The sequence below is a fragment of the Rattus rattus genome, chromosome 16 (genome assembly GCF_011064425.1).
Source record: "Rattus rattus isolate New Zealand chromosome 16, Rrattus_CSIRO_v1, whole genome shotgun sequence".
In the NCBI taxonomy this organism is placed as follows: Eukaryota; Metazoa; Chordata; class Mammalia; order Rodentia; family Muridae; genus Rattus; species Rattus rattus.
In genome coordinates, this window is record NC_046169.1 from 14825274 (window position 1) to 14883210 (window position 57937).

Sequence of the window (57937 nt, forward strand, 5' to 3'; positions counted from 1 at the left end):
TTCCGGGCCAACATCCCCCTAGCCCCTCGCCCTCCCCTTCTATATGGGTGTTCTCCTCCCCATTGTCCCCCCTCATTACCACCCTCCCCCCAACAATCACGTCACTGGGGGTTCAGTCTTGGCAGGACCAAGGGCTTCTCCTTCCACTGGTGCTCTTACTAGGCTATTAATTGCTACCTATGCAGTTGGAGCCAAGGGTCAGTCCATGGGTAGTCTTTGGGTAGTGGCTTAGTCCCTGGAAGCTCTGGTTGGTTGACATTGTTGTTCATATGGGGTCTCGAGCCCCTTCAAGCTCTTTCAGTCCTTTCTCTGAATCCTTCAACAGGGGTCCCGTTCTCAGTTCAGTGCTTTGCTGCTGGCATTTGTCTATGTATTTTCCATATTCTGGCTGTCTATCAGGAGAGATCTACATCCAGTTCCTGTCAGCCTGCACTTCTTTGCTTCATCCATCTTATCTAGTTTGGTGGCTGTATATGTATGGGCCACAGGTGGGGCAGGCTCTGAAGGGGCGTTCCTTCAGCCTCTGTTCTAAACTTTGCCTCCCAATTCCCTCCCAAGGGTATTCTTGTTCCCCTTTTAAAGAAGGAATGAAGCATTCGCATTTTGGTCATCCTTCTTGAGTTTCATGTGTTCTGTGCATTTAGGGTATTTGGAGCATTTCAGCTAATATCCACTTATCAATGAGTGCATACCATGTGTGTTTTTCTGTGATTGGGTTACCTCACTCAGGATGACATTTTCCAGTTCCATCCATTTGCCTATGAATTTCATAAAGTCATTGTTTTTGATAGCTGAGTAGTATTCCATTGTGTAGATGTACCACATTTTCTGTATCCACTCCTCTGTTGAAGGGCATCTGGATTCTTTCCAGCTTCTGGCTATTATAAATAAGGCTGCTATGAACATAGTGGAGCACGTGTCTTTGTTCTATGTTGGGGCATCTATGCCCAAGAGAGGTATAGCTGGGTCCTCAGGTAATTCAATGTCCAATTTTCTGAGGAACCTCCACACTGATTTCCAAAATGGCTGTACCAGTCTGCAATCCCACCAACAATGGAGGAGTGTTCCTCTTTCTCCGAATCCTCGCCAGCATCTGCTGTCACCTGAGTTTTTGATCTTAGCCCTTCTGACTGGTGTGAGGGGGAATGTCAGGGTTGTTTTGATTTGCATTTCCCTTATGACTAAAGATGTTGAACATTTCTTTAGGTGCTTCTCAGCCATTCAGCATTCCTCAGCTGTGAATTCTTTGTTTAGCTCTGAACCCCATTTTTAATAGGGTTATTTGTCTCCCTGTAGCGTAACTTCATGAGTTCTTTTTAGATTTTGGATATAAGCCCTCTTTCAGTTGTAGGATTGGTAAAGATCTTTTCCCAATCTGTTGTTTGCTGTTTTGTCCTAACAACAGTGTCCTTTGCCTTACAGAAGCTTTGCAGTTTTATGAGATTCCATTTGTCGATTCTTAATCTTAGAGCATAAGCCATTGGTGTTTTGTTCAGGAAATTTTCTCCAGTGCCCATGTGTTTGAGATTCCTCCCCACTTTTTCTTCTATTAGTTTGAGTGTATCTGGTTTGATGTGGAGGTCCTTGATACACTTGGACTTAAGTTTTGTACAGGGTGATAAGCATGGATCGATCTGCATTCTTCTACATGCTGACCTCCAGTTGAACCAGCACAATTTGCTGAAAATGCTATCTTTTTTCCATTGGATGGTTTTGGCTCCTTTGTCAAAGATCAAGTGACCATAGGTGTGTGGGTTCATTTCTGGGTCTTCAATTCTATTCCACTGGTCTATCTGTCATACAGTTTTTATCACTATTGCTCTGTAATACTGCTTGAGTTCAGGGATAGTGATTCCCCCAGAAGTGCTTTTATTGTTGAGGATAGTTTTAGCTATCCTGGGTTTTTTGTTATTCAGATGAATTTCCAAATTGTTCTGTCTAACTCTATGAAGAATTGGGTTGGAATTTTAATGGAGATTGCATTGAATCTCTAGACTGCTTTTGGTAAAATGGCCATTTTCACTATATTAATCCTGCCAATCCATGAGCATGGGACAGCTTTCCATCTTCTGAGATCTTCTTCAATTTCTTTCTGCAGAGGCTTGAAGTTCTTATCATACAGATCTGTCACTTGCTTGGTAAAAGTCACACCGAGGTATTTTATATTATTTGGGACTATTATGAAGGGTGTCCTTTCCCTAATTTCTTTCTTGGCTTGTTTCTCTTTTGTGTAGAGGAAGGCTTCTGATTTATTGGAGTTAATTTTCTACCCAGCCACTTTGTTGAAGGTGTTTATCAAGTTTAGTAGTTCTTTGGTGGAACTTTTGGGATCACTTAAATATACAATCATATCATCTGCAAATAGTGATATTTTGACTTCTTCCTTTCCAATCTATATCCCTTTGATCTCCTTTTGTTGTCTGATTGCTCTGGCTAGGACTTTGAGAACTATATTGAATAAGTAGGGAGAGAATGGGCAGCCTTTCTAGTCCCTGACTTTAGTGGGATTGCTTCAAGTTTCTCTCCATTTAGTTTAATATTAGCTACTGGTTTGCTGTATATGGCTTTTACTATGTTTAGGTATGGGCCTTGAATTCCTGTTCTTTCCAGGACTTTTATCATGAAGGGGTGTTGAATTTTGTCAAATGCTTTCTCAGCATCTAATGAAATGATCATGTGGTTTTGTTCTTTGAGTTTGTTTATATAATGGATCACGTTGATGGTTTTCCGTATATTGAACCATCCCTGCATGCCTGGGATGAAGCCTACTTGATCATGGTGGATGATTGTTTTGATGTGCTCTTGGATTCGGTTTGCCAGAATTTTATTGAGTATTTTTGCATCGATATTCATAAGGGAAATTGGTCTGAAGTTCTCTTTCTTTGTTGTGTCTTTGTGTGGTTTAGGTATAAGAGTAATTGTGGCTTCATAGAAGGAATTCAGTAGTGCTCCATTTGTTTCAATTTTGTGGAACAGTTTGGATAGTATTGGTATGAGGTCTTCTATGAAGGTCACTGGGAGGCGAGCTTTGGTCCTGTCAAGGCTAGATGACCCAGGGCAGGGGAATGCTAGGGTGCTGAGGCAGGAGTTGGGGAGCAGGTGTGGAAGCAACCTCATAGAGGTAGGAAGGAGGAGGGAGGGGAGGGGATAGGAAGCTTGTGGAGGGGAAACTGGGAAGGGGATAACATTTGAAATGTAAATAAATAAAATAACCAATAAAAATTTTTTAGAAAGTGTGGGCTGTTTCCTTCTTGCTACATTGCCTTTCTGTTTTCCTATATTACACAAGCCCTGGCACTAGTTTCTTGATTTAAGGGCTCCTCATTGCCCATTCTCCTGGGAATGCACTCTTTCCTTCATTACTCTGACCCTTCCCATTCATTTATAGCATGGAAATACTAAGTTACTGTCTCAGCCAGGGTTCTCTAGAGTCACAGAACTTATGGGCAGTCTCTACATAGTATGAGAACTGGCCTTACAGTCTGTAGTCCAACTCCCCAACAATGATCAGCAGCAGCTGTGAATGGAAGTTCAAGGATCTAGCAGTGGATCTAGTTCAGTCCCGCAAAGCAGGGAGGCAAGGAAAAGACAAGAGTCTTCCTTTTTCCAATGTCCTTATGTAAGTCTCTAGCAGGTCCGTCCCAGATTAAAGGCGCGTCCCCCCCACGCCTGGATCTGGGATTTGCTTTGTCCCAGGTGACCTAGAACTCAGAGATCTCCCGGCCTTAAGCTCCTGGGATTCATAGCCACTTTGCCTCAAGATCTCCATACCAAGTTCCAGGTCAGACATTGGAACTTAAGCAGGTCAGGAAGCAGGAGCTGATGCACAGGCCACGGAGGGATGTTACTTACTGGCTTACTTGAGTTCCAGTCCTGACTTCCATTGGTGATGAACATGGAAGTGTAAGCTGAATAAACCCTTTCCTCCCCAGTTTGCTTCTTGGTCAGGATGTTCATGCAAGAATAGAAACCCTGACTAAGACAAATTGGTACCAGCATAGTGGGGTATTCCTGTGGCAAGCTGACCATGTTTTGGGGAGGACTGTGGAAGGACTTTGGAACTTTGAGCTAGAAGAACTATTGGGATGTTAAGAGTTTTTATAGGAGCTTGGAAGAAAATGTTGAGAACAGTGCAGAAGATGGAGGCCTGGCTTGAGAAATTTCAGAGGGAAGATTAAAGACTCTTATAAGACCATGTTGTTTTGATTGTGAAGATTCTGTGGTTTTGGTTAGCTGGGGCTGAAGAATCAGCTGTGATTAACAAGATACCAGAACTACTAAGGTGAACCTTTGAGTTACTGGGACAATTGATGCTGGTCAGCTGGAGCTAAGAAATTAGCAGTGATTAAGCAGCTTCATTGAGGTGGTATCTTCTGGGAGGTGTTTTTTGAAAGCTGTGTTCCAGAGATGCAAGCCTCATGCCGTGGCTGGACTTGGTAGTGTGTAAGAAACACCTAGGAGGTACTGGTTTTGAAGGCAGCCGAGGCTGGGCACTCTGAGAAGCCATTGGTGAAGGTGCAGCCTCAGTTGCAATTGATGGACCAGGACTGAAATGGGTCACGCAAAGGAGTTGAGGTCTGGCACCATGAAGAGAGCCTGTGAGAGGCTACTGGTGAAGTCTAGTTACAGGAGAAGACAACAGTGTTTTGGGGATGCCAGTACCATGGGATGACCACCAAGAGCAGCAGCAGCAGTGGAGAACAGACATCTGGAGCCTAGAAGACAAGGTGTGCGCTACAAAGGGCAGAGCTGGAGAAGTGAACCAAGCCCTTGGAGGAGCCCAGAAGATCGTGAGTGGATCCCAAACATTGGACAACCGTTTGATTTCACTTTCGATTGTGACTGTGCCCTGATATTTTTCGCTCTTGAAGGAAGAAAGTATTTCATTGGAGCCCACAGGTAAGAGACTTTGAATTGTAAAAAGACTTTGAATTTTAAAATGAGATTGGATATTTTAAAGGATTCAAATTTTAACATGTAAGAATTTGTAAAGACTGTGGAACTCTTAAAGTTATTTAGATCTTGGGGATGAAGAAGAAAGGAAGGATTGAGGCTTAATAGCAATATGTTTGTGTATCAAGATGACAAGGGGCCAATTGTACTGGCTAGTTTTGTGCATCGACTTGACACAAGCTGGAGTTATCGCAGAGGAAGGAAACTCAGTGGAGAAAATGTCTCCATGAGACCCAGCTGTAAGGCATTTTCTCAACTAGTGTTCAAGGTGGGAGGTGCCACCCCTGGACTGGTGGTCTTGGGTCTATAAGAAAGCAAGCTGAGCAAGCCAGTGGAAGCAAGCCAGTAACATCCCTCCATGGCCTCTGCTTCCTGACCTGCTTGAGTTCCAAATCTGACTTCTTTGGTGATGAACAGCAATGTGAAAATGTAAGCTGAATAAACCCTTTCCTCCCCAACTTGCTTCTTGGTCATATTTGTGCAGGAATAGAAACCCTAACTAAGACATCTGGTAACTTCAACTATACTCCAGTGGAAGCCCACACATCAAAGAATCCATAGAAAGTACAAAATAGATTTTTTTGTTGTTGAAAAATGTCAGACATAAAAGTGAGTGGGCAAGGCATGGGTAGTAGATCTGCAGGGATTTGGGGAAGGGATTAAAGTTTCAAAACACATTGCATAACATTTCCAAAGAACCAAAGAACTAAAATAATTAATTCCATATCCTGGCAAGTTTAAAATTGTAGCCAAGTCATGCTATAGCTTCTGAAACTGTTAGGTTAACCATTAAACCAAAACAACCAGGGGTCCCCTGAGAGTACCAGTAAGAACAATCTGAAAACACAAGTTTCTTTGAAATGTATCTGACCTGAGAATGCTAACCAAATGCTTCCTTGTAGAGAAAGGTCAACTAAATAAATATTCCCTTGGATCATCATGCAGAGGCCACTGTGTCTAGGGCACCGGGGGTCAGGTCACACTTTCAAACCAATACTGGTTTGCAAGTAGGAGTAAGAGATACATGAAGGGGTTATGGAAGCTCTTACTGATGATTCAGAATGCTACAGAGGACAAGCAGTGCCTTGGAGCTCCAATTCACTGTAAGGAAATCCTGAGGACACTGCATGTATGAGACTCAGCTTAGGAGACCCAGCTAAGGAGAGCTATATGCATGATGTGAAGCTGAACAAAGGTAGAGGTAACATGCATTATAGGAAGCAGATCTGAAGGGTGGAGATGTCATAGTGGGGACCAGATGATCTCAATACAACTCTTAGCTGCTAGTTATGAAACTGAAGTTTTGGGTGTTTCTTATGATAGCTGTTGTTCTTGCTTTAGTTCAATCTTCCATTGGGCTCCCAACTTACAGTGATGAGTTTGAGTCTGTGGAAGTTTATCATTACTCAAAGACTTTTGAAGTTCATACCTACTAATGGATCTGGCCTTCAGTCTCCGCTTCCCTGCCCTCTATCATGTGAGAAATGGACACCCTCAGCTCTCACTACCTAGTGCTTAGCTAATCCTGTTAATACACCTTTCTGTTATGATGGATTGATAACTCTTGAAAACCAGGAAGCAAAATAAGCATTCTTCTTTTATATTTTCTTGCCACAGGTCATTTTTTTCCCCAGGGAAGAGCAAATTAATAAAAATCAAGAGCAATTGCTTCCTTGAAGAACATAAATATATCATATATTTATATAAATTGTGTGTGTGTATGTGTGATGCTAAACTCTTTTAGAATAATGGAGTACTTTAACTGGTAATTATGTATAAGAACTATAGTTAATAAATTTGGAGTCTAGGAGCTTAAATTGTTGTTAAGAGATAGTGGTCCTCTAACCAGTGCTAAGGATGAAAAGAGGAAGGGAAGAAGGAGGAGGGATAAAAATCTGTCTGATGGGAAGGACCAGTAGAGACTTCATACTTAATTTAGCACCTCAACACTGTCACATATATAAACAGGCTTCAGACACAGAGAACATCTGTAAGAGAACATCTCGAAACTGTAATAACCAAGTTATTGCATGTACTGTTCCTGATTTGCAGTTCTTATGGGTAGTAGAACCATCTAGATATTCACAGCTGCATCTAGAGCCCCTCTAATAATCACATTTTTAAGACTGAATGCAGTTGGATGTGGTTGAACAAGGCATACAATCCCAGCATTTGAGAGGCAGAAGATTCTAGCATGGCTAAGGGAAGTCTGTTTCACAGAGTGAATTCTAGGAAAGCCAAGGCCTCAGAAGACTAAATCCTAAGTGTTGTCAGGTGCACAGCTGTACTGGGTGTTAGCCCCTCTGGGTGACATATCTTTCTGCTGTTCTGAGTATCTAAGAATTTTATTACCATGATACTAGATCAGCATTAAAACTTAATAACTTGATAAAGAAATTGATCTTCACGTGTATGACTTCCTTTCAAATTTGCCTAAAGCCATGACTTTAGAAAATATTTAAAATGCAATGACTTTTTAAAAAAGACTATTCATCAGACTATATAGTTTAAGGGTAAGAAGAAATAATACACTAGGAGAAGCCACACCATGTTATATAGATCGACTACTTTGTTTTGTTTATTCTCTACATAGCCCTGGCTGTTCTGGAACTCACTAAGTAGACCAGGCTGAACTTGAATTCACAGAAATCCATCTGCCTCTCTCTCCTAACTGACAGGATTAAAACTTGGGCCACCTTCAAATACTTTAAAAATAAAAGGAAAAACTAGACAGCTCAGAACATAAAAATAGGCAAGAAAATTGAACGGCTACATTGCATATAAGTGTTTAATATCATAATTACCCTCAATATGTTTAGAAATTAGAGAAATCAATGTAAATGCAAACTAAAACACTAGTGGCATGGGCTGAAACGATGGTACTTGCTGTTTCTGCAGAAGACCTAGGCTCAGTTCTCAGTATCCATATTACCCACAACCATCTATTAACTCTAGTTCCACGGAATCCAACATTTTCTTCTGGAATCTGCAGGTAGCAAGCATGTACGTGGTGTATTAACATAATGGAAAGTAAAACACTCATACACATATAATTTTTAAAATCTCTCTTTAAAGGATAGCATCAACAGACATTCTAACATGGGGCAGGCAGTAATTTCACAAGGTCCTAACTCTACACAAAGGACTACAGATAACTAAGGAATGCTGAGGAGAAATAATCTTCCCAAGGGAAGAACACACCAATAGGTTAGCCAACACCCTAAAATCACACACACACAAATAACATTATGCAGACTTAAGCGACTGTGTGTGTGTGTGTGTGTGATGCATATCTGTAACAAAAATTGAAGAGACCATGAATTTGAGAGTACAAGGAGTACATGAGAAAGATTGGACGGAGGAAAGGGAAGAATATATCTTAACTTGAAAAAAAAAATTTTTAAAACCCCGACCTGTGAAGTTAGAATAAGTGAATACTCATTAATAAAAATTTAAATATAAATTATTATTCATTTAGCAAAATTAGCTGGTAAATATATTTGATATTCTACCAATGATACAATACAGAAAAACGTATTCATGTGCATGATTATAACACAGGAAAATATATCAATATTGGTTCAAAGGGAGTGCAGGGAAATATAGTCACAAAGTGATTAAAGTGTGGAATGAAGATAGGTTCATATTGATGATCCCAATTATACACTGGCACAGTGTTTGTTAGAGCATTTTCATTTACAAATTACTCAATTAGATTGTAGGAATCAGTCCCACTTATCTATAATGTATTCCTTTCCAAGAGTACTTTGATAATTGCAAACTTGTATACCTGTGATTAACAACGTATTTGGCAACTGGAGTAGTTTGTGCAGTCCGATAGCTGGAGAACAGTCAGAAGCCTGCTTGTTACTTAACTCCGCACCTTCCATGACTTCTTCAATCAGTATGCCACACATACATGCGCACTTACTATAGTCTACCCACTGTGATTCTCCCAACATCCTGATAGACATTTAAAATCTGAAATACAGTAATATCTCCACATATAGTAGGGTGGATATTTGTTTAAAGATTCAGCTCTTAGTTACAACAATAACTATCAAGGTTTTGGTTCTCTGAGTAAGATAGGTGAATGCCTAACTTTAAAAGAACTTCTAAACATTTTGCACATTAACTATTGTATCCTTGAGTCTTACTAACTAATTCTATGGAATTCAGATACCAACTAGCTTTTATCAGCCAACTATAAAATTATTTCCATTGCTATTTTATATTGTGCTACCATTATGAACCATGATGTAAATATCTCTACCTGCCAATGGTCTTAGTAACTTCTTACCCCTGTGAAAGGATTGTTCTATTTCCCTAAATATAGCTTGAAAATTTCTCTTTTCTGGTTCCATGTTTGCTTACCCATGGGATTATATACTTTCTTGCTTGATGAGAATGTTATAAGGTGATGGCAAGTAGATGATGTCCTCTCAGACTTCTTGCTAGAGCCTTCTTTAATATAGGCAAGGATATAAACCATTGTTTACTCTTGAGTTTACAAAGCATGTGTGCACACAAGAACACACACACACACACACACACACACACACACACCACTAGTTGTCCATGCTTCTAGTCCCATCCACAAACCCTCTTTTGATCCTGATGTGTAATTTTTGTATCTTTGAAAACCTAATAAGCGAATAGGGTGAGCTGGAGGATGACTACCACACTCCCATTCCTACCCTGAACTATGTAAGACAGCTAGCTGCTCACCATCTGTATATTTTCAAAACTGTATAATATTGCCCTGGTGGGCAAGCAGCCAGAGTCTATCAAAATCCCCCTTTCATCATCGCTGCCATACCCTCTACCACTTGCACGATTTCCAGAACCTTGTACAGTCAGATGTGTGTGGAAAAGGCTGGTCATTATATGCCAGGCTTTTTCTTCTAGAAGGAAAACAGGAACTGGTCATAATTCTAAATCTCTGAACACAGGCTGGGAACATGTGGATTCACACAGTAACTGAGTACTAGCCACTAGTTTTTTCCAGATTTAGGAAGAACACAGGCTACTTTTTACCAACCCACACAAGAAACTAAGTATAAGTCAGCGAAAACCTGACACATGTGTATACTCAAGACATAGTAAAGGTTGTGGTTTGTATCTTGTCAAGATTATGTGACTCTGAAAAGCCTAGATCATAATCTCAGATTTGAGACTCTTCTGGAAGGACATTTTCTATGTACTAAGATTCTGAGACTTCTTCCTAAGTTGTCTCAAAACTCTTGACTCCAGGATTATACACATCTGCCGCGCCCAACCTCGACCAGCAAGGAAGACAAGACCAGCGAAGATCTTCTCTAAGCAGTTTTACTCAGGAACCTTGATACAATCTTCTGACCCCGGGGAGCCCCCGCACCACACTTAAATAGCTAGCGCTGGCCAAACCTAGCAAGCCACGTGGGTCATGTAGATAGGCTGTCACTATGCGGAAGCTAGCGGGCCAGGCAGGCATAGCCAAATAAGGACTTGTTTACTGCAAGGAGCGCTCACCGTTGGGAGGGTGGAAGGCGGAAACCAGCGCCATCTTTGAGGTGCGGCACGTCGCAGATCCCTACACACATCCACATAACCTTCACGAAGATCCAGAAGCACCAGGTCAGTGAGAAAGGTGGCAAGTAAAGGAATGGCACTGTGCCAACCCAGTAGTAGAAATGATAATAAATGCCCATACCTCAGTACCCACTCATGGCCCAGAAGGTCACTCAACTAAAAACTCATTAACTTGTTTCCAGAAGTCACCCTCTCATTTTCTCACTACACTGAGTCAGGGAAGATTACTGAGATTCTTGGAAGATATTGAAGTAAATAGTAATATTTTAATATATCTTGTGTAAACTTCTTCTAATCAGTACCTCTTCAATTCGACCTAAGCGTAGAATTTCTGAGCATAAAATTTTCTTGCATTATCTACTCTTTCTAATGGAGTATCGATAACTAACATGGGAAATGGAAAGAAAGGCTGGATTTGGATAATAAGTAAAGAAGATCACCCTGACTTCCTAGAGATCCAACCTACCATAGGAATACTCACTCACTACTACTGCCTCATCTTGAGTGAAGGTTCATCCTAATGGGGAGTCCGTGTTGCTATAAATTCCTTTGCAGGGGGAGGTGTAAAGAAATCTCTACCTCTTCCCCTAAGGTACTAATGACAAAGAGAGCCAGGATTCCACCAAAGTTCATAAATAAACCAAAGACTTTATTTGGCTTCCTTACAGAGCATTGGTAAGGATACTTACAAGGGTATCGGTATACTGCCCCTAGTGGACCACAACTAGAAAGCCTTACTCAGCAAGAATGGGATTTTTTTTTCCCCCCCAAAACAGCATAGATGGAGGATGTGACCCCTTCCCTAGTCTTCCCTGGCACTCACTTTAAATCTTCCTCTAGGCAGTCTGCAGAACTGCCAGTTGGTAGGGAGCAGTTGGATGCTGGGAGGAGAAGAGAGTAGAAACCATCAATAAGCCCAGTTGGGATGAGCTTTTGCAAGGGGACTCAGCTGAATTCCCTGAGATGGCTATTGCTTGGCTTAAAACACAGTCCCTCATGACAATATTATTTAGATTCTCTTCTGCCAGAGTTGGAAAATGATAATGAAGACTCTCCTCCCTTCATCTACCAACAGCAAGCTGTATAAACTGGTCAAGTAAAATGGTGCAGGGTTGATGCAAGCAACACTGAGCTGAGATAGGATATTTGGTCCTGGCTCTGACACTCACTTGGTTTGTTATCTTAGGCACTGGTCTGGATTCCCTTCTGTATCTGCAAAGTGTGGCATAAAACCCCAAGTACCTTGAACTCTCCTGTGCTACTAATTTGATATAAATGTTACCATTCTCAATCGTCACTTCTCTGAGATCAGGAAATAACCACTGTTAATTTCTGGACCTCCTATGCCATTGACTGTCAGATTAAAATGACTTTATCAGAAGGTTTACCACATTTTCTCTTGCAAATGAGAATGAGAAAACACAGATTACCAGTGACTTTAGCAGTCCTACAAAATAAGCCAGTACCTCCTACCAGATACAGAATCAGTCATTTCCAAGATACCTTAACACCACTTCAAAACATCACATTTCTATACATGCCCTTAAACACTCTAGGCCCACCCAGAATTGGAGAGGATATGATGTCCCTAATCTTGAATATCTATGTCTCAATGAAATGGAATGAAAAATTGATTTGTACATAGTCTCTCACCTGTATGACTTTTTTGATGTAGAATGTGATCTGACTTATCAAAGTTTTTCTATGTTCTTTAAAAGGGTCTTTTAAATGTTTGTTTTTCAAAGTTAGTACATAGATACTAGTCTACACTGGAAAATGTTTTTGATTGTTATAGATTCTCGGGGTTCATCATTGCATAAATTCAAACTTTTGGCTTTTAATTCATAAGCTTCTTTCCATGTTTGAGTTGCTTGCATTGAGACAACTGTGGTAGAGCTTTCCTGTGTTCTTTCCAGACAAAATGTTCTTCTGATGTTGAGAGGTCTCCCTTGTGGCAGTTCTTTGCTGTAATCCTTCTACAGGCATTCTCTGATGTCAAGTGATCCTGGTTGACTGCACTTTCCAGCCTTCTCTGTGTGTCTCACCTAAGTTCATTCATATTGAATGAGGTATGAGTTAAGAAGGCAAGTTTCCCTGCATTATGTACATCTATAGGACTTCTCAACTCTAAGAAGTCCATCATATGGACTGAGGACTGATTTATAGTAGAGTGTTTTTCTTCATTCTTTATAGCCACAGGGTTTCGAACTTGTGTATCATTTCTGATATTCACTGAGCTCTGAGTTGCAGGAAAATGCTTTTCTCTATTCTTTGTATTAGTACCATGTGTATGAGTACCCAGATGTCGGGCAAGTCCTGACTTGCAGAAAAAAGCTTTTCTGCAATCTTTACATTCATAGGGCTTCTCACCTGTATGGATTCTATGGTGAAGAGTTAAGTGTGACTTGCGACAGAAACATTTGCCACATTCTTCACATTCATAGGGCTTCTCACCGGTATGAGTTCTATGATGAGCAGTGAGCTCTGACTTGGAGGAGAACGCTTTCCTGCACTCTTCACATTCATAAGGCTTCTCACCTGTATGAATCCGATGATGGCGCGTTAACTGTGACTTGTAGAAGAAAGCTTTGCCACAGTCTTTACATTCGTAGGGCTTCTCGCCTGTATGAGTTCTCTGATGTTCAGTAAGAGTTGACTTATAATAGAAAGATTTCTGACATTCCTTACACTCATAGGGCTTTTCGCCTGTATGTATTTTTTGGTGTACACGGAGGGTTGACTTGCAGTAAAAAGCTTTACCACACTCTTCACACTGATAGGGCTTCTCACCGGTATGAGTTCTATGATGTGAAGTGAGCTCTGACTTGGAGGAAAAACCTTTCCTGCACTCTTCACATTCATAAGGCTTCTCACCTGTGTGAGTTCTATGATGGCGAGTTAAGTTTGACTTGTAGAAGAAAGCTTTGCCACAGTCTTTACACACATAAGGCTTCTCGCCGGTATGAATTCGCTGATGTTCAGTGAGGGTTGACTTATAATAGAAAGCTTTGCAACACTCCTTACATTCATAAGGTTTCTCACCTCTATGAGTCTTCTGATGTACGGTAAGGGTTGACTTACGATAGAAAGCTTTACCACATTCGTCACACTCATGGGGCTTCTCACCGGTATGAATTCTATGATGCACAGTGAGTTCTGACTTAGAGGGGAAAGCTTTCCTGCATTCTGTACACTGATAGATCTTCAATCTTGTACGAGGTCTCTGGTGTTGAGTTAGCGCTGACTTGTAACAGAAGGCTTTCTGACACTCCTTCCATTCGTAGGGTTTCACACGTGCATAGTAGGCATGCTGCTCGTTGCGCTGCAATGGCAGGCTAACCATTTTCATACACGGTTTACATTCATAGGGTTTTGTACCTCGGTAAAGTTCCAGTTGAACCTTCATTTCTGCCTTAAGACAAAAGAAGCTGTCAGGGTTTTGTATTAATCGGCCTTTTTTCTAGCATGTACTTACCGATAATGTTCTGTGAGGATAATAACATCTTAAAAGTTTTACACAAAGTACACTCACAATTTTCCCTGGTCACTTAAAATAAGGTTAATTTCTTTCTACCATTTTAAATTAGGCATACATGTAGGGGTATGTGCGTTCAGGTGCAGGTGTCCACAGAGGCCAGAGGTGTCTTATTATCCTGGAGTTGGAGTTACCAGCTGGTTAAGAGCCACACAACGTGTGCTGTGAACCTAACAGCTATCTCTTAGCCCCATACTTTGCCATGTTCTGTTCTGAGTCTGGCTATATGAAACATTTTCCTTACATGACATATGTTTTGCATAGTTAACTTTACACAAACAGAAAAAGATTTCCAATCCATGAAACTAGAGGTTTCTTAAATATAAAACTTTTTAGATATCAGTAACACTGTCTTTGTGTAGCTGTATATCCCCAGTCAAATATTATGAATATCATAATGTGAACTTTCAACCATGTTGGGGAGAAAAAGATGCTCAGGGTGCCAGAGGGGTTTATCAGTTGTACTATCAGGTTTGTCACTAGTTGGCATCACATTAGGCTCACTACAGACACATTCTGCCACAGGGTAGCGTCCTTAAAAAATATTTATTAGCAATTCTCCTTATGTCCATAATCAAATTGTGAAGGCTATGTTTACGGTCACATTTTACCTACTTCAATCATCTCTTTATTTGAAAGATTTCTGCTGATGCTTCCCACTGGCCACATATGACTCTCTGGATTTTCCGGGCAACTCTCATCTGGAGTATACACTTCAAGAACACCTGAAACGATATTAAAAACCCATTACTATCCATAAATCCAATATAGTATTTATTCAGTTCAAATACAATTGTGAAGTTTCTTCATGATTCTTCAACTTACTGAGGGAAATTTTACACAAACAGGCAAAGCAGTCCTAAGTCATGTTCCTTCACTGCTTTTATTCTTGAGAAATAAATGGAAAGAAGTTACTGACCTACTTTCAGCCACTGTTTCTGGCACACTTGTTTGTACTCTGTTGTTAACCTGAACTCTGGTCCTCTATTACCTTAATTGTACACACTGCATCTGACATCACACCTCTCCCATGTGAGGTGGGGAGATTTTCTTTCACTAGCTACCCACACGACACAGGCTTCATATTCTGTTTTATGAGCAAGAATGTAGGTTCATTAAAGGATTATTATACATTTATTATAAATTTGATTCCTTTGCCCTGAAAAGCCACAGCAGGGTCTGTCTGTCTTCCATTGGTCATTGCATACCCTTACCTCACACTAGAGGACAGTGTGATCAGAAGCTCCCTGTAATCCATCTTTTGTTCAATATATCTCTTTGCTTCTTGGACAAAGATACATTTTGAAAATAAACCATTTTATTAAAAATAAATGCTAAGAAACGATCATGTTGCAATTCTGGATTGGTATGTGCCTGTACATAAAAAAATGTCAAGTACACTTTTTAAGGTGTCTTTAAGTACATACTAATTGTACAAAATTTTGGACATAATTTATTCAAACTCTGAGAAGTCAGAGTCCTTAAGGAAGAACCTACTTTGTCTTTTGAATGTTCATACTATCAAGCTGTCTTCTAAACAGCTATGTTTCTATCTACAGTTTACACTGCTCTCAAACTTGATCTAAAAAGCTTCTAATTGCAGTCAGTAATGATTAACATGCACATGCATTACTGTTCAAAGCTAGGAAACTGAAATGAGCATAGATGTCCATTATCTAATAAATAAATAAATAAGTAAAATATGATATATATATTTATTTATACATAAAATTTTTATATTATAAATAAAAGTTAAATTATGAACTTTACAGGTACATAAATAAGCTAGAAATAGATTATTCAATGAAAGATAATCGGGATCCTGAAAAATGACCTAAGTTCTCTCTCATATGTGGATCCTAGCTTTGAGTCTTTAGATGTGTGTGCTTAAATAGGAGGACCTATAGAAGTCAGGGGGAAAAAAAGAGGGGAGAGATAAAGAATGGGGGATATAACACAAATGTTATAAAGGAGTAAAGGGGAATAATGGTGCAGGTAGGGTTCAGAGAGGTGGGGTGAGGGCAGAGGAGGAGGTACACAGGATGGGATAACTAACACTAAAAAGCCTTTCTTTAACATGAAACCTACTTTGGAAGGTTCTAAGAGAAAGGTAAGAAAGAAAGAAAGAAAGAAAGAAAGAAAGAAAGAAAGAAAGAAAGAAAGAAAGAAAGAAAGAAAGAAGGAAGGAAGGAAGGAAGGAAAGAAAGAAAGGAAGAAAGAAAGAAAGAAAGGAAGGAAGGAAGGAAGGGGAGGGAGGAAGGAAGGAAGGAAGGAAGGAAGGAAGGAAGGAAAAGAAAGATGATCGATAGACAGACAGACAGATATAGAGATAGATAGAATGGAGACACATTATAGGGGGAGAAATACAATGCCCCAGATGCCATAGACTATTGAACAAAATGTTCAGTGCTTTGGGGTAATCTATTTTCAAGGTATTGACAGTGTAATCCCCAAGACCACCGCTGCACCAACATTAAACAATATTGCTATTGTTCTTAGTTACCCTCCAGAACTTGATGGTAAGACCCCATTTCTTAAGAAACCTTAAACTGCAGTTATAGAAAGAACATGGAAAATCAACCTGACACTGATCTGGAAGCTTCATGCCTACTGGCTAGCTCTTGTAGTGCTGGGAAGCGCGATCACAATACTAAAAGAAGAAAGTTATCAACATTCTTCGCCAGCTGTGAACCCTGAAAGCTACAATAATAACTGGCCCAACAAGATATACCTAGTTTCACAATAGTGGCATGAAATAAATAGGAATAACCAACCACTCTCCTCGGAGTTAAGGCTCACTCCATGAGATAGAACTCTTGCTTTGTAACTGGGTCGAGAACCTGTGGGTGGATACGTCACACTGTCAGGCACAAGCTACCTCAAGCTTTTTTCTACATAGCTATAGTATTAAATTAGCCCCCTAAGTGCTTATCTTTATACACACCTGCAGCTTTCCCTCTTCATTTGTCAAAGTGCCCAATCCTAAATGAGATATCTTTGGCACACTTTCCTCCCAAAGGTCAGGGATCATCAAAAGACTGCAGGGACAGAAGTGGTAGATGATTTTCTTCAACAGCATTTTCAGGTCAAGACAACGCCACTATGCACATGAATTCACAATAGCTAGGACGATATGTGTAAAGCCTTTGCAGGATAAAGCTAACCAAAATCCCAACATACATGAAGAAGGGACTGATAAAGTCCCATTAATAACTAAGAAGCAACTGGTAACTGACAGCTACTAGGTGATGGAGAGTTGAGGTTTCTACAGGGATGTGGCCCCCAAGAGGGTACCCAAGCTCCATGAACAGCCCTATGCCCTCACACACACTGGTAGCTCAAAGTGGATTCAGTGGGTTAAGAAGTAGAGCGCATGAATGTGGGAGGGAGATGTGATAGTAGGATACGAAAGGGGTTGGATGGAAGGAAAGGAAAGGAAGCTCACATCGTTTGTGCAAATATGAAATTCTCAAAACAATGCAAACGAGAGGGAAAGGAGACTACGATTTGTGTTGTTATTTAGATGAAATGTTTTCTCCTTTTCTACATTCAGCATACAGTTGCCTAGACTGTGATATTATGCTGGCATCTTCCTTTTGTTGGCCACTTGAAGAAGTTTTAACTTTGAAGAGATGCCAAATTCTATCAGATAGTCAAATGAAATGAGCGTGTATGTTCCAAACTCTAATTATGTGCACGCCACATATAATGTTTCCCATAAATTAAACTACCTGGCATCTCTGGAATTGTTTTAAAGAATTCTGATATTTTACTGAAGTTTTTTACATGTATATTTTGTTCTCATATCCCTGCCTTCTTCTGCTATCTTTCTACTACTGGTTATATAGCAAGTTTTGAAAACTCCCATATTCCTTTTCCATTTTATGAATGAGTCTGATGAGCAGAGACACTTTTATACCTGACTGGTAGATGAACTAGTCAAAGAGATTTTACAAGGGGCTTTGATTAGTTGTGGCGCCCTATTGTTGCCTCAATGGCAGCGCTTCTTATTGATTAATGTAGTATAGGCATTTTGTAGAATTTTGATAGGTCATACATATACACAAATAAATATCTATTCAATTTTTCTATTCTCTAACCCCAAAATACACACTCTAAAAATATTCCCAACAAGTCTTTTTTAATCTCAAAAAATGTCTGTTGAAATAGTCCATTTCATCAATCTTATTAATTTGGATAGATTCTCTTTTATTAGTGGTCATCATAATGCACTAGTCCAATATTTCATGTGTAAGAAACTTCTGGTTTACTCTGGCATACACTATGGTTTGACTAATGTAAGTATGGCTACTGTTGAGTTCATACTCTGTTTGCTCCAAAGCATTTTTCCTTTTTCCGAGTCCGTCTTCACCAGTATTATAAGCTCACATTTTAGCAGGAGCTGGAAGTGTTTTTCTTTAAATCTAGGCTGTCAGTGTTCAGCTATGAGTTGGAAAACTCAGTTACAATTAGTCTTATTAAAGAACAATTATTAAACTTTTATTTCTCCATCTTAGAGGTCTGCTAGTTTACTGAGTTAATAATGTCTAGCACTTTCCTTCATTCCGATGTTTTTATTAGTGAAGTATAATTCTTTCCAAGGCTCTTGGCTGCACCCATTGTTTTGATTTTTTTCTGAGATTTGATTTACTTTTATTTTATGTGTTTGGGTGCTGTCCTAGTTAGGGTTTCACTGCTGTCTGTGAACAGATACCATGACCAAGGCAACTCTAATAAGGACAACATTTAATTGGGGCTGGCTTACAGGTTCAGAGTTTCAGTCCATTATCATCAAGATGGGACCATGGCAGCATCCAGGCAGGCATGGTGCAGGAGGAGCTGGGAGTTCTACATTTTCATCTGAAGGATGCTAGCAGAATATTGACTTCCAGGCAACTAGAAGGTATTAAAGCTCATGCCCACGATGACACACTTCCTCCAACAAGGCCACACCTCCTGATGTGCCACTCCCCTTGGCCAAGTATATACAAACCATCACAGGTGCTTTGTCTATGTACCATAGGCATGCAGTATCTGCAGAGGCTAGAAGAACGCATCAATTGCTAGGAATTGAACCCGGGCCCTCTGAAAGAGCAGTCAGTGCACTTAACCCTTGAGCCATCACTCAAACTATGATTACATTCGCCTTTTTGGTTCCTGTGCAACGTTTCTTGAAGTATTCATGGTATTCCCGTTAATATTCAGTGCGACGTGTTTTATATTCATGAAGAAAGATCTGTAGTTCTTCACTTATCTTACAGTTTACAGGGTAACACTGCTGGAAAAAGGTAACTTAGTTGGCAATTAATTTGTTTCAGAGCTTAAAAATTTAGGAGTCCATGCTTTCTGGTATCAGGGACTCGGTTAAAAGCTCACAAGACTAAAGGGACTTGCTATCCTAGTACCTGAGTCCTTGCCTCTTATGCTGTAAGCTGTCTTTCTCTATTCTGTACTCTGCATGTTAACTACAACCGTGACCAGCTTCTGAACGGCTGAGTCCCTCGGTGTATGTTTTCTGGTTTTGCTTTTTTGTTCTTTCCATGGGTTTATGCTATTTTAAGCTGCAGTCCATGGAGTATACTTTCTGTGTCTTTAGTCTACTTTGTATTTCCTCTTTACCATGGCCCTGGGGATTAAGTGTTGCAGTCATGATTCTTCTTCACTTTCCTATCTGGTTCTCTCACTAAAATAATTGCTCAACCTTATCTTCATTCTCATATTTTTTCCTACAGTCTACTCCAGGGAACGCTGCTCTCTAATGAACGCTGTACTTACTGAGCTTCTTGGTCCTGTTCTTTTAGTTTGTATTTTCTATAATTATCCCTGTTTGCCGAACCTGTTTATTCGACTACTATTTTATTGTAAGGATCATTACTAAAACCACGCTTTTGCATTTTATGCCTAATACTTCACTATTTCTAAAATCCTAAGAATTGAGATTATTGAAGATGTCCTAGATTTTCCAATATGTAGCACTATTTGCCTGATTGCTGCCATATATATTAGGATTTTTTTTTTTTGTCCTCAATTGTCACTTTGTAAGAATGGGGATGGAAATCACCCCTCATCTTACAAAAAAGGGTGCTCTCAGCCGCGCTCACCTGTGGCTTCAACTCCTGACACCGCACAGAGAGAAATCAAAATGCTCAAAGAGCAACAACAGAACAAACCAGATATAGCAATAATATTTTAAAAATTTTAAACTGATGTAAAACTATCAGTATGCAGACCATTTATGACAGTAAAACTTAGGCTTATGAGGGTGTCAGCCAGTATGGTAATACTATTCCTTCAGAAACTTCAGTATTTCTGCACTCACTGATCAAAACAAAAAGACATGGGTGTCTTTAGAGTGTTAGACTAGGGCAGAAAGAAGGTTAAGGAGACTCTGGGCTTCTCAGGTCCTTTGGAACCCAATGGGCACATTCTAGTTGGAAGACAGCTGTGAAAGCCTAGAGAATTCTTGTCCCTAGGCTCAAATCCTTTAGTCCTAAGGTACAGTAAACTGAGATGGAAAATAGTATAGAAACCAAGCAACTGGCTGACACTGGGCCCACTCTTCTTACACTCTGACAATGTTTATGAGGAACGGGCATATCCTCACCAGAAACGTGAGACTCCATACTTAATACTCCATGCTCCTTTCTCAGGGAGCCTGCATCTCACCATGTAAGCTTCCATGGCCACTCCCTGTACTCACAATGAAACTGCCAGTATGTTCCCAGTTTCCTGAGTTTCTGACTGATCTTAACTATACACGTCCCCAGCGTGGATAGCCTCTGGATAATGCGGATAAATGTGGATAAATGCAATTAGTTTATTTTTCAATCTATTAAGCCAGAATATACAAGACACTGTCACAGAAGTTACTGCTCTCTATTAACACTTGCCAGTGTCACAGGTTTCTTCCACGACAAAGAATGCCACTTGACCAGAGCAGAGCACTTTGTACATTATGTCATTACCTAGTCGTAGCATTCAGCTCATTACTACTTGGGATTTGTGGATAGATGTTGTGACACGTGTATACTTTCCTCAATAGCTTTTCTGTTCTAGGGCATACTGCCCTGTCACCTCTTGATCCCAAATGTTCTTTCTCTCTTGCTCTCCTTGGAAAACATTCTCTCATTTGTGACAATGACATTGGGCATTCATGTACTAGCATAGAAAAAAACTTATCTGCAATCCCATCCTTAAACTTCCAGTACTTTCTTTTCTAATTAAAAAAAAAATTCAGTTGATAGTTTTTAGGCTACCAATTCCCCATTCTAACTTCCCCTCCCTCCTTTCCCCTCCCACTCCCCCCCTTCCACCTCTCTGTCTTTCTTTCAACACAGGGTTTCTCTGTGTAGCCCTGGCTATCCTAGAACTCACTCTGTAGACCAGGCTGTCCTCAAACTCAAGAGAGACCTGCCTGCTTCTGCCTCCTGAGTGCTGGGATCAAAGGTTTGTGCTACCACCACCACCACCACCACACAGCTAGTTCAAAGTTTTTAAAAAGAATAATCACAACACTAAAATAAAATAAATGAGTATTTCCTCAACAGTGTCTTTATGCCTTTCTTAAAATAAAACCCCATCTGCTCTTTTGCCTTTCTCTGGGTTAATACTCTTGGTGTCCTTCACCTCTCTGTGGTACGTTATATGACTGTGTCGCTCTCCCCTCGCTGACTGTAAGCCCCTTCAAGAGGAGATGCATCTGAGTGTTAATTATTGCTATTAAACTTCCAGATCAAGACCACGCCCTAAACTAAGGAATCTTCAATATTACAATTAAGAATTCAGATAAAACATTTGGGCAAAGTATCTAACTAACAAATCTACAGACAAGGCCAAGTATGACGACACATCCTGATAGTGGGAGGTGGAGGAAAACGCAGAGTTTGAGCTCCGTCTTGCCTATGTAGCAAGCTGCAGGGCAGTCTAGGTTATATTAGACCCCATCTCAAAGCAATGACAAAAAATCTAAGAGAACAAAGATGATTTTTTTTTTAAAGTAAATTTAGGAAAACTGACTTCAACAACAACAAAGGACACAAACTGACACAAAGATCCTCGTTTGGAAACTGTATAAAATAAATGGTGAGGACAGTTCAAGTCCAAGATGACCAATGTCCTATGAGCAGTCGTCCACGTTGACTTCCCTTCCCCAGTTCAGTCACTGACCTGGGAGACTCCAGACAGAAGTGTCTCCTCCGATGCTCCATGGCCGGAATCCATGCTCCAACCTCAAGATCAACTCCGGTTTGGTTACACAGTGCCCTGTAAATGGAAAATGATATATAAACTGTTCCCAAGAAGTCCGTTTCGCTGATGGAACACGACTGCTCCATTTGAGCTGTGCTATGAAGGGTAAAGAGAGCTACATAGAGAAAAGCTTAAAGGGAAAAAAAAAAAGAACACAAAAAAACAAAGAGTCAAAAAAACTAACAGAATATATGTAATCAAGGAAAAATGCTGAGAAGTTTCAATTTTACATTCCCATTCAGAAGAGCTACCTAAATATTTTTCTCTTTTTTGTATTTTTAGATGCCTGCTTGTTTTCTAATGAGGGAGCAAGAAAAAGTGTGGATTTGGGTGGGGAGGTCAGGAGGATCTGAGAGGAGTGAGTTGGGAGAGGGGTAATAATAATCAGAATATAGTATATGAAAAGTCTATTTTGAATAAATTAAAAACCTTAAAAAATTAAAGGAATCTTAAAACATTCAATGATTTTATCATTTACTTATTGTTTATTTAATTTTGTGATACTAGGGGTTAAATTGACGGACTTGAATATGCTTGGCAGATCAATTATCACCGAGCTATGTCCCCAGTTCTATTGTATAACTTATTAACCAAGGAGTCTGAAATTCCCAAACACTGAGAAGTTAAAAGAGGTCACACCCTCCCCTGTACCAGATGGAAAGATCCCAGGATGCAATATGCTGAGACAGCAGGACTGTTATAGGTTTGAAAATATTTTACACTATACAGCAAGGTCAAGGGATACATAGTAAAACTGTGGCTCAGAAAACCAAGAAAAAAAAATGCCCACATTCCAAGAATTAACCCACCACATCCCATGTTCATGCAAAGAATCAAACTCAGCGGAGAGAAGAGAGAGAAGGTAGAGACTGTAAAGAAGAGTGTGCTCAGTACAAGGATAACAGACTGTAAAACTGAAAATACATCGCATATGTGCACGAAATCATCAGAGCGGCTGACTAGAACAGATGCAGATACTCACAGCCAAACACTGGACAGAGGTCAAGGAATCTTATGGAAGAACTGGGGGAAGGACTGAAGGCCCTGAAGGGGATCTGAACTCCACTGAAAAACCAACAGAGCAAACTAACCTGGACCCTTGGGAGCTCTCAGAGACTGAACCACCAACCAAAAGGCATAGATGGGCTGGACCAAGAACCTGGCACATATGTAGCAGATGTACAGCTCAGTCTCTATGAGGGTCCCCCAACACCTGGAGCAGGACCATCCCTGAAGCTGTTGCCTATCTGTGAAATCTGTTCCCCAACAGGGCTGCTTTGTCTGGCCCCAGAGGGAGATATTCCGAACCCTGAAGAGGACTTGATGCACAGGGTGGGTGGATACCCAGGGTAAGACACGAAATATAGGTCACTATGTTACAGGTTAACAAATTGGAAGAAATAATGAAGGAAACAATCCCCACACTTTTAAAGTGGTTTGCAGACTCAATAATGTCCTCGTGGTAAACTCTACGCACTTCTCCACATAAACAGAAAATTGCTGTACCAAACCATGTCTTAAATAGAGTGTGAAAGCACCAAAGACCTGAAGGGAGCAAAGCATCCTGGTCAGAAAGCACAGACGTGAGGCTCTCGGTATCTACCTTCAAACCCCACTCTAGAGAGACACGGGAACTGCCACAAGGAGACACAGACGCACTGGAAGGGAATGGACGGCCCCAAACAAAACCATACTTATTCAGGGTTATACTGGGGACTTGAAATGGATTTGGAGGACTGGATGCTGAAGTCACGGTTACCAGTCTGATAGCATTAGCAGGAACAATCTAGAAGAAGGAAATGAGGTCATGGGGAGATGCCCCAAAAAGGGATGCTGGCCCATCAGACCCCCTTTCCTTGCTTTCTGGGAGCTGGGAAGTAAGCAGCATATTGTAGGGAAGACGTTCTCATCTTGCAGAGAAACATGGACTATTCGACTGATAAAAGGCACCAGATTTCTCTCTCAAAACCTTATACAGGGGCTGGAGAGATGGCTCAGAGGTTAAGAGCACTGACTGCTCTTCCAGAGGGCCTGAGTTCAAATCCCAGCAACCACATGGTGGCTCACAACCATCTGTAATGGGATCTGATGCCCTCTTCTGGTGTGTCTGAAGACAGCGACAGTGTACTTACATATAATAAATAAATAAATTTTTGGGGTTGGGGATTTAGCTCAGTGGTAGAGCACTTGCCTAGCAAGCGCAAGGCCCTGGGTTGGTCCTCAGCTCCGGAAAAAAAAAAAAAAAAAAAAAAAAAAAAAACCTTATACAGAAATCAAATAACAGATCAAGTTCTGAATGTGCTAGCATGCACCTGAACACCCAGCACTTAGGAGATGGAGCAAGAGTATTAGAAGGACAAGAATCTTGGCTACAAAAATTCAAAGTCAGCCTGAGAAACGACACTGCAAATGCATAACGAGGAAAAAGAAACCCCCAAAAGTAAATCAAAGTAAGACCTGACATAATGATGCCCCTAGAACATACGATAAACTACTGTATAGTCTACCCTTTGTGGGTAGACGGACCCTTCATAGGAGTTGGCCATCAGACATCCTGCATATCAAATATTTAAATTATAAGTCACAACAGTAGCAAGGTTACAGTTAGGAAGTAGCAACACTAATTTTATGATTGGGAACCACCACAATATAAGGAACCGAATTAACACGGCATTAGGAAGGTTGAGGAGTGTGGTAAACACTTCAGGACAGTGAGGTAAACAGAGTATTTTGGTGTCTGCCAAATGTGCATCAAAGCAAAATCGGCAAATGGGATCACACCAGATCCAAAATCATCTGCACAGAAAATGCATCAGTGCCTGAGCTCTGTTCCTCACCCCACTACAGACAGAGCAAAAGGAGGAGGTACTGACATCCTCACATCCTTTCCTGGGCTTCGCCACACAAACCGAAACATCTGTCCCAGAACACAGCTGGAGAGCACACCATGAGGCTGTTTGCCATTATTTCTGAGCCTGCAACGACCACCACTATCTTAAAGCTGAGTAACTGGTAACCCACAAGAGAGCTTGGTACCCAAATAGAGCAACAAAATAAAAAGATACAGCAAAGCCATGGTCATGGCACCTCTAACACTCCCTCAGAACACTGACGAAGCCCTCAAGACAGGTTCTAATCCAGACTCCTTCTGCCCAAGTACATGTGTTGTAGAGGGCAAAACTGAGTAAGATGTGGTATTTTTAGGGTTACCGTCTGAGAGTCACTTTAGCTGTCTACAACAAATACACTCTCTGATTCACCAGACTGGAAGAGATGGATACTGTCTTAGGTGGGATAAATCGATGATCTCTTACAGATGATGTCTACATTAAGACAGACACAAAATAAATGAACTACGTCTGTCACGAAAAACAAAATCCCACATGCCCTCATGATATTTGCAAGTTTAAGGTGACCTCGAAGAAATAGAGAAAATGGCAGTTACGAGAGTAGAACATAGATAGAGACTGGGGAGACAGCAGGTATTTGCTCCAAGGACACGGGTAGGGGACACCGAATTTATGTTCTATAGGATGATAATAAATATATTTGACAACAATTAATTAAAGCTTTCAAAGTAGCTATCAGGGAGAATTTAAATGTTCCTACCATAAACAGGTTGTGTCTAAGCTGGCAGACTTAGCAGCCGTCCTCATCAGATGAGCATACATTATCTAAGTGTAACCCCAAGGCACACAGATCTTTATATATGCACGGCATGAACACAGGCCAGCTAAAATGTGAACAACTTAGTATTACATTAAAAGTCTGCATTAATTCCTGCAGTTCTCGACCAAGAGGAAACTGCCGAGGGCTGCCAGGCAATGAGACTCACCCAAGGACACCAGGCTGCTGTAGTTCTCCAGCATCACGTCCCTGTAGAGGGTCCTCTGGGCAGCATCCAGCTCCTGCCATTCCTGCCAAGTGAAGTCCACGGCTACGTCCTCAAAGGACACCAATCCCTGCAACGGCACACTGCTCGTCAGCCCCAGGCCTCAGTACCGGAAACAGAGTCCACTTCCCTGGGGGTTTGTGTCTTGCCAGTGTCACACGGAAATGAAAGATGTTAAATGATTTCTCAACTTTATCCTTTGTTCCCTAAGTATGGAAACAGCATACACTCGACTAGTGTGTTACAGGAACGAGCGCATGGATTTCATCTGTATGCAAAGTTCATCTTATCTTTTGCAGTTAGTAAAATTATAAGAAAATATTTTAAAATGTGTATAAGATTATTATAACACAAATGTTTGATTTGTACTCCTATTTTATGAGTTTAGAGCTCACACAGTTTCTCAGGCAAAAAAAAGAGATCACTAAGTAGAAAGCATTTCTTTTTTTTTTTTCGGAGTTGGGGACCGAACCCAGGGCCTTGCGCTTCCTAGGCAAGCGCTCTACCACTGAGCTAAATCCCCAACCCCTAGAAAGCATTTCTATGTATCATTTCGGTCTTAAAAGCATAAATGACCTGCCTGCCCTCTCTACACTGGCCAACTGAGGAAACAATCACACCGAGAGCTCAGAAATGCTTACACATGCGCAACAACTCAACTTGGACCGTGTGCCTTACCAGAGGAAATGATTCTCTGCTCCGGAGGTCATCCAGAGGGTGGGAAAATAGTGAATACATGGACCCGCACACCCCTCTAGGAAGCTGAGAAAAATCATGGTTTCACATGCTAATACAAGTATTTCCTCTGGCCTCAGCACCTCGGATCAGGAAAGAAAAGAGGTTAAAATTCTAAGACCAAGCTTCTCCCTGTAGGGAATCTCCGACAAGTCTATTGCTATTACTGGTAGCTGAGGTTTTACTTTGTCTCTCAAGAATAACAAAGGGGGTGAGGGGGTGGTGCTATAGTATCCTCTGGTAGCCTCGATGGGAGTTAGAGCCCCTCCACTGCTCACCATACGACACCTCCAAGACTACTAGCTGTTCACGGAAGGAGTCTGCTGTTGAGATTTGATCTACGGCTATTATAAGGCTAAAAAGTCTTATACCAGAAGGTCTAAGCCTACAAGCGACTTCTCCAGTTTAAAAGCTTTTGTTGTACAAACTTTATTCCCTGATTTAAAACGATTAGTTAAATAAAACTGGATACAGCCAATTACTGGAGGGATGGGAGGTAGGTGGGTTTAGAGTGACCTGGTTAGAGGAGGAGAGACCAAGGGAAGGAGGAGAGGTGGAGAGAAGCTGCCATTAGGGGAGACGGACTATGAGTACATGGACAGAAGACCGTGAGGAGGAAGAGCAGCCATCATGGGTTGAGTTTATAAAAAGGTGACCCTGAGGGCTGGCCAATTGGAGTTAAGAGCAGCCCAGATAATTCATAGTAAGTAATTTGGGTTTATCAATTGGAAAACAGATTCTAATAGCAAAAAGGATAAATATCAGCCCAGCTTGTATGATGTTTAAGGCTTATTGTGAGTAATAAAAAGTTGTGGGTCTTTTATCAGGAAACTGAATGATCAAGGCAGGATAGAAACTCCAGATTGGGATTAATAATTTTATACAAGTGTCTGCACTCACTCAATACCTCAGCTTTAGATTGGATGTACTTGTGGGAATATATGCTAAATTCCCAAGATCTATGAACAGAGCAATCTGGCACACGCAAATCTCCATAGATCTAGAAAAACAACCGGCTAAAATCCAGCAATAATACAGAAAAGGATGACAAGACAAACTGCTGTCTAGTCCCAGAAGTTATCAGTTCTTTTAGAAGCTTTTGTACAGCCTAAATTGTAACAAATTTGCTCCAGGGGATAGATGTAGCACAGAGCACACTTCCTGCAGCGTCAGTAAAGCCAACAGAGTGATCATGTCAAAGCAATGACAGATTTCAAAGGTCAGATCACAACGGGACATGGCAAAAAAGGAAACTCGAGTGTTCTTGCATTGATGTGTAAAGTTGGTACAGTCATTTTTCAAAGTAGTATTTAAGCACTGTAAAAAATGTAAACACAGATCTTCCATATGACCCAACACCACGACGGCTAGAATGCATGCAAGAGAAATCTAAAGGTGAAGAAATGGTTTCACAGCCACATACACTGCCAAGAATGCTAATAGTGAAGTGTCCCTTAGATGAGGGGATGGCAGGACATTCCTTCTACGTACAGAGCATACATATGAGATTGCCTGGTAGAAGAGAACCCAAGGGCTGGTATTCACTAGACAATTCCAAATGATCAAGACACAGCTTCCATGGGCACTTGATACCAGGAAGTACAAATACTGGGCTGGGGGTACATCACACTACAGTTTGTTTCTTAGTGATAAGCTCAACACAATGTCACCAGATGAGGTTTCTGTCTATAGGGTAGACAGGAGAGAAACACATGTAAGTCTCCTCAGCTCTCCTCTCATGTGTCATGTTCATGAACAGAATTAAAATCTTCAACTAGCCACAGATACTAGGACTCAGGGAGAAAAAAATAAAGACACGTCTGTTTCAATAAATTATATATTACATGAAACAAATAGCTCTAATATTATGGAAAAGAGATGATAGGGCTGGAAATGTGGTTCAGTAGTTAAGGAGCATTTACTGTTCTTGCAGAGGACTGCAGCTTAGTTACCAGCATTACACAGTAGCCAGCTGTCTGCAACTCCAGTTCCTATGAGTCTGAGGCCCTCTTCCGGCTTCTTCAGACTACTGCACGCGTGTGGTGCCTATAAATTCATTCACACAAGCAAAAGGAAAAGGACATTTTAGGAATTTGTTAGCAGAAACACAGAGGGTGTTGGAGGTACTAGGCAGGATTCTGGGTTTTCAAGCTTGCTTCCCACACAACCGAAAGGCTCATCAGGGAAAACAGTTTACCCATAGGGAAGAGGGGAGGCAAAAGAGGTGGTCATCCATATACCACATCCTTGATTCCTGAGACTACCGTTAGGCCGTTGTGGAGGCTGGAAATTTCATGAACAGGAGAACACTCAAGAAAAAGACAGACGCAGAACAGGCTCAACCCTCGCTTCCTTCCATTGCATCATGCCAGGTCACAGAAGTGTGTCTTCAACGGGTGTTCCTACTGTCAGCAGCATCTGGGACATGGGCAGTCCCACACGGCTGTATGTGGGAGTGAGAATTCCCTCCACCACCTCCTCCCACAAGGTCCTCCTCTCTCAGAACCATTCGTATCGCGTGCATCCGCAGCAACCAGAGCGCATCAGCACCGTCTCTCCCAGCCATCTGACGCTGACTGGACCAGCTTTCCACTCATTATGGTGGGAACAGCTTCACATCGCACCCTTCTTCTGGTCTCAGGGTCTCAGAGAGAAAGGTCTGCATGCACTAAAGCATTCATCGTTCTTTTCGCTGCTCTTTTTATGGCCGCACAAGAGATAGGGGGTGACATCAGTCCAGAAGACAGAATCTAAAGATGGGTACTGGCTTCTCTGAAGTCCCACAGATGGTCGGGAATGGAACCCACCACACACGTCACACATACAGATCACTGAACTTTGTATCTTTGTATCTTTGTCTGTAAGGTTAGGTTTCACAAAATTGCCCAAGCCCACCATGAACTAACTCACGTTACAGTCCTCAAACTTGCAATCTATATATGCTGGCCTATACCACCAGGCTGCCTGGCTTCGAGGTGAGATTTGAACCTAGAGATAGGTCTCCCTCTCCTGTCTCACCTTATGAGAACATGGATTGAGACATCTAGAGAAGAAAAAGAGGAAGAGGTGAAGCTTCTACGCATGGCTCTTTCTGGACTCCCACATTAAATCCTTCTGAGTGGGCTCAAAGTCAGCCAAACTACCTTCCAGAGCAGGGCTCTTTCAGAAGCTGAGGCAGAGCAAAGACACAGAGACAGAGAGAGGAGGCTGTACAAGGCAAGGAGATGGACCTGATTGATCGTGTGGGAAAATCCCCAAGGATCTCAAGGCTGTGGCAGGAGGGTCATCACATGCTTGAGACCAGACTATGCTACAGTGTAAGATCCTATATGAAAGATCAGATACGAAGAACAAACGGATCCCACAAACAAGGCACAGAAGGAAGCAAAGGATGCAGGGACAGATTTGCAGACACAGAGAGGACTGAGACTGAGAAGTGCAGTGCTCGGGTTTAGGGTGCACTCCCCCATTTCCTGCACCCTGAGTCTCCCAACACTCCTCCTCCATCACCCAGGAACCACACCAGTATCCAAGGGAAACCTGGAAAGCCTAGTGCTGTATTCCAAAAAGGGAGTACATGAGGCCACTAATGTTCCTAAGCACCTGGCTAGTTCCCTCCCTTTAATGCCTGCAGGTCTTGCTGTACGCTGTCTCTCATGTCTACTCTGACTCTAGTCCTCTTTTGCTACCTGCACCTTAATTCCCCCAGCACCACACTGCACTACGTGAGTTATACCTGTGTGACAGAAGCGTTCAGGATGTCCCCCAATCCCCAAATGCGCAGGTGGGGGCAGAGGTGAAGGAAGGAGGACAGCTGGTACCTGGGCTCCTGTCAAATAGTACAGAAGGCTGGCCTGTGTTCCCAGCTCAGGGAGGAGAGCAGTTAAGCTCAAAGCCAACCTGTGCTACAGTTAAAATTATGCATGCATGCATAAATAAATAAATAAATATTGGAAAAAATAGGAAGCGGCTCACAAACCCTGATTTAAATAAATAAATAAAAATAAGTAAATAAAATGAAGTTGTAAAAAATGGGAAGAAGCTCACAAGGCCCCGTTTCTCCTTGAGGATGTATAGGCAGTTAATGGTTGTCTTGGGAGAGGCTGAGGATAGCCTCTTCATTCAGTAGTATAGTAGGACTGACAATGGTAAGGCCCATGCTCCTGTAGCTAACCCTCTTCCTATGCATCTGTAAAAGTCGGGGTTCATAAAAAAAAGGCATCTAAGAATAAGGGGAAGCATTGGAAAAAGAGTAAGGGAATCTGTGGGAGTAGGAAAAAGACTGGGAGGGTCATAGGGGTTAGGGTGAAGAAAATACATTACACGCAGGTATAAAGTGTAATGAAAGTAACTACGATGCACTGTTAATATATAATACTAAAAGCGTGAAAGGAAAACAAGGCTTGGGGCAGAGCACTACCTTCCAGGAATGAATTCCTAGATTCCGTCCCTAGAAATACTGAGAGACAGAGGCAGAAGACAGAGGGAGCGTGAAAGAAACAGCTGAGAGGAGGGGGAAGTACCTACTCCAGGTCACGCAGAGACTGAAGGACAGGTCTCGTGGGAAAAAAAGTGTTGAGAGATGCTCGTAAGAGCAGAGGAAGGGGGTGGGGAAGGTTCTGCTCACAGACTCCCATAGAGGTTGGTTCAGAGAGAGCTACATCACAAGATTGCGACATGGGCAGCCAGGGACAAACGTGGAGATGCAAGAGGCAGGGTGGCAGCTGCAGAAAAAACTGTGGGGAGGCCAATGGCCTTGAGAGCCCAGAGACCAAGTCTGCAGCATCCCCTCATGCTGGCCAAAGTCCTACCAGATCTGGAGGCAGCAGACAAGCTCCGGGCCACGCTCGGGCAGTCACAGGTCCCGCGGCCCCGGCCAGCCTACCTGGGAGGCATCCGTAGCCGCCCTGGTCACGGGCGTCACTGCGGGTACCCCGTGAGCAGACGCGACAAGACCCCCGAGCTGCAGCAGGGGGCCCAGCCTGGCCACAGTGCAGGAGGCAGGGGCGCAAGCGACCCTGACGCGGGGCTCGGAGCTGGGGACGCTGCCGTGGGTAAACGCACCATTTCGGGACTCCAGTGAGCGCCCGCCTCGTGCTGGGCGTCCAGACAGTAACGAGTCACGCGGCGACAGATACCGGGTGCAATCCAGAACTTAGAGCTGGGAGAAGAAAGCGGCCACAGAGGGTAAGATGGCGGGGTTAGCAACAACCTCTGCAGGGCTGAAAGCCCGCCTCCTCCTCTCCGACCCTGTGTCTGATTGGGTAGCCTTCAGCTTAGTACCTCTGATAGGGTAGCGCTTCAGGTCCCACCCTGAGTGACAGTTCGTGTTCCAACCTAGGGTAGATGGAGCCAGAATGAAGAGGCCTTTCTTTCACGAGTAAATTAAGACAGGGGTTCCTATGACTGATCCTCCTTCCTATTTGTCTGCATTTAACCTTGTAGATGAAGTATATAAAAATTTATAAATTGTATATAAGTCTATATACATTGTTCGTGTCCAAAGTATTCAAGAACAATTTTAAGTATTCACTAAAAAAAAATCAAAACAAACATTTGAATTTGATTGTAAAAACTACCATTTAGAAAAACACTGCCTTGCTTTTCATTGCTTATCTTAGGAAATATTTGAAAACATGTATAATGCATCCCACATACATGCAAAATATTTCCGTTCCTTGGCCTTTAATCCCAGCACAAACAGAGGCCTACTTGTCTCTGTGAGTTCATGGCCAGCCTGGTCTTCCAAAATAGCCAGGGCTACACAAAGAAACCCTATCTCAAAACCAAAACAAAACAAGAGGAGGGGGGAGAGAGGAGGAGGAGGGGGGGGAGGAGGAGGGGGAAGAGAGAGAAGAAAAGGAGGAGGAGGAGGAAGAGGAAGAGGAAGAGGAAGAGGAGAAGGAGGGGAAGAAGAAGAAGAAGAAGAAGGGAGAGGAGGAGGAGGAGAAGAGAAGGAGAAGGAGAAGGAGAAGAAGAAGAAGAAGAAGAAGAAGAAGAAGAAGAAGAAGAAGAAGAAGAAGAAGAAGAAGAAGAAGAAGAAGAAGAAGAAGAAGAAGAAGAAGAAGAAGGGACCAAAAAAAAAAAGGGGGTTGGGGATTTAGCTTAAGGGTTAAGGCGTTTGCCAAGGAAGCGCAGGGCCCTGGGTTGGGACCCAAAGCTCCGAAAAAAAAAAACAAAAACAAAAAAAAAAAAAAAAAAAAAAAAAGAAGAAGAAGAAGAAGCAGCAGCAGCAGCAGCACTCCTTTTGGGGTTTGCAGGACTTTTTTTTTTTTATTATTTCCAACATAAGCAGCAACTAAATCTCTGTTATTAAGTCATCATCCCAAGAAAGCAAGGGGCATTCATACAGATGTGTAAGCAAAGAATACATTTTCTCTTGTAACAATGTAGCCGAACAAGGGAGTGTGTCTTGAATTTGTTCTTTGATCTTAGCTAGGCAAAGCTGTTTGACAATGCCTCACAGCATACGTGGATATCAGGCATAGTTCAGGCATCACAAACCACAGAACTTGTGGTTGTAACTTCTGACATTGTAGCAAAGGTTTACAGTGAAATAAGGAGCCAGTGAAGTCAGAATTCAGAATCTAAAACCCAGGCATTAATATTGTTAAAATGCTCCCCAGAGCATTCGGTTGGACTCCAATCCCCAAAACAATAGCTTTTAAGGATTACTTCCTAGTGGTTTCTTAAATTCCTTATGAATTCTTTTTGAACAAACTTCTATTCTCCCTCAGATTGAACAAAAACAACAGACCAAAAACTCAGATCTACTCAAGCGTAGTTTGGTATATTATGATAAGCCATCTTGCCAGCCTCCCAAGAGTTTAACTACAGTGTGTGTAAGGGCATGCATTAGGGATGTGGGTAGCACCACCACTCGATAACCCGAGAAAGTAGGGTACTGGGGACAACACATTTCCGGATTCTAGCAGGGCAGAGGACAGTTCTATCTGGTGCCAGGACCCTGGAACTTTACCAGACCGGGCTACATAAACACTCTGCTCTGTCAGGGAACTGTGTCATCCATCACAGTGTAATCCTCTCCGCCATTGTGAGAGGACCCAAAGCAGGGAAATCGTGGGAATAAAAAAGTGCAGAGACATTAAAGGCCATGTGGTTTGTTTTCTCTCCCAAATATAAAACACTTATACAACACGAAGGGAACTAAAGGTTCATGACGTATAATGCCCAAGAAAAGAAAGAGCAGATTAATTGGGTGGGGATACCCTCAGGCTGTGACAGATGCCATCATTGGAAACATCAGGACCTTCCTACCCTCAACTGACTCAGCCACAGCAGATATTCTGTTCACTTTTAGCAGCTGCATCATCAGTTCTTTACTGAAAGGAAAACGGAGCGGCTCAGTGTGTCAGCCGCTCCTGTGCCTTGTATTAACGATTAGTCGATTTAACATGATGTCTTCGCATGTTGAGAGATTATTTTGTTTAGTTTTACGGAAGTGTTTGTGTTTGTTCTTTGGAGTGGGTGTTTGTTTATTTTTTTATTTATTTTTTGGTTTGTAGTATTTGGGATCTAAGAGATGGTCATATATATGGTAGGTGAGTGCTCTATGCCTAAAAACTGTCCAGTATCCTTTGTTTTGTTTTTAAACAGGGTCTCTCTATGTAGCTCAGGATAACTTTGGAATCCTATTCTTCCTGCATCTGCCTCCCAAGTGCTAGGATTGCAGTGGTGCAGCACTGGCTACAGTGATTGAGAATTTGCACTCTTCCAAATCTGTGCTGACAGTGGCTAACACATTTCACCCTCCCAGCCATTCCGTGAGGCATACATTTTAAGGTGAAGGGATTGCCACTTATAGGGAAAATTGCTTGCCCAGGATTACTGAGCTATTAATTGGGAGAACTGGGTTTCAAATGCAAACAAGTGGAAACTGAATCAAGCCCTTCTGCATGCTATGATCATATCACACCACTGACCTTTAGTCCCCGAACACAATCCAAAACTGAGAAACGTTTTTCATTAATCAATTCTCTCAATGTATTATACGTATAAACCACCTACCACTGGGCCTATGGTACTGTATTCAATAACTGTATTATTACTTTCTGTTGTCATGATAAAACAGCATGACCCAAAGCAACTTACGGAAGGAAGAATTTATTTCGGCTCGCAGTTCCAGAGGAAGAGTCTGTAATGGTGGAGGAGGCATAGGAGCAGGTGGCCAGAGCACAAAGCTTAGAGATCGCACCGTCAGTCAAAGCATGGCCAGCTCGTAAAGCGGGAAAACTGGAAATAAGGAGGAAATATAAATTGTCACAGTTGGCCCCCAGGGGCTTACTTCCTCTAGCAAGGCTCAGTGTCCCAAATGGTCCACCACCTCCCCAAGCAGTGCATTCAAACTACCACAGTAAGTTTTGATTGTTCCTGAGGGTGATGGCTCATAGCTATAATCCCAGTACTGTGGAGGGTGAGGAGTTAGGAGAACTCCAAGTTCTGGTTCATCCTGGGCTTCACAATGAGAACAGGACAGGAAAGAAAGGATGAAGGAGGAAAGAAGTTAGGGCAAAAGGAAACTGGTTCCACACCTTTAAAAGAAAAATAAAGATTTTTTTTAACTCAGCATAATGCAATATTTATTTGGGGTAGGGGCGTCAAAGAGAAAGCCTTTCCCAGCACGTGCATGAGCCTCGTGCCTGAGTTTGAAACCAGGTCTAGTAGCTCTCTTCTAGCTGCCTATAGATCATGTAGAACTCCCAAATACTTCTCTGTCTGCATACGTGTCTGTCTGCATACTCAGCGGTTAAGAGTACTGACTGCTCTTCCAGAGGTCCTTCCCATCTACCATAGCAATAGGTGTGTCTGAAAGACAGCAACAGTGTAAACATCATGGAATAAATAAAATAAATCTAAAAAAAAAAAACAATAACGAGGTAAACGTCTGAAACTGTAAGCCAGCCCCAACTAAATGCTTTCTTGTTTAATAGTTGCTGAGTCCATGGTAACTCTTTACAGCAATCGAACGCTGACTAAGACATCCACTAGCTGTGGAATCTGCTAACAGGTGCTTTACTTACCAGATAGGGGTTCTTGTCTAAAGGAGCTCTTGGTTCTCGCCTTCCTAATTGGTGTTCTTAGCCAGCAAAGGGCTTCATTCAGCTGAAAAACCTCCTTGCTTTCACAGAAGCCTCTGCCAAAGTCAATGAGCCTTTTGAGGTTATCATTAGGTAGTATATTTACTCACTACAGAAACCTCAATTTTCTTACACGGAGGGAAGAATAAAAGAACAGGAGTGTCCCTTGAAGTGTCAGACCACATGAGTAAAAAAGGGAATTGGGATTCTTGCTCGAGTTCCTCAGAGCTTTCAGAGTGCCATGACCAGTAAATTGATTATGGTGAGGAGAAGGCTGTAAAAAGCCAATGATTTGTTGACTCAGAATTCTCAGTGTCATGGTGCAGAACACACAGCCTTGGCAAAAGTTGTTCGGAGGCTAAGCGTTGGTTCTGAGCTCCGAACTCCTGTTCTCTGTGAAAATCTGTAAGAACTAGGACTCATTCATCATCGCAGAGAATGAGACAACTAATCTTCCATCATGGGAAATGGATGAAGTGTGAGTATGTATTGTTGATATGAGCACAGCCATGTTAAGGACATCAGTGCCTCAGACCCATGGGAACAAGAAGGGATCAGGCTGAGGGGAATAGTAAAGCCTTCTCCTCTGAGAATGAATGCTGACAGAAAGTAAAGAAAGTGTCATTTATAGCTTCCAGATGAATGTAGCCTGAGACTGCTCCCCTGTAGAAAGCCACTACCAAGATCATCTCACTGTCAAAGATCTGGAGGCAGTGGGACCTGGGAGAATGGGCCGAAAAGCGAGGTGAACAAAAGTCCTGTGCAATAAATAAATTTATTTAGAGCATCAGGCAATATTCTAAGGGTTAAGCAAGATCATATGAGCAAAGTTCACATGAGTTTAAGCTGTGTATGATTATAAGGACACGTGTGTAGAAATATTATCTGAATCACAATGATAAGCAGCAAGGAGTAATCTGAAACAAGCTTCACTCCATTTTTTTTTTTTTTTTTGCTACCCCTGGGAGGAGCACAAAAGCATATTCTAAGAATAAGCCTATGTTTTGAAGGAACTAGGGTCACAGGAATCTTGTTTTCTTGTGAGTTTTCTCACAAACACTCAGAACTCCTCTCATACAGCTTCATTCTTGAACTGCGTTCCGACAACTGGCCTGCCTTCTCACTCAGCTAGAGATAATAATGTTCCGAGTTTCTTGCAGCTGGTGCATCTCCGTCAAAGCCCAGGGTCCACCCAGTCCCAGCTCTCTCATATGCATCGCTATCATTTTCCATGTCCCGAGCAGGTCATGCTACCCCATTCCTAAATCGTATCTCCCCTCCTTAACTTTCTTACAGAATCTCCATCTAATCACGCTTGTTTCAATAGCTGCCTCTTGTGGACACCAGCTACAAAAAAAAAGCTGTGTTTGCATCCCTATCTCCCTATTTCATTTTGACCGAGCCTTGAAACCTATATTTAATATGGCCTCTGGTTATAGCACTCCATAATTGTGATGAAAAGAAACCTATCTTTCTGTCTAGTCTGCCATGAAGAAAAAGACTCAGTTAGAGAAAAGTCACTCCCCTAGATTAACGCTTGTCCCTATCACAGGTTCCTCTGGTGACAAAGAATGACACTCTTTCTGCAGCAAGGCACTTTGCACATTATGATTATTACCTGGTTATGGTATTCAGCTCATTACCACCTGGGATTTGAGATTGGAAGCATGGCTTTTTTTCTATTTTGGCTCTATTGCATTTCAGTTTTTCTACTTTATACCTTAAAACTTTGAAAAAAACAAGAACAAAACAAATATCAGATGAGAGGAGAGAAGAAATAATCAAAATCGTCAGGAATTAATGAAATAGAAATAAATCTACACACACATACACACTTAAAATTCTTAAAGCTGATAAATATATTCAGGAAAATAGCATAATACAAACTTAACACACAGCACTCAGTAGCCTTCCTATATACTAACAACAAAAAGATTGAAAAAGAAATCAGAGAAATCACACAATAACCACAAAAAATAATGTAATAAAAAACAAATCTAAGAAAAAAAACCTAACCAAGGAAACAAAAGATTTCTGCAGTGTCTAAAGTGACGTTTTTAAAGACACCAAAGAATGAAGTTGAGGAAGAGACCAGAAGATAGGAACAGCATCCTTTTGAAAGACCTAATCTTGCAAAAGTGACCATCCTGCTGAAGTTATTTTATAGATTCAGTGCATTTCCAATCAAAAATCCAATGCTATTCTTTAAAACCATAGTGGGGAAAATACGAAATTTTATATGGAGGTAAAAAGACATAGGATATTCAAAGCAAAATTAAACAAAAATGATACTGCAGATGGAGCACACCCAACTTCAAATTATAGAAACCAAATAAATAACCATGGTACTAGCATAAAAACAGACACATGGATAACGTTAAATCTAGGAGTTCTCATCCTATAAAACAGACTAACAAAGTTGGATACCCACAGGCTGAGGAAAGGTAATAGACCCTTCTCTCTAATTATGCACATAAATCATTGATTCTGAAGCAGCATTGCTGCCAAAGAATCGATGTGTTTCTGGACTGTGAGCATGGTTTCAGATATTTGTTAAAAAAAATTGTCGGGTTGGGGATTTAGCCAGGAAGAGAACATTGTCAATCCAGGAAGAGAACTACTGTACAGTGTTAGGGAAGTAAGTAGTCAGCCCTGCCATCCCAGCACCAGGACCGATAGCTATTCCCACAGCGACCATGAGCGGCACAACCTAAACTGTCCTCTTGTCACGTTGGGCAGGTATCATGTCTACAACCAGGATTGCTAGAGGTTCTTTTCCATGGGTTACTCCTAGTTCAGTGAAAAGGAACACCAACGTGCAAACTCCTAACCAGCAGGCAGGTAGGTGATGATATACTTGAGTGCCACAAAGGGTTGACGTGTTTTGGAGTGCAGAACACTGTGGCATAGATGAGGTCTCAAGGGTCATGGTTCTATTGCAGTCTAGGGAGCTGGGCGTTCCTACAGAACATTTCCTGGATGTCTTAAAACAGTTTGCCATGCCAAAAAGGGGGATAAAGAAAAGGTATGAGGTCATGGCAACATCGGAGTCAGGGCAGCTTATAAAAGGTAAGATGAGATTACTTAGTAGTATCACTGGAGAGATCGTAAGTGGCAACTGGGAGTTAGTTCCAGGGGGTACACATAGCCAGCAATCTCTAAGTGACCAGGTCACGTGGCATTAAGGAGTTGGTATGCAAGATCATGGTCTGCAGCAAAAGGCAAAATTACAAGTTAGTGCCATTTATGAGGGGGGATATCAAGAAGGTAAGGATGTTGGAGGAGTGTTTGATTATTTTTCCGACTTTTATGCTATCTAGACGTTGGGCAATTGAGCCATATGTTCTGTAGATGTGAATAGTACTCACTAGGGACCCAGTTTGGTTTTTACGGAAGAGCTTACCAATAACTCCTGTTTGCCGCCTGGGATTCCATGGGTCTTGTATATAGAAGAAGAGGGTCTTACACTGTTGATAGAAGAAGCGATTGATCCATGATCCTAACATATGTATCTGGCAAGACCAATATGGGCAGCCCCCATATTCGTCTGGCTATATTTTACAATCACCTTTCATCTGGTCAAAGAAGAAACAAACAACAAGGTAATAATATTTAGATGGAATGACAGATATAGGGATGACAGCAATTTGTATCAGCTTTTGGCATCTAGCTATGGAACAGTTTCCCGACCTTATTTGGAAAGACTTTTTGTTATCAGTGTGGGTTTTGAACCTTGAATCTCCAGATGTAAGGGTTATCCTGCATGGAAATGAACAGCAGGGAGAGGATGAGAAGCCCATGTCTAATCCACTGGGATCAAGCACAGTTGCTGGAGTGGACTCTCATTTTTCTGGGATTGGGGACAACGTGAGTGGTCCTGACATCTTCTGGAGCTTAAGAGAGCAGGGTCCTATTGGGGTCAATGTGTAGTAAAAAGAGTCATTTCGAGGTGGAGGAGTGAAAGGTTTAAGGTGAGACAGTCCTCACCTCAATGAGAGAGTCCCTCGAGTTTAGCAGCTGTAGGAGTCACAAGAATTACTTTGAAATGGCCCTGCCATTTAGGAGAGAGAGGTGAGGGCCAATGATCTGGAGAGTATAGAAGAACTTGGTCTCCAATGTTGACAGGCAGTGAACAGGGGATAGTTTGTGGCCTTGCTAGACAATGGTCAGCAAAGTTCCATAGGAGAGAGCAGAGGGGCAAAATCATGGGGTAAGTAGGTGATCAGCGAGGAGAAAGCTTTTAAGTGAAAGACCAAGAGTTAGGACCAGATGTCCATACATGAGTTCAAAAGTTGAGATGAAGAGACATCACTTGGGGAGACCCCGTAGCCTAAAAAGAGCCAGAGGTAGGAGTTTTACCCAATAGAGCTGATGTTCCTGTGACAGTTTGACAAGAGTGGTTTTTAAAGAGCAGTTAGTTCTTTCCACCTTACCTGAGAACTGGGGGTAATAGGGATTATGAAAATGCCAGGGGATGTCTAGAGTTTTAGCTAGAGTTTGAAAACTTTGGGAAATGGATTCAGGACCATTGTCTGACTGAAGGGGGACTAGAACACCGAATCATGGGATGAAGCCTTTTGTTAGTTGTGGGAAATGCCTCTACTCACTGCAAGAAAATTTCCAAGACCAGGAGGTACTTGACATGTTTGACACTGGGCATGTGGGTAAAGTCAAGTTTCCAGTGAGTTGCAGAAATGGAACCTCTACCCTGCCGGGTAGGAAAAGAGGTGCTACAATATCCGGAGTTGGAGTCTGATGTAGGGCGCCCTCCTGTGGTGAACAACGGTACTGTGCATGCTCAGGTTTTGCACTGGCATCAGTTGGCCAGTAATATGCTAATGAGGGAGCAGTACCATGCTAATGAGGTGTTTCATGCTCCACCAATCCCTGAAGGACAATTAGCATAGCCTCAGCCTGCTGTCTATATAAGGCGAGCGCTTTTGCTGCTTGAATTCCCCATATCAGCAAATGAGGTGGTCCTGCAATAAAAGGCTGTTAAGAAGAATCTGACGGTGTTGCATCTTCCTTGCTGGACGAGGTGGGCACGATAGTCTGACATCTGACAGATTTTGCAAGAGGCAGTGATAGATTTTAAGAAACATAAGTCCTCAGGAGTAGCAAAATAAGACAATGCTTGGCTATCAGGGTGAAAGAGTTGGTGAGGATAGGACAGAGTTTGACAAGTGTCAGGTAGTGAGCGTGCGGATGTGGGTTGTGGTGTAAGAATGCCCTGAGGAGGGTGAAATGAGTCTAGGCCCCTAAGGCCACCACAGCTCTAGCTATCTCGTCGGCTCTGTTGTTTCCCTTGGAGACAACAGAGCCATTTGTCTGGTGGGATGTACAGTGGACAATCCCAATCGCTGTGGGAAGGTGGGGAGGTCTTTAGCATGGCCATAATTTGGTTTGCATTAGTTACTGATCTTCCTTTCATCATAAGTAACCTGCACTCACTACAGATAGCCGTGTGGGGCAGGAGGATAGGGAAAGCATATTTGGAGTCTGTGTAGATGTGGAGGAATTGTCCCTGTGCCAGTTGCAAGGCATGAGTAAGGGCTATCAATTCAGCCTATGAGCAGGGAGGGCCTGTGCCTCAACCACCTCTGTGTCTGACACTATAGCATAGTCAGTTCTTCTGGCCCTGTCATGTAGAAAGGAGCTGCCATCTATATACCAGGTATAGATGGTCTAAGGTAATGTGTTCTCCTGTGTGTGTGGAGAATAAGGTAATATACTTTCTCTAAAGTTTCAGAGCGGAAATGAGATAGGGAATGGTTAATATTTGAAGAAGAAGATTGGAAATATTAAGAGGCAGGCATGATTGGGAGGTGAGTATAAAATCTTCTATTAGTGCTACCTAAAGAAAAAGAACCCTAGAAGGAGGCAGAGTTTGTAAGCTTTGGTAACTTAGATGTTGTCACAGGTTATGAGAAAAGAAGACAGTTATAGGCAACCCAAAGATTAGTGTTTTAGATTCTTGAATAAGAAGTTCAGCGGTTGCTAAGGTATGAATACAAGGTGCCCATACCTGGACTGTTAGATCTAGGTTTTTTGACATGTATGCTACAGGTGCAAAAGAGGGCCCCAGTTGGTGGCCTAAGACTTCAAGGGCAAATCCCTCATTTTCAGTTACACAGAGGGAAAAAATGATGAGTCAACCCAGGGAGGTGTAAGTCCAGACCCTTATGGAGAGCCTATTGGAGCCTTTGAAAAGGATTGAGAAGAGGTTCATGGGTGGAGCTTAACTCTGCTTCATATAAAGGGCAAGAAAGGAGGGGAAAGGAAGGAACCCAGGAATGTAAAAGAAAAACTGGCTATTCCTTTGTAGAAGGAACAGTTAGAAACTGAATTAGGTTCCTAACTAAATTAATAGCTTTGTGGGTTGGGGTAATAGTTAGTCCCAAATAGGTAATGTGAGGAGTGGTCAGTTGGACTTTAGAAGGTGAGACTCCGTAGCCTCAACTGAACAGGAAATTTAGAAGAGCAGATGTGTCAGCTTAGCTAATTTCTAGAAAGGGGCTACAAAGAAGAATGTCCTCTATGTAATAGACAATCTTAGATTTAGGGAGAGACAGAGAAAGCAAGTCAGAAGCCAGAGCCTGGCTAAATAGGTGTGGGCTGTCCCAGAATCCCTGAGGTAGAACAGTCCAGTTGTCAGGATCAATCCAGGTATGTTCTGTGACTGGGCATCTAGAAGGATAGAGAAAACACATCCTTAAGATCAAGAACTGATAAATGTGAAGTCCCCAAGGGGATAGTGGAAAGAAGTGTGTTAGGATTAGCCACAGCAGGATGGAGAGGAACCACTGCAGAATTAATGAACCTGAGATGTTGAACCAGGTGATAGGTCCCATTAGGTTTCTTAACTGCTAGTGTAGGGTGTTAAAAAAGGAAGAGGTAGGATGGAGGAGTTTTTTTCTTAAGAGGTCAGAGATGATAGGTTTAAATCCCCTAAGGCTCTGGAGAGAGAGAGGGTACTGAACTTGGGTGATGTGCCTGATAGAGTCCAGTAATTGGATGACAACAGGAGAATGATGTTTAGCAACAGAGGGTTTCTGGAGACATCCCAGGCTTGAGGATATACCTAAGAAGCTGGCAAAAGAAGCAACACGTTAGAGTTAGTAGGTTGACTGGCTAGAAGGAGGAGCAGAGGGACGGCTGGCAAACTTGTGTTTACACTAATAGGGAGAGCAAAGGAAATAGAGGCTCCCAGCTTAGCTAGAAGATCCCTTCCCAATAAGGGGACAAGACATGTTGGCACTGCCAAAAAGAAATAGGTGAGAAGAACACCCCTAAAAATGCAACTAAGTGGTGGGATCGGGTGAGGAAGGTACAGTTGTCCTCCTACCCTGACAACAGGGGAACAAGAAGAAGAGGTGGATTTCCCAAACTTCGTCAGGACTGGGTAAGTAGCCCCAGTGTTCAAGAGGAAGATTGGCCACACACATACCCATTATGACTACCCAGGGCATCCTGCTGGTGATGGAAGTGGTCCTTCAAGGGAGCTCATGTCTCTTCAGTTGTCCATAGCCAAGTCTAAGAAATCAGCTGGAGGGTTACCTGGGAGTGATGTCCCTCTGTCCTGAGTGGCATAAGGGCAATCAATAGCCCAGTGTCCCTCCTGATTGTACCTAAGGCGTGGCTCTTTTGGCTTGCAGGGATTAGGGCAAGCCCTCACCCAATGACCTTGTTGACCACACTTGTAACAGGAGCCTGGTTGTCTCTAAGCCTTAGAGGACCAGGAGTCCGGGGCAGTGGCTGGGGCTGGTTGGACAGCCTTTGCCAGCATATGGTATTTTTGTCTGCAGGCCTTTTTCATCTCTCTGATGGTAAACTTTGAAGTCCAGCACCAAGACTTCTGCCTGTGGAGTTAGGGGTCCCTTCTCCAAACATCTAAGTTTGGCTTTAATGTCAGGGTAGCTCTGGGAAATGAAGTCAGTCATCCAGAGTTGCTTACCTTCTGGGTTTTCAGGGTCTAAATTAGTTTATTGTAATATGGTCTTTGTAAGGTACTCTAAAAATTGTGACAGGTTTTCTTGTTTATCTTTGATGACCTCTTGGAGCTTCGCAAAATTTACTGGTTTTAATGCTGCCCTATGGACACCAGCCAGAAGGCAGGTTATGAATCTATCTCTGACTAAAATACCACCTGGGGAATTAGAATTCCATCAGGGAACCTGGTCAAGTATTGCCTTAGATCCAATTGGATATGTCGAATCTGTTCAATGAGTCTTGTCTGCATGGATTCTTGGGTGTTCCCAAACTCACTTCATTTGTCAGTAAGCAAATTATTAGTGAGAATCATATGTACATCATGGAAAGTCAAGCTATAAGGCTGAGCAACATAGTGAACTTCTTTAATAAAGGCAGGGGAGTTAAAGAGAGAGGATCCCAGTCTGTTTTCTATTTGAGAAAGTTCACTTAATAAGAAAGGAATATGTATACTGATTAGACCATATACCCAAGCAACTTTCCTTAAAAGAAGGACCAATGCTGGGTTCAGTGTCCTTGGGGGAGAAGAACTTATAGGGGGTTTAGCTGTGGACTTAGAGCAAGTGATGGGAGGGCTGAAAGTAGGTGAGAGGGTAGGAGGATTGGAGCAGCCTGCAGCTGGCACAGGAGGAGGGGGCGTCTGGAGAGGTCGAGCAAGGAGGTTCTGATGAAGTCTGCTAAGAAGAAGCTAAGATGGTTGGGGTTTTGAAAGGCATATAGAGTCAAGTCTGCAATGGCAAGGGGCTGGTTTGTTAGCTGGATTGAGGGTTGTGGTGTCATCTGGTAGAGGTTTCATAGCTAAGAGTTGAGTTGGGGGACAAGAACAGAGAGGGTTTGGAGTGAAGATAGGTAAAAGCTTAGACATAGGGGAACTCTTTCTATTTTCTTTCATACAGACTAAAATGATTGAATCTAATGTGCCATTAAGTGGCCACCTAGAGCCGTTGTCTAATGGGTACTAAATCCGGACCTTATTGCAGACGTATACAAGCTTTGATGCCCTCCCTCAAATTGGGCATTAGCTTTAGGGATTTGAGATTTTCCAGGATACATGCCAGATGGGAACCTGGAGGCATGATCGAAGATGACAAGATATCCACTGGATGACGAGGATATGTTATTGAACTATTCATACCAGCATCCCAAGAAAAACTCAACAACTAATACAAATGTGAAGCCAGTCTAGATTTATTGGGTCATCACGCAGATGCTAGGGGCTGGTTGAGTCTTGGACTCACAGCAAAAAGTGGCCCACCTAAGCTTAGGAGTTTTTTCCCCCCCCATGGCTACTAGAACCCAAGAGGAAGGGGTCATGAAAACCATTTTCCAGAGGGAAATCATCCATGGTCAAAGTCTTATTTTGTGCATCAGTGGTCATAGGGATCATGTAAAGCCCACCCCTAAGCCCATAGAGGGTGGCTAGACCTCTCTGAAAGAAGCCCCCCTCCCCACTGACCAGAATGAAAACCAGAATGAGCATTAACAATCTGCTAATGCTCATGTGAAGGTTTGATGGTCCAGTGGCAGAAAAAGTGGGATCGTACAACTGGTGTACCTGTTGCAGGCGGTGGTGACCCCAGCGGTGTCTGTGGCTGCTGCGGTGCTGGAGGCTGGGCCTTGGCCCACCTGGGCTAGTCACTAATGAATCCCAGTTTCCACATCACATGTTAGTTGGAAGGCAGCTGTTTCTAAACAGATCACACTGGGCCAGCACAATTCCCAGGAAATAGGGTTTTTAATGAAAGGGATGATGTCATTACTGGATTTGGAGACTAACTATAAACCACTTCCCATAACTAAGATAGACCACCAAGTAAGCTTGAAGACCTGATTTAAAGCACATTAGGGGAATTTTGGGGTAGATGATCTCTATCTTAATCTGTTGGGTCCAGATCTACAGACATTCTAGAGTCATTACCAGGGGTGGAAACTGTTTCTTGGGAAGTCTGGAAATTGTCCTTGCTTCAGGCGAGGTGTCGGGGCAGCTTTGGATGGCATGGCAGTTTCTGACTAGCTGCCTGAAGCCTGGTTTTTTTTTCTAGTGACTGACTTGCCTGAGCTTGCCTGGACTTGCCTCATTCTTAGGCCTAGTCTTACTGGCTTGCTTCCCCTGGCCTGCTCAGCTTGCTCTTTTATAGAACCCAAGACCCTCAGCCCAGGGATGGCATCAGCCTAGGGATGGCACCACCCACAATGGGCTGGGTCCTCCCCGCTTGATCACCAGTTGAGCAAATGCCTTACAGCTGGGTCTCGTGGAGGCATTTCCTCCACTGAAACTCCTTTCTCTGTGATAACTCCAGCTTGTGTCAAGTTGACACATAAAACCAGCCAGTACAATAAGTAAATAATTTTTCTTCTCCATTTCCTTGCTCCAACCCCGCTCATGTCCTTTATCACTCCCTCACTCCCTTTCAAATTCATACCCCTTTTTCTTTATTAGTATATGTGTATGCATAACGTTATATAGTACATAAATATGCAAATGCAACCTGATGATTCCCTTCATTGTTGCTTATATGTTTTTAGGATTGGCCTCTTGGTACTGCATAACTAATTGAGGGTAGGGGATTCATCCCTGAGAAAGATTAATTCTACCTTTCTAAGCAATCATTAATTGACTAGATCTTCATCTCTGGATGGGGCCCATGACATTTCCCCCTTATACATTAACATGTCTACTGATATCATATTGTTCGGATCTTGTTTGGGCAGACACAGTAGTGAGGTTTCAGGGATGCAGCTTCCCTGTCTGCCTCAGGGCAGTCAGCAGAGGTTGAGGACCACCTAGGAGAGAATGGAGGACAAGAGACTCGAAGAAGGATGCCAAGACAAGAGTCTGATCAAGGCGACAAATTTTATTTTTTCCCAAGGTTGAATGTATACCATAGCAGGGGTAACAGAGGGAGGGGGGATGGGAAACATTTATGCAGGCCAAGGACACTGGCCCTTGTTGTCAGCTGATGTCGAAGGATGTTGGTTTTGTCGTAAGACCCCGTAGTGGCCTTACCTCAGGAGTGCAACCCACAGATCACAAATTGACAAAGGAAATGATGTAATAAAGAGGATTGATAATCCACGTACGTGGGGTTGATCATCCACACAGGGAGAGGCAACCCCAAGCTCAAAAAGCACACAACTTTTATTCTCTACAGAGGGCGGACTTCAGCAACAGGGTTAAGTGGCCTATTCTCATTGGTGGAACACAGGACAAAGGATCTGGTCAGGTATTGGCTGGCCTGCTCAAGGGGCTGTTCTTGGCTCAATTAGTTACTTTCCTCATGCAGCCCTACACCTGGCCTTGGAAAATTACTGGGAAAGGGATAAGTTGGAAAATTCCTCAGAGGAGGCGGGGGAGGAACTGGATGGTCAGGCAAGGTCAGGATGACATCTTGTGGTTGTTCTTGGGATTTACCACAGGGAGGGGTGGGGGGGGTTTTCTAAGAACAGTTCTTTGTTTTGTCCTAACTTAACTCGGTCAGAATAGTCTGGTCATTCTTGACTCAACATCTTGATCACCAAAACTTTGTCATAGGGCTGGAGAGATGGCTCAGAGGTTAAGAGCACTGACTGCTCTTCCAGGGGTCCTGAGTTCAATTCCCAGCAACCACATGGTGGCTCACTACCATCTGTAATGAGATCTGGTGCCCTCTTCTGGACTGCAGGCAGACATGCAGGCACAACACTGTATACATAACAAATATTTTTTAAAAAAGCCATTTGTTTAAAAAAAAAAAACAACTTTGTCATAACATTACGCAACTTGACGTCAGATGTATATCTCAAAAACCTTGTTTTTACAACTTTGTTTTTCACATCTATGAAACTTAATTTCTTCAGTTTCTCAGAAAGGTCACAAGTTTGTCATATCGTTAGGCAACCTGATGTCAGATGTATTTCTCAGAAAGGACACAAGTTTGTCATATTACTAGGCATCCTGACCACCAGATCTGTATTAGTCTTCTGCAGCTGGCTGGGGATTTTCCATGAACCCAGTCACACTTAACTCTTAACTATAATATTAACATTAATAATGGAGGGCTTTGGGGTTGGGGATTTAGCTCAGTGGTAGAGCGCTTGCCTGGCAAGCACAAGGGCCTGGGTTCGGTCCCCAGCTCTGAAAAAAAAAATAATGGAGGGCTTTAATGGCATAGCTCCCAACACCTGTCAATTTTGTTAGGAGTTACTCAACTGCAACTAATATCTACAATACAATCCTCACACCTAAGGTTCAGGGAACATCTCAGAATAAGGAACAGAAGGATTTTAAGAGCCAGGAATCCAGAAAGTCTGCTATGAGATTGTGTTGCAAAATATTTCCAAAGTACACAGATAAATAGTTGAAACATATATATATATATATATATATATATATATATATATAGTATTTTTACTTAATTATTGATGACCAGTCCAAGTCTTTAACATAGAACTGTTTGGAAATTTTTACTTTGTAGCCATTGTCATTATTTGTATACCTTTTAATTTTCTTTTTATGTTTTATGTTGTTGTAGTATATAATGCACACATATTTACTATCACCATAAGAGTACAAAGATAAGCAAGGCAGATTAGGTCTACTCACCAGAATGTTCAGACACAGAACATGATAACGATTTGTACAATGTGATGCCAGAGGGATTAACTACACACAGAATTGAATTCAATATGAGAGAGATGTTTTCTGGTGAATGAAGAATTCTAGAGAACATGCTTTGGGGGAAGTGCATGTTGGATGAAACAAAAGACAGAACCGGAATATGCTTACTGGATTTAGCAAGGATTTTAAAGCTGAAAATTCTAGAATAACACAAGGAAAATGCCTATAACGTGATGGGAGTAAGAATCACATAATATTGGTAGGAAACCAAGAAGCACATGAGCACATGAGAAGTCATGGTTTGTGACTTGTTTTCAAGAACTGTGTACATTCATATATGTGTGTGCTTTATGTGTATGTGTTTGTCTGGTTTGTCTGTCTGTGGGGGCAAGATCACATATGATAGGACAAAGTTGGCTCAATAGATTTCAACAAAGGACACATATTAAAGAAACTGGTACAAAAAAGTGACACTTGTAAATAACAAATTGTAATTTCAATTGACAAAATACTTTTCAGCCACATTAAGATGCAAATGAAACACTTCTGATCGGAGTCACTACTTTGGTATCTTCATGTTTTAGCACCATCAAGGGAACTTTGTTTCTCCTCATTTTCCCTGTGGAGCAAGTTCTGCTCATTTATACCTTTACAGACTCTATTTTTTAAATTTATTTTTACAATTATATACAATATATTGTGATCCTATACTTTCCCCTTCAAAATACTCACCCCCCCCCAACACACACACACACATACTCAAACTGATCTCCATGTTCTTTGTCTTCTTTTATACTTTTAGCCAAAAGGTTAGTATATCCTAAAGTGTCTTCCTTATTTTCCCTATTGTGTTATTTCTTCAGAGCCATGTGTCACCATATGTGCTGCAGGATATGTGGAATAACGAGAGGCCGAATCTTGGTTGCTTTGGTCCTTGGCTACTTACCATCCTTGTTTAAGTATTGTCTGAGAACTTATTAGTAAAATCATCTTCTTTAGAGATTTTAAAAAGGTTTTAGATTTTGCTATGTCTTTGGGACCAGAACTGCTAAACTTCAGACATCTTTCTTATAGCATAACCACCTGGTCAGAGAGGTACCACATGTCTGACATGGGGTTGTACACACATATTGACCACCAATCAAGAGAATGCACCACAAGCTTGTCCATAGGTCAATCTTATAGTGGCATTTTTCCGGTTAATATTTTCTCTCCCCAGAAATGATTAGGTTTAGTATTGACAAAGCCTATTGAGACATGGGTTAGTGTTTAAATATGTCGGTATGTAACTTACTGAGAAAATTCTGAGAATTAGTGAAGATTTCCATGTCATAGATGGGTAGACAAAATATTATTGTATACAAAATATTGACTGCAGAATATGATAGGTTTCCATATAATTACATTGCTACATTTTTCTGTTTCGTTTTCAATTTTTAGTAATTTAAACCACGTGGATGCAAAGAATGATACAAAAATTTCACAATTTCTTCTCCTGGGAATTTCAGAGGACACAAATGCAGCCTGTCCTATTTAGACTATTCCTGGTCATGTACGTAGTTACAGTGCTTGGGAACTTGCTTATCATCTTGCTCACCATCTCAGACTCTTACCTATACAGACCCATGTACTCCTCCTCTTCAACTTGCCACTTGTGGATATGTTTCTCCTCCACCACTGTACCGAAGATACTAGTGAACCTTGAATCACAATGTATAAAAAATGCATCACCCAAATGCTTCCCCTCATATTCTTTTCAGGACTGGATATCTTTCTATTTACCATAACGGCTTATGACTGATATGTTGCCATTTGTAAGCTCTTGCATTACACACTCGTCATGAATCCCAGATTCTGTGTGTTAATGGTTCTGATATCCTGGACAGTCAATGTCTTGCATGTCTCATTACAAGGCTTCATGGTTTTACAATTGTCCTTCTGCACAGAATTGAAAATTTATCACTTTTTCTGTGAGCTTAATCAGGTGTTACAACTTGCCTGTTCAGACAACCTCCTTGAGGTTCTTGTCGTGTATCTTTTACCTGTGTCGTTGGCAGCTGGATCCCTCATTGTCATCCTCTGCTCTTACTCTGAAATACTTTCCTGCATACATGCCATCTCACCAGCTCAAGGGAAGTACAAAGCATTTTCTACTTGTACATCACATCTCTCAGTTGTCCCTTTATTTTATTGCACAGGAATAAGTCTATACCTGAGTTCTATTGCAACAGAAAACTCGCAGTCAACTGAAAGAGCTCCAGTTTTGTACAGCGTGGTCATTCCTATGCTGAACCCATTCATCTATTGTCTGAGGAGCAAAGATACAAAAAGTGCTGTGAAATAGGTTTTGACATAGCAACAAATCACACCTGTTGAGTCTTAAGAAATCCCCATGAGTGCAGGATTCAGATCCTCATGGTGAGATCTGAATACACTGATCTGATGATGAAGTAGATTATGCTCCTTTTATTATATTATTGAAAGTTCTCTTTCTCTAAGCTCAGCTTCACTATTCGATTGATAATTCTATTTATTATACTTTATCATCAATGAAATAGCCAACCATCTACATGTTGTCATTCTCTATATTTTGTCCAGAAAAACTTTAAGATTTTAAGACCTCTATTACCACGTTTAAGCATAATTTAACTTCAAATGGCATATATAACAAATAAATCTTCTGTTCTTTAAAATAATAATAAATGTTATTACTGTTAGGAAAACCTGCGCTCAGCATACAAAGCTTTATATATAATTTTATAAAGGAAAATCAGAAACTATAGTTTTTCAATGTGTATTTTTCATTTCATGGTGTGTCGTGAGCTTAAGCCCTTTGGGGTAATGTATTAGTATGTTATGGTTGGAGATTGGATTTTATTTCCATGCTCATTTTTTTCTTTTTTAGATCACTAGCATGTGTGTACTATCATCTTGTAATCTAATGTTTGAAGTCTTAGCTATAATAATAAGACAAGAGAGAGTTATTAAAGGGGTAGATATGGTAACTAAAGAAGTCCAACTATTCCTGGTTATAAATGACAGGATTCTCTGCTTAATAGAACCCAAAACTTTATCAAAAAACATCTTTTATATATAATAAACATGATCAGTAAAGGAACAGGATAAAAATTAAGGTAAAACTCAGTATCTTCTATATATACTAAAAATGAACTTGGCTGAGTATCAAATCAGGGAAGTATCATGCTCATGATAGCTGAAAAAAATGAAGTACCCAGGAATAATGATAACAAAAGAAATGGAAGACCTCTGCAACAAAAACTTAAGACAGTGTAAAAAGAAACTAAAGAAAGTTGAAATGATGGTGAGACTTTCCATGGTCCAGGATTGGCAGAATTACTATTGTGAACACTGCCAAAATTCTAATGTAATTCCTATCAAATTTTCGGTATCATATTCATAGAACTGTGAAAAATTCAAAATGTATATGGAAACACAAAATGTCACATAGACAAGCCATTATACGCAGAGTAAACACTGCTAAAAGTATGACAATACATGGCCTCAAACTATACTATAAGGCTGTAGTGAAAACGAAACCATTGTACTGTCATAAAACAGACATGTAGACCAATGAAACGGTGTAGCACTTTAAATGAGACCATCCCCCATAGGCTCTGGCATTTGAATATTTGATCCCTAGCTAGTATTGCTGTTTGGAGATGCCTTGGAGATCTGGGCTTGCTGGGGGAAGCATATCATCTGGGCCAGGTTTTGAGGTATAAAAGCTTCGTGCAATTTCCTATTTGCTCTTGCTGTCTCCTGCTTGTGGTTCAAGATGTGAGCATATAGCCTCTGTTCATGCCATAATGCCTGCCACGTGTTACCATCGTGGACTCTTAAATCCTCTAGAAGTACAAGTAAACCCTTTTCCCTCTAAGTTGCCTTGGTCATGATATTTATCATGGCAATAGAAAAGTAGGTAACATAAATGGAATAGGGGATTCAGAAATAAACCCACATGGTTTTGGCAAAAGTATCTGAACATAAACTTGTTTTTAAAGACAGCCTACTCTCATAGCTACTGTGGGTTCATATGTGCAACTTCCGATGTTATGCAGCAAACATCATCTTCTTGTAGTCACAGTCTCTGAATTTTATGAACTTTATGCTACCTCTTCTGTGATGATCTCTGGGCCTTAGGAGGGGGACATATGATAGAGGTGGCCGATTTATAGCTATTCTTAATTCTTTTTTTTTTTTTTTTTTTTTTTTTTGGAGCTGAGGACTGAACCCAGGGCCTTGCACTTGCTAGGCAAGCGCTCTACCACTGAGCTAAATCCCCAACCCCCATTATTCTTAATTCTTTATTTTTCAGCATCTTCATCTCTCCACTTGGCCAATTGGAGATCTGTGTGTTCATTGCCATCTACTAAAAAATAGCCATGCTTCTCCAATGAGGGTTAAGAGATACATGAGTCTATGGTTATGGGAAATTAGTCTTGCCCAAACTCAAGCCAAACAAAAACTATGGAGAGGGGAGGTGAATATGAAGCCCCACCCCTATCTAAGAAGCTATTGGAAGAAGAAGAGTCGTATTTTTAACTGTGTGAGTCTAGTGGCTCAACCATGCTGCAATGGGTGGCCACATACCTAAGAGTACATGTATAGCACAGTTCAAATTTGACGCATTTATTTTTTAAGAAAGCAAACAGAAAGTTGGGTGTGTAAAGAAGGTGGTGCAGATATGGGCTGAATTTGTGGTTAATGGGATCAAATACATCATTATGAAATTCTCAAAGAACAATTTTTTAATAAAAGAGGGAAAGATATCTACTTAACAAATGGTGCTAACAAATAAGATATTCACCTGCAGAAGAGTAAAATTAAATCTATGTTTCTCCCTCTGTATAAATTCAAACTAAAACAAAGGCCTTAATTTACAAGCTAAAATTATGAAACTGCCAAGAATAAAATCATAAGAACTATACCTCAAGCTGTACCTATGAGAATCTTATAAGTGTTGTGACAGTTCAACATCTTGGAGAGGCTTCAGAAAAAGAAGGCCATAAATGCATGGAAACCTCCAGCTATCCAACCAACTTCATCAGTTGTTAAAGATAATGTGGACCAGTTCTATACTTTTATCTGGCCAATTGGTCCGTGGGAATTGCAATATCTTGTAGCATATGGAGCAGTTGTGCATATATATCAAACTTATTGGTTCTTGAAATTTTTCAATTCTTTTTTTTTTGGTGGTGCTTATCTTTATTTGTTTTATTGAATTTTTTAATTTACATTTCAAATGCTATTGCCTTTGAACCACCCACCTCTTCCTGCCTGCCTGTCCTGACATTCCCCTACAATGGGGTGTCCAGCCTTGGCAAGACCAAGGGCTTCGCCTCCCTCTGGTGCCCAACAAGGCCATCCTCTGCTACATATGCAGCTAGAGCCATAGGACTATCCATATGTACTCTTTGGATGGTGGTTTAGACCCTGGGAGCTCTGGTTGATTTGGTATTGTTGTTCTTATGGGGTTGCAAACACCTTCAGCTCCTTCAATCTAACTCCTCCAATAGGGACCCTTTTCTCAGTTCAATGGTTGGCTGCAAGCATTCACTTCTGTATTTGTTAAGCTCTGGCAGATCCTTTCAGGAGATAGTTATATCAGGCTCCTGTCAGCATGCACTTCTTGGCATCAGCAAGATTTTGTGGGTATGGTGGCTGTAGGTATTTGGGCTGGATCTCCAGGTGAGGCAGGTTCTGAATGGCCATTCCTTCAGTCTATGCTCCAAACTTTGTCTCTATATCCCCTCCTATGAATATTTTTGTTCTTCCTTCTAAGAAGGACTGAAGAAGTTGTCCTCCTTCTTGAGCTTCATGTGGTCTGTGGATGAATCTTGGGAAATCCAAGGTTTGGGGCTAATATCCCCTTATCAGTGAGTGCATACCATGTGAGCTTTTATTGTGATTGGGTTACCTCACTCAGAATGATATTTTTGAGTTCCATCCATTTGCCTATGAATTTCATGAAGTTCTTGTTTTTAATAGCTGAGTAGTACTCCTTTGTGTACTACTTTTTTGTATCTATTCCTCTGTTGAAGGACAACTGGGTTCTTTCCAGCTTCTGGCTATTATAAGTAAGGCTGCTGTGACTTTAGTGGAGCATGTATTCTTGTTGTATGTTGGAGAATCTTTTGGGTATATGCCCAGGAGTGGTATAGCTGGGTCCTCAGGTAGTATTATGTCCAATTTTCTGAGGAACCTCCAGTATAATTTCCAGAGTGGTTGTACCAGCTTGCACTCCCAACAACAATGGAGGAGTGTTCTTTCTCCACATCCTTGCCAGCATCTCTTGTCACCTGAGTTTTTTATCTTAGCCATTCTGACTGGTGTGAGGTGGAATCTTGGTGTTGTTTTGATTTGCATTTCCCTGATGACTAAAGATGTTGAACATTCTTTAAGTATTTCTCAGCTGAGAATTCTGTTTAGCTCTCTGTACCCCATTTTTCATAGGGTTATTTGATTCTTTGGAGTCTAACTGCTTGAGTTCTTTGTATATATTGGATATTAACCATCTATCCCATGTAGGATTAGTAAAAATCTTTCCCCAATCTGTTGCTTGCTGTTTGTCCTAATAACAGTGTCCTTTGCCTTAGAGAAACTTTGCAATTTTATGAGGACCCATTTGTTGATTCATGATCTTAAAGCATCAGCCATCGGTGTTCTGTTCAGGAAAATTTCCCCAGTTCCTGTGGGCTGGAGGCTCTTCCGCACTTGTTCTTCTATTAGTTCAAGTGTATGTTGTTTTGTGTGGATGTCCTTAAACCACTTGTACTTGAGTTTTGTACAGGGTGATAAGAAGGGATAGATTTGCATTCTTCTACATGCTGACCTCCAGTTGAACCAGCACCATTTGTTGAAAATACTATCTTATTTCCCACTAAATGGTTATAGCTCCTTTGTCACAGAGCAAATGACCATAGGTGTGTGGGTTCATTTCTGGGTCTTCAATTCTAATCCATTGATCTGACTGCCTGACTCTATACCAATATCATACAGTTTTTTTTTTTTTTAATCACTATTGCTCTGTACAGCTTGAGATCAGGGATGGTGATTCATCCAGAAGTTCTTTTATAGTAGAGGAGAGTTTTCCCTAACCTGGGTTATCTGTTATTCCAAATGAATTTGCAAATTGTTCTTTCTAACACCATGAAAAATTGAGTTGGAATTTTGATGGGCATTGCATTGAATTTATAATCCTGAAAATATAAAAGACACAGAAAATAATTCAGAAAAAATTGAGTTTTTTTGGAAAATCATCCAGAAAATATAAAAGATGCAAAATATATTTCAGAAAAAAAATTTGAAGATTTTTGGGAAAATCATCCTGAAATTATAAAAGAGAGAAAATATTTCAGAAAAAATTCAAGATTTTTGGGAAAATAATCTTGAAAATATAAAAGACACAGAAAATTTCTCTGAAAATTTTTGAATTTTTATGGGAAAATAATCCTCACAATATTAAAGACAGAAAATATTTAAGGAAAAAAATGGCAATTTTTTGGAAAATCATCCTGAAAATATAAAAAACACAGAAATTATTTAAGAAAATGTTTGAAGGTTATTTTTTTAAATTATCCTAAATATACTAAAGACAGAAAATATTTAAGGAAAAAATGATGATTTTTTTAAAAATCTTTTTAAAAATGTAAAAGATACAGAAAATATTTCAGAAAAACATTAAAGATTTTTTAGTAAAATAACCCTCAAAATATGAAGATACATGAAATATTTAAAGATAAAAATGGACAATTTTTGAGAAAATCATCCTGAAAATATAAAAGACACAGAAAATATATCAGAAAAAATTTGAAGATTTTTTTTGAAAAAATCCTGAAAATATTAAAGATAGAGATATTTAAGGAAAAAAAATGATGATTTTGGGAAAATCATACTGAAAATATAAAGGATACAGGAAATATATCAGAAAAAAATTCAAGATTTTTGGGAAAATAATCTTGAAAATATAAAAGACAAATAAAGTATTTAACAAATAATTGAAGATTTTTTTTGAAAATAATCCTGAAAATATTAAAGACAGAAAAAAATTTAAGGAAAATAATGACAATCTTAGGGAAAATAATCCTGAAAATATAAGAGACACAGAAAATATTTCAGAAAAAAATTGAAGATTTTTTTTTTGGAAAATAATCCTCAAAATATTAAAGGCAAAGAAAATATTTAAGGAAAAAATACACGATTTTTTTGGAAAATAATTTTGAAAATATAAAAGACAGAAAATATACCAGAAAAAAACTGAAGACTTTTTTTTAGAAAATAATCCTCAAAATATCATTTGAAGAATTTTTTGGAAGATAATGCTCACAATATGAAAGTCACATAAAATATTTAAGGAAAAAAATGACTATTTTTGGGAAAATATTCCTGAAAATATAAAAGACACAGAAAATACTTTACAAAAACCTTGAAGATTCTTTTTAGAAAATAATCCTGAACTATGGCACACGCAGAAAATATTTATGAAAAAAATTTGAAGAAATTCTTTAAAAATAATCCTCAAAATGTTTAAGACACAAAAATTATTTAAGGTAAAAATTTTTGAGAAAATCATCCTGAAAATACAAAAGACACAGAAAAAAACTTCAGAAAGCTAAACCTCAAAATATAAAGGACACAGAAAATATTTAAGAAAAAATGTGAAGGCTTTTTTAGAAAATAATTCTCAAAAATTAAAGAGAATATATTTAAGGAAAAAATGAGGATTACTGGGAAAATAATCCTGAAATTATAAACAACACAGAAAATATTTCTGGAAATAAGGATTTTTGGGAAACTCTTCCTGAAATTATTAAAGATGCAGAAAATATTTCAGAAAAATTTTGAAGATTTTTGGAAAATCTTCCTGAAAATATAAAAGACACAGAAAATATTTCAGAAAAAAATCGAAAACCTTATTGCAAAATAATCTTCAATATAATAACAGAAATTATTTAAGGAAAAAAATTGATGATTTTTTTGGAAAATAATCCTCAAAATATTGAAGACACAGAAAATATTTAAGGAAAAAAATTGACAAATTTTTTGAAAATAATTCTGAAAATATAAAGACAGAAAATATTTCCAAAAAATTCAACAGTTTTCAAGAAAGTAATCATGAAAATATAAGAGACAGAAAATATTTCAAAAAATTTGAAGATTTTTGAAAAAATTTGAAAATATTTCAGAAAATATTTCAGAAAAAAATTGCAAATTATTTTTACCAAATAATCAATATATTAAAGACACAGAAAATATTTAAAGAAAAAATTGTGGATTTTTTGGGAAATAATGCTCAAAAT

General features: G+C 40.9%; 1 protein-coding gene and 1 pseudogene across 1 annotated transcript; one reads left to right on the forward strand and one right to left on the reverse strand.

Moving 5' to 3' along the window:
- Nucleotides 1-12298: 12298 nt before the first annotated feature.
- On the reverse strand, nt 12299-32160 carry LOC116885889 (zinc finger protein 25-like). Its single transcript, XM_032887212.1, has 5 exons — nt 31998-32160; nt 26142-26268; nt 22226-22321; nt 14675-14784; nt 12299-13936 (listed from the first exon to the last, which is right to left on the reverse strand). Exons 1-5 carry the CDS (start codon nt 31998-32000, stop codon nt 12566-12568), a joined length of 1707 nt encoding a protein of 568 aa, XP_032743103.1. The 5' UTR covers nt 32001-32160; the 3' UTR covers nt 12299-12565.
- An 8565-nt stretch (nt 32161-40725) lies between these two features.
- Nucleotides 40726-50961, forward strand: LOC116885882 (annotated as a pseudogene).
- Nucleotides 50962-57937: the final 6976 nt, after the last annotated feature.

Coding starts and splice junctions, on each gene's coding strand:
- LOC116885889 (XM_032887212.1), bottom strand. Junction 14,785..22,225: donor TTCTGTCTGGAGTCTCCCAG/GTCAGTGACTGA, acceptor ATATCGTTTCAG/GTGTTCTTGAAGTGTATACT. Junction 13,937..14,674: donor CAAATAAAGAGATGATTGAA/GTAGGTAAAATG, acceptor TTTTGTCTTAAG/GCAGAAATGAAGGTTCAACT.